The following is a 72,089-nucleotide window of genomic DNA, read 5'->3' on the forward strand; positions in this document are numbered from 1 at the left end:
TCTTCTCCACAATATACTCCAATTCCCCCTCCACCAAAACAGGGGCAGGAGGCTCCACAGATGGAACCATAGGTGCCACGTATCTCCTCAACAACGACCTATGGAATACATTATGTATGGAAAAGGAGTCTGGGAGGGTCAGACGAAAAGACACCGGATTGAGAATCTCAGAAATCCTATACGGACCAATAAAACGAGGTTTAAATTTAGGAGAGGAAACCTTCATAGGTATATGACGAGAAGATAACCAAACCAGATCCCCAACACGAAGTCGGGGTCCCACACGGCGTCTGCGATTAGCGAAAAGCTGAGCCTTCTCCTGGGACAAGGTCAAATTGTCCACTACCTGAGTCCAGATCTGCTGCAACCTGTCCACCACATAATCCACACCAGGACAGTCCGAAGACTCAACCTGTCCTGAAGAGAAACGAGGATGGAACCCAGAATTGCAGAAAAATGGAGAGACCAAGGTAGCCGAGCTGGCCCGATTATTAAGGGCGAACTCAGCCAACGGCAAAAATGACACCCAATCATCCTGGTCAGCGGAAACAAAACATCTCAGATATGTTTCCAAGGTCTGATTGGTTCGTTCGGTCTGGCCATTAGTCTGAGGATGGAAGGCCGAGGAAAAAGATAGGTCAATGCCCATCCTACCACAAAAGGCTCGCCAGAACCTCGAGACAAACTGGGAACCTCTGTCAGAAACAATATTCTCAGGAATGCCATGTAAACGAACCACATGCTGGAAGAACAAAGGCACCAAATCAGAGGAGGAAGGCAATTTAACCAAGGGCACCAGATGGACCATTTTAGAAAAGCGATCACAGACCACCCAAATGACAGACATCTTTTGAGAAACGGGAAGGTCAGAAATGAAATCCATCGAAATATGTGTCCAAGGCCTCTTCGGGACCGGCAAGGGCAAAAGCAACCCACTGGCACGTGAACAGCAGGGCTTAGCCCTAGCACAAATTCCACAGGACTGCACAAAAGCACGCACATCCCGTGACAGAGATGGCCACCAGAAGGATCTAGCAACCAACTCCCTGGTACCAAAGATTCCTGGATGACCGGCCAGCACCGAACAATGAAGTTCAGAGATAACTTTACTAGTCCACCTATCAGGGACGAACAGTTTCTCGGCCGGACAACGATCAGGTTTATTAGCCTGAAATTTCTGCAACACTCTCCGCAAATCAGGGGAGATGGCAGACACAATGACTCCTTCCTTGAGGATACTCGCCGGCTCAGATAACCCCGGAGAGTCGGGCACAAAACTCCTAGACAGAGCATCCGCCTTCACATTTTTAGAGCCCGGAAGGTATGAAATCACAAAATCAAAACGAGCAAAAAATAACGACCAACGGGCCTGTCTAGGATTCAAGCGCTTGGCAGACTCAAGATAAGTAAGGTTCTTATGATCAGTCAAAACCACCACGCGATGCTTAGCACCCTCAAGCCAATGACGCCACTCCTCGAATGCCCACTTCATGGCCAGCAACTCTCGGTTGCCCACATCATAATTACGCTCAGCAGCAGAAAATTTCCTGGAAAAGAAAGCACATGGTTTGAACACTGAGCAACCAGAACCTCTCTGTGACAAAACCGCCCCTGCACCAATCTCAGAAGCATCAACCTCGACCTGGAACGGAAGAGAAACATCAGGTTGACACAACACAGGGGCACAGCAAAAACGACGCTTCAACTCCTGAAAAGCTTCCACGGCAGCAGAAGACCAATTAACCAAATCAGCACCCTTCTTGGTCAAATCGGTCAATGGTCTGGCAATGCTAGAAAAATTACAGATGAAGCGACGATAAAAATTAGCAAAGCCCAGGAATTTCTGCAAACTTTTTAGAGATGTCGGCTGAGTCCAATCCTGGATGGCCTGAACCTTAACCGGATCCATCTCGATAGTAGAAGGGGAAAAGATGAACCCCAAAAATGAAACTTTCTGCACACCGAAGAGACACTTTGATCCCTTCACGAACAAGGAATTAGCACGCAGTACCTGGAAAACCATTCTGACTTGCTTCACATGAGACTCCCAATCATCTGAGAAGATCAAAATGTCATCCAAGTAAACAATCAAGAATTTATCCAGATACTCACGGAAAATGTCATGCACAAAAGACTGAAAAACAGATGGAGCATTGGCAAGTCCGAACGGCATCACCAGATACTCAAAATGACCCTCGGGCGTATTAAATGCCGTTTTCCATTCATCTCCCTGCCTGATTCTCACCAGATTATACGCACCACGAAGATCAATCTTAGTAAACCAACTAGCCCCCTTAATCCGAGCAAACAAGTCAGAAATCAATGGCAAGGGATACTGAAACTTAACAGTGATCTTATTAAGAAGGCGGTAATCAATACACGGTCTTAGCGAACCATCCTTCTTGGCTACAAAAAAGAACCCTGCTCCCAATGGTGACGACGATGGGCGAATATGTCCCTTCTCCAGGGACTCCTTCACATAACTGCGCATAGCGGTGTGTTCAGGTACGGACAAATTAAATAAACGACCCTTAGGGAATTTACTACCAGGAATCAAATCGATAGCACAATCACAATTCCTATGCGGAGGAAGGGCATCAGACTTGGACTCTTCAAATACATCCTGAAAGTCCGACAAGAACTCTGGGATGTCAGAAGGAATGGATGACGAAATAGACAAAAATGGAACATCACCATGTACTCCCTGACAACCCCAGCTGGTTACCGACATAGAGTTCCAATCCAATACTGGATTATGGGTTTGTAGCCATGGCAACCCCAACACGACCACATCATGCAAATTATGCAGTACCAAAAAGCGAATAACTTCCTGATGTGCAGGAGCCATGCACATGGTCAGCTGGGCCCAGTACTGAGGCTTATTCTTGGCCAGAGGTGTAGCATCAATTCCTCTCAACGGAATAGGACACCGCAAAGGCTCCAAGAAAAATCCACAACGTTTAGCATAATCCAAATCCATCAGATTCAGGGCAGCGCCTGAATCCACAAACGCCATGACAGAATATGATGACAAAGAGCACATTAAGGTAATGGACAAAAGGAATTTGGACTGTACAGTACCAATAACGGCAGAGCTATCGAACCGCCTAGTGCGTTTAGGACAATTAGAAATAGCATGAGTAGAATCACCACAATAGAAACACAGTCTGTTCAGACGTCTGTGTTCGTGCCGTTCTACTTTAGTCATAGTCCTGTCGCACTGCATAGGCTCAGGCTTACTCTCAGACAATACCGCCAGATGGTGCACAGATTTACGCTCGCGCAAGCGACGACCGATCTGAATGGCCAAGGACATAGACTCATTCAAACCAGCAGGCATAGGAAATCCCACCATTACATCCTTAAGAGCTTCAGAGAGACCCTTTCTGAACAAAGCCGCTAGTGCAGATTCATTCCACAGAGTGAGTACTGACCATTTTCTAAATTTCTGACAATATACTTCTACATCATCCTGACCCTGGCATAAAGCCAGCAGATTTTTCTCAGCTTGATCCACTGAATTAGGCTCATCGTAAAGCAATCCCAGCGCCTGGAAAAATGCATCAACATTACTCAATGCAGAATCTCCTGGTGCAAGAGAAAACGCCCAGTCCTGTGGGTCGCCGCGCAAAAAAGAAATAATAATCAAAACCTGTTGAATAGGATTACCAGAAGAATGAGGTTTCAAGGCCAAAAATAGCTTACAATTATTTCTGAAGCTCAGGAACTTAGTTCTGTCACCAAAAAACAAATCAGGAATCGGAATTCTTGGTTCTAGCATCGATTTCTGATCAATAGTATCTTGAATCTTTTGTACATTTACAACGAGATTATCCATTGAGGAGCACAGAGCCTGAATATCCATGTCCACAGCTGTGTCCTGAAGCACTCTAATGTCTAGGGGAAAAAAAAGACTGAAGACAGAGCTAAGAAAAAAAAATGATGTCAGGATTTCTTTTTTCCCTCTATTGGAAATCATTGAATGGCTCCTTGTACTGTTATGGCTGGCAATCAGGCAACACAGCGTGCAGTAATCAGCGCACATACAGAGATCTGGCAATAACCCAAAACAATAGGACGAGCTCTGAGACGTGGAATCTCTGTAGACTGCAGTACCTGATCTATCCTCACACAACTGGAAGCAGCAGTGGATTGCGCCTATCAACTACCTATGCAACTCGGCACTGCCTGAGGAGCTGACTAGCCTGAAGATAGAAATACAAGCCTGACTTACCTCAGAGAAATACCCCAAAGGAATAGGCAGCCCCCACATATAATGACTGTTAGCAAGATGAAAAGACAAACGTAGGAATGAAATAGATTCAGCAAAGTGAGGCCCGATATTCTAGACAGAGCGAGGATAGCAAAGAGAACTATGCAGTCTACAAAAAACCCTAAAACGAAAACCACGCAAAGGGGCAAAAAGACCCACCGTGCCGAACTAACAGCACGGCGGTGCACCCCTTTGCTACTCAGAGCTTCCAGCAAAAGATAATAACAAGCTGGACAGAAAAAACAGAAAACAAACTAGAAGCACTTATCTAGCAGAGCAGCAGGCCCAAGGAAAGATGCAGTAGCTTAGATCCAACACTGGAACATTGACAAGGAGCAAGGAAGACAGACTCAGGTGGAGCTAAATAGCAAGGCAGCCAACGAGCTCACCAAAACACCTGAGGGAGGAAGCCCAGAGACTGCAATACCACTTGTGACCACAGAAGTGAACTCAGCCACAGAATTCACAACATTTTTCCTTCTTTTGAGATACATTTAAATCATTTTTGGCCACTTGTACTGTTATGATCTGGTGGTTTAGGAGCACCATGGAACGAGCTCAGAAGGAAGTGGTATCTGTACTGACCGCAGTCCCTAAGCTCAACACAACACTAGAAGTAGCCGTGGAATGCTCCTAACTCTCCCTAGGCACCTCGTCACAGCCTAAGAACTAACTACCCCTAAAGAAAGAAACAGGAAAGCTATCTTGCCTCAGAGAAAATTCCCAAAGGATAGATTAGCCCCCCCACATGTAATGACTGTGAGTGGAGAGGGAAAATACATACACAGAATGAAACCAGGATGAGCACAGGAGGCCAGTCTAGCTAGATAGAAACGACAGGATGGAATACTGTGCAGTCAGTATTAAACACTACAAAAGGTCCACACAGAGTTTACAAAAATCTCCACACCTGACTAAAGGTGTGGAGGGTAAATCTGCTTCCCAGAGCTTCCAGCAACACAGAATTAATTCATACTGATAAGCTGGACAAACATAGTAAGCACAGAACGGATAAGTCCACAATCTGTGGACAGAAAAGAGCAAGCAAGAACTTAGCTTTGCAGAACTGGTCAGGATAACAGGGAAATCCAAACAGATGTGAATCCAACCAGGAACCATTGACAAGTGGCACTGGCTGAAGGAAAGAGCCAGGCATAAATAGCCGAGCAGAAAAGACAATCAGTGGAAGCAGCTGCAGAAAGCTAAATCCAAGGAGCAGCCATACCACTAGAAACCACAAGAGGGAGACCAAGAGCAGAACTCACAAAAGTGCCACTTACAACCACCGGAGGGAGCCCAAGAACGGAATTCACAACAGTACCCCCCCCCCCTTGAGGAGGGGTCACCGAACCCTCACCAGAGCCCCCAGGCCGATCAGGACGAGCCAAGTGAAAAGCACGGACCAAATCGGTGGCATGAACATCGGAGGCAACAACCCAAGAATTATCCTCCTGGCCATAACCCTTCCACTTGACAAGATACTGAAGCCTCCGCCTCGAAAAACGAGAATCCAAAATCTTCTCAACTTCATTTTCCAGTTCTCCCTCAACCAACACCGGGGCAGGAGGGTCAACTGAAGGAACAACAGGCACCACATATCTCTGCAACAAAGATCTATGGAAAACATTATGAATGGCAAAAGAGGCTGGAAGAGCCAAACGAAAAGACACCGGATTAATAATTTCAGAAATTTTATAAGGACCAATAAACCGAGGCTTAAACTTAGGGGAAGAAACCTTCATAGGAACATGACGAGAAGACAACCAAACCAAATCCCCCACGCGAAGCCGGGGACCAACACACCGATGGCGGTTAGCAAAACATTGAGTCCTTTCCTGAGACAACGTCAAATTGTCCACCACATGAGTCCAAATCTGCTGCAGCCTGTCCACCACAGAATCAACACCAGGACAATCAGAAGGCTCCACCTGTCCAGAAGAAAAACGAGGATGAAAACCAAAATTACAAAAGAAAGGTGAAACCAAAGTAGCCGAGCTAGCCCGATTATTAAGGGCAAACTCGGCCAACGGCAAGAAAGCCACCCAATCATCCTGATCAGCAGACACAAAGCATCTCAAATAAGTCTCCAAGGTCTGATTAGTTCGCTCAGTTTGGCCATTAGTCTGAGGATGAAACGCCGAAGAAAAAGACAAATCAATGCACATCCTAGCACACAGGGGCGGACACAGACAGCTTGGGGCCCCTGTGCAGGAAATGTGTCTGGGCCCCCCCTTCTTTAAAGGCGACAAAGCTACATTATATATATATATATATACACTGTACAATATGCCCATGTATAATAAACACCTGTGTCTACTGCATATGTGACATAGTATACATTAATGTATAAGGGTATGGTTCCACGGTCAGGAATCGGCAGCGCTTTGGATGCAGCACATGTCCGCTCGGTCCAAAGCGCTGCCAGCTTTTGTACAAGTGATGCTTCCGCATGTGTTCATTGAATCACCGCATCCTATACATTGGACTGTGATATTTATCTTGTGGAGACTGGGCGTCTCCGCAAGATAAATAGACATGCTACGGTCTAGAAAGATGTGCCGCATGTCCGTCTCTGCAGGGAAGCTGCGGGTGCCGCTGCATACATAGTGGACATTGGATTCCTTGAAATCTCATGCACTATGCTGTAACATCAGGACGCTGCGGACTGGATGCTGCGAATGTACACAGCGTCCGATCCGCAGAGTTTACTGACAGTGGAAACATACCCTTATATGTGTCTATGTATTGTACCTGTGTGTTTAATGCAAACCTGGACAACCCCTTTAAAGCTCCTAACATAAATAAAAACATGAGAATTAGTCAGTATCACAAATAACATTTACATCCAGGTACCTTATAGATGGCGTTGACTCTGGAGCCGTTCTTCTTTTCTTGTCCAGACCCCATGATGAGTTTTCTCAGCCACAGCCGTCTCTGCAGACTTCCATCTTTTCCGCTCTTTTGCAGAAAGTCTCCACAAGATGCCCTTAAAGATACAAGTGTCATTATAATGCTCCAGAATAAACTATATTGTCTGCACAAAATATGACCCCCACACTGTCCCTCTTATGGTACATACTCTTCACGCTGACCTCTCCTTTCTATACCGGCCCCCTCTTTACACTGTCCTCTCACACTGTGTCCCCTCTATAGGGCCTAGTATTTATACTCCATATTTATACTCCATCCTCCCACCCTGTGTGCATGGCTCCCCCATCCTTCTCCCCTGCGTTCACGGCTCCCGTAATTCCTTCTCCCCTGCGTTCATGGCTCCCCCATCCTTCTCCCCTGCGTTCATGGCTCCCCCATCCTTCTCCCCTGCGTGCATGCCTCCCCAATCCTTCTCCCCTATGTGCATGGCTCCCCCATCCTTCTCCCCTATGTGCATGGTTCCCCAATCCTTCTCCCCTATGTGCATGGCTCCCCCATCCTTCTCCCCTATGTGCATGGCTCCCCCATCCTTCTCCCCTATGTGCATGGCTCCCCATCCTTTTTCCCTGTCATACTCACCTCTCACCGCGTGGCACAGAACAGAACTTCCTGGCATCTCTTCTGCAGCGTCTTCCTTCCTGTCTTCAGCGGTCACATGATAGTGCTAATTAAGGTCATGAATATGCGCATATTCATGACCTTAAATGAGCGGTACCATGTGACCGCTGAAGACAGGACGCGCTGCCGGCGCTGAGACGCAGTTGCAGCCACCGCTGGAGGAAGGTGAGTATTACGTCTTCAGGGAGGGGGGGCGGGAAGAAGGGCACTTGACCCCAGAGTTTTATTTAAAAAAAAACAAAAAACTAGTAGCGCAAATCCAGTTACTATAGAGTCTGCCGCCATCTCTCTTCTGCCGCCTGAGCCAAAGGGCTCAAATAGTCAAATTGCTAATGGTAGCCCTGCAGGGGCTCCCCAGAGCCTCCGGGCCCCGGTGCAGCTGCACCGGTTGAACTGGCGGTATGTCCGCCCATGCTAGCACAAAAGGCCCGCCAAAACCTAGAGACAAACTGAGAACCTCTGTCAGACACAATATTCTCCGGAATGCCATGCAAACGAACCACATGCTGAAAAAACAATGGAACCAGATCCGAGGAGGAAGGCAACTTAGGCAAAGGTACCAGATGGACCATTTTAGAGAACCGGTCACAAACAACCCAGATAACAGACATCTTCTGGGAAACAGGAAGATCCGAAATAAAATCTATGGAAATATGCGTCCAGGGCCTCTCAGGGACTGGCAAAGGCAAAAGCAACCTACTAGCGCGGGAACAGCAAGGCTTGGCTCGGGCGCAAGTCCCACAGGACTGCACAAAAGCACGGACATCGCGGGACAAGGAAGGCCACCAAAAGGACCTAGCAACCAAATCTCTGGTACCAAAAATCCCAGGATGACCAGCCAACACTGAACAATGAACCTCAGAAATCACCTTACTAGTCCATCCATCAGGAACAAACAGCTTCCCCACAGGACAGCGGTCAGGCCTATCAGCCTGAAATTCCTGAAGCACTCGCCGCAAATCAGGGGAGATGGCAGAAAGAATCACCCCTTCCTTAAGAATGTCAACCGGCTCAAGGACTCCAGGAGAATCAGGCGATAAACTCCTAGAGAGGGCATCAGCCTTAATATTCTTAGATCCCGGAAGATACGAGACCACAAAATCAAAACAGGAGAAAAACAGGGACCAACGAGCCTGTCTAGGATTCAGCCACTTGGCCGACTCGAGGTAAATAAGATTCTTATGATCAGTCAGGACCACAACGCGGTGCTTAGCTCCCTCAAGCCAATGTCGCCACTCCTCAAACGCCCACTTCATAGCCAACAACTCCTGATTGCCGACATCATAATTGCTTTCCGCAGGTGAAAACTTTCTGGAAAAAAAAGCACACGGTTTCATCAAACAACCATCAGAATCCCTCTGACACAAAACGGCCCCTGCCCCAATCTCAGAAGCGTCGACCTCAACATGAAAAGAAAGAGAAACATCCGGCTGACGCAACACAGGGGCAGAAGTAAATCGGCGTTTAAGCTCCTGTAAGGCCTCAACAGCTGCAGAGGACCAATTAGTAACATCAGCGCCCTTCTTCGTCAAATCAGTAAGGGGCTTAACCACACTGGAAAAGTTGGCAATGAAACGACGATAGAAATTAGCAAAGCCCAAAAATTTTTGAAGGCTCTTCACAGATGTGGGTTGAATCCAGTCATGAATAGCTTGGATCTTAACAGGATCCATTTCCATAGACGAGGGAGAAAAAATAAAACCCAAAAAAGAGACATTCTGAACTCCGAATAGGCACTTAGACCCCTTAACAAACAAAGCATTATCCCGAAGGATCTGAAACACCATCCTGACCTGCCTCACATGAGACTCCCAATCATCGGAAAAAATCAAAATATCATCCAAATATACTACCATGAATTTATCAAGATAATTGCGGAAAATATCATGCATGAAGGATTGGAACACAGATGAAGCATTAGAGAGCCCGAATGGCATCACCATCACAAGGTATTCAAAATGGCCTTCGGGCGTATTAAATGCAGTTTTCCATTCGTCACCCTGTTTAATACGGACAAGATTATATGCCCCTTGGAGGTCAATCTTAGTAAACCAACTAGCCCCCTTAATCTGAGCAAACAAATCAGAAAGCAAAGGTAAGGGGTATTGGAATTTGACCGTGATCTTATTAAGAAGACGATAATCTATACAGGGTCTCAAGGAGCCATCCTTCTTAGCAACAAAAAAGAAACCCGCTCCCAATGGTGACGAAGACGGCCGAATATGCCCCTTCTCCAAAGATTCCTTAACATAACTCCGCATGGCGGCATGCTCTGGCACAGACAGATTGAAAAGTCGACCTTTAGGGAACTTGCAGCCAGGAATCAAGTTAATAGCACAATCACAGTCCCTATGTGGAGGAAGGGAACTGAACTTGGGCTCATCAAATACATCCTGAAAATCCGACAAAAACTCAGGGACCTCAGAAGAGGGGGAAGAGGAAATTGACATCAAAGGAACGTCACAATGTACCCCTTGACAACCCCAACTAGTCACAGACATAGTTTTCCAATCCAGCACCGGATTATGTTCCTGTAACCAGGGAAAACCCAGTACAACAACATCATGCAGGTTATGCAACACCAGAAAACGGCAATTTTCCTGATGTGCAGGAGCCATGTACATGGTTATCTGCGTCCAGTACTGAGGTTTATCATTGGCCAATGGAGTAACATCAATGCCCCTCAAAGGAATAGGGCTCTGTAAAGGCTGCAAGGAAAAACCACAGCGCCTGGCGAATTCTAAGTCCATTAAGTTCAGGGCAGCGCCTGAAGCCACAAATGCCATGACAGAAAAGGACGACAATGAGCAAATCAGGGTCACAGATAAAATAAATTTAGGCTGTACAGTACTAATGGTAACAGACCTAGCGACCCTCCTAGTACGTTTAGGGCAATCAGAAATAACATGAGCAGAATCACCACAGTAAAAACACAGCCTATTCTGCCGTCTGAATTCCTGCCGTCCTGTTTTAGTCAAAATTCTATCACATTGCATAGGTTCAGGACTCTGCTCAGAGGACACTGCCATATGGTGCACAGCTTTGCGCTCGCGCAAACGCCGATCAATCTGAATGGCTAGAGACATAGATTCGCTCAAACCAGTAGGCGTAGGGAAGCCCACCATAACATCTTTAAGGGCTTCAGAAAGACCTTTTCTGAAAATAGCAGCCAGAGCATCCTCATTCCATTTAGTGAGCACAGACCATTTCCTAAATTTCTGGCAGTATAATTCTGCCGCTTCCTGACCTTGACACAAGGCCAACAGGGTTTTTTCTGCATGATCCACAGAATTAGGTTCATCATACAATAATCCGAGCGCTTGAAAAAATGCATCTACATTCAGCAATGCTGGATCCCTTGATTCAAGGGAGAATGCCCAGTCCTGAGGGTCACCACGCAGCAAGGATATGACAATTTTTACTTGCTGAATGGGATCACCAGAAGAACGGGGTTTCAAAGCAAAAAACAATCTGCAGTTATTTTTAAAGTTCAAAAACTTGGATCTGTCTCCAAAAAACAAATCAGGGGTAGGAACAACATAATCTTGGATACTCTGTACTCTTGCAGCAAGTTGATCCACACGAGAAAACAAACCCTGAACATCCACGCCAGAGCACAAATCCTGCACCACCCAAATGTCAAGAGGAAAAAAAGACAAAAGAGAGCACAGAAAAAAAAATGGCTCAGAATTTTTTCTGTTATGGCTGGCAATCAGGCAACACAGCGTGCAGTAATCAGCGCACATACAGAGATCTGGCAATAACCCAAAACAATAGGACGAGCTCTGAGACGTGGAATCTCTGTAGACTGCAGTACCTGATCTATCCTCACACAACTGGAAGCAGCAGTGGATTGCGCCTATCAACTACCTATGCAACTCGGCACTGCCTGAGGAGCTGACTAGCCTGAAGATAGAAATACAAGCCTGACTTACCTCAGAGAAATACCCCAAAGGAATAGGCAGCCCCCACATATAATGACTGTTAGCAAGATGAAAAGACAAACGTAGGAATGAAATAGATTCAGCAAAGTGAGGCCCGATATTCTAGACAGAGCGAGGATAGCAAAGAGAACTATGCAGTCTACAAAAAACCCTAAAACGAAAACCACGCAAAGGGGCAAAAAGACCCACCGTGCCGAACTAACAGCACGGCGGTGCACCCCTTTGCTACTCAGAGCTTCCAGCAAAAGATAATAACAAGCTGGACAGAAAAAACAGAAAACAAACTAGAAGCACTTATCTAGCAGAGCAGCAGGCCCAAGGAAAGATGCAGTAGCTCAGATCCAACACTGGAACATTGACAAGGAGCAAGGAAGACAGACTCAGGTGGAGCTAAATAGCAAGGCAGCCAACGAGCTCACCAAAACACCTGAGGGAGGAAGCCCAGAGACTGCAATACCACTTGTGACCACAGAAGTGAACTCAGCCACAGAATTCACAACATTTTTCCTTCTTTTGAGATACATTTAAATCATTTTTGGCCACTTGTACTGTTATGATCTGGTGGTTTAGGAGCACCATGGAACGAGCTCAGAAGGAAGTGGTATCTGTACTGACCGCAGTCCCTAAGCTCAACACAACACTAGAAGTAGCCGTGGAATGCTCCTAACTCTCCCTAGGCACCTCGTCACAGCCTAAGAACTAACTACCCCTAAAGAAAGAAACAGGAAAGCTATCTTGCCTCAGAGAAAATTCCCAAAGGATAGATTAGCCCCCCCACATGTAATGACTGTGAGTGGAGAGGGAAAATACATACACAGAATGAAACCAGGATGAGCACAGGAGGCCAGTCTAGCTAGATAGAAACGACAGGATGGAATACTGTGCAGTCAGTATTAAACACTACAAAAGGTCCACACAGAGTTTACAAAAATCTCCACACCTGACTAAAGGTGTGGAGGGTAAATCTGCTTCCCAGAGCTTCCAGCAACACAGAATTAATTCATACTGATAAGCTGGACAAACATAGTAAGCACAGAACGGATAAGTCCACAATCTGTGGACAGAAAAGAGCAAGCAAGAACTTAGCTTTGCAGAACTGGTCAGGATAACAGGGAAATCCAAACAGATGTGAATCCAACCAGGAACCATTGACAAGTGGCACTGGCTGAAGGAAAGAGCCAGGCATAAATAGCCGAGCAGAAAAGACAATCAGTGGAAGCAGCTGCAGAAAGCTAAATCCAAGGAGCAGCCATACCACTAGAAACCACAAGAGGGAGACCAAGAGCAGAACTCACAAAAGTGCCACTTACAACCACTGGAGGGAGCCCAAGAACGGAATTCACAACACCACACACACGACTGGCACTGAGGCAGAAATGCCAATCTTAATCTACCACTTTTTTTGTAACTTTATTGTGGGAGAATTGTCAACAAATCAGGCCCAGTGTTACACACTAGGTTTTCTGTGGCACAAAATAAAAGACAGATGCCACACACAGGACTGGCACTGAGGCAGAAATGCCAATCTTAATGTCCCACTTTTTATTTCTGGAAGAATTGTCAAAAAATCTGGCCCAGTGTTACACACTAGGTTTAATGTGGCACAAAATTAGAGACAGATGGCACACACAGGACTGGCACTGAGGCAGAAATGCCAATCTTAATCTCCCACTATTTTTTTTTCCAGGGAGAATTATAAAAAAATCAGGCCCAGTATTACACACTAGGTTTTCTGTGGCACAAAATTAAAGACAGATGCCTTACACACGACTGGCACTGAGACAGAATTGCCAATCCTAATCTCCCACAATTTTTTTTTTCTGGGACAATTGTCAAAAAATCTGGCCCAGTGGTACATACTAGGTTTAATGTGGCACAAAATGAGAGACTGATGGCACACACAGGACTGGCACTGCGGCAGAAATGCCAATCTTAATCTCCCACTTTTTTTTTTTTTCCTGGGAGAATTTAAAAAAAATCTGGCCCAGTATTACACTCTTGGTTTTCTGTGGCACAAAATGAAAGACAGATGCCACACACACGACTGGCACTGAGGCAGAATTGCCAATCTTAATCTCCCACTATTTTTTTTTTATTTATGGGAGAATTGGCAAGAAATCAGGCCCACTGTTAGGCCGGCTTCACACTCAGCGTATGAAAATACGGTCCGTTTTTTACGGCCGTAATACGCTGAAAAGTCCCCAAAATAGTGGTCCGTAGCTCCTCCGTAGGCAGGGTGTTTCAGCGGTTTTTGCGCATGGCATCCTCCGTATGTAATCCGTATGTCATCCGTACTGCGTGTTTTTATCGCAGGCTTGCAAAACCGACATACGGCTATACAAGGGATCCATGTGTTAAAAAAAAACAAACATATATACTGTCTATATATATATATATATATATATATATATATATATATATATATATATACAGTGGGGCAAAAAAGTATTTAGTCAGTCAGCAATAGTGCAAGTTCCACCACTTAAAAAGATGAGAGGCGTCTGTAATTTACATCATAGGTAGACCTCAACTATAGGAGACAAACTGAGAAAAAAAAAATCCAGAAAATCACATTGTCTGTTTTTTTAACAATTTATTTGCATATTATGGTGGAAAATAAGTATTTGGTCAGAAACAAACAATCAAGATTTCTGGCTCTCACAGACCTGTAACTTCTTCTTTAAGAGTCTCCTCTTTCCTCCACTCATTACCTGTAGTAATGGCACCTGTTTAAACTTGTTATCAGTATAAAAAGACACCTGTGCACACCCTCAAACAGTCTGACTCCAAACTCCACTATGGTGAAGACCAAAGAGCTGTCAAAGGACACCAGAAACAAAATTGTAGCCCTGCACCAGGCTGGGAAGACTGAATCTGCAATAGCCAACCAGCTTGGAGTGAAGAAATCAACAGTGGGAGCAATCATTAGAAAATGGAAGACATACAAGACCACTGATAATCTCCCTCGATCTGGGGCTCCACGCAAAATCCCACCCCGTGGGGTCAGAATGATCACAAGAACGGTGAGCAAAAATCCCAGAACCACGCGGGGGGACCTAGTGAATGAACTGCAGAGAGCTGGGACCAATGTAACAAGGCCTACCATAAGTAACACACTACGCCACCATGGACTCAGATCCTGCAATGCCAGACGTGTCCCACTGCTTAAGCCAGTACATGTCCGGGCCCGTCTGAAGTTTGCTAGAGAGCATTTGGATGATCCAGAGGAGTTTTGGGAGAATGTCCTATGGTCTGATGAAACCAAATTGGAACGGTTTGGTAGAAACACAACTTGTCGTGTTTGGAGGAAAAAGAATACTGAGTTGCATCCATCAAACACCATACCTACTGTAAAGCATGGTGGTGGAAACATCATGCTTTGGGGCTGTTTCTCTGCAAAGGGGCCAGGACGACTGATCCAGGTACATGAAAGAATGAATGGGGCCATGTATCGTGAGATTTTGAGTGCAAACCTCCTTCCATCAGCAAGGGCATTGAAGATGAAACGTGGCTGGGTCTTTCAACATGACAATGATCCAAAGCACACCGCCAGGGCAACGAAGGAGTGGCTTCGTAAGAAGCATTTCAAGGTCCTGGAGTGGCCTAGCCAGTCTCCAGATCTCAACCCTATAGAAAACCTTTGGAGGGAGTTGAAAGTCCGTGTTGCCAAGCGAAAAGCCAAAAACATCACTGCTCTAGAGGAGATCTGCATGGAGGAAAGGGCCAACATACCAACAACAGTGTGTGGCAACCTTGTGAAGACTTACAGAAAACGTTTGACCTCTGTCATTGCCAACAAAGGATATATTACAAAGTATTGAGATGAAATTTTGTTTCTGACCAAATACTTATTTTCCACCATAATATGCAAATAAATTGTTAAAAAAACAGACAATGTGATTTTCTGGATTTTTTTTTCTCAGTTTGTCTCCCATAGTTGAGGTCTACCTATGATGTAAATTTCAGACGCCTCTCATCTTTTTAAGTGGTGGAACTTGCACTATTGCTGACTAACTAAATACTTTTTTGCCCCACTGTATATATATAAGTCAGTAGACACATATATGTATATATATTAATATTTCATCCAGCGCGATATAGCAGAAAGCCAGTAATTCAATTACCGGCTTTTGCTTTCTCCTTCCTAAACCCGACATGATATGAGACCTGGTTTACATACAGTCAACCATCTCATATCCCCATTTTTTTTGCATATTTCACACTACTAATGTCAGTAGTGTGTCTATGCAAAATTTGGCCGTTCTAGCTAGTAAATTAAAGGGTTAAATGGATGAAAAAATTGGCGTGGGCTCCCGCACAATTTTCTCCGCCAGAGTAGTAAAGCCAGTGACTGAGGGCAGATATTAATAGCCTGGAGAGGGTCCATGGTTATTGCCCCCCCTGGCTAAAAACACCTGCCCCCAGCCACCCCAGAAAAGGCACATCTGGAAGATGCGCCTTATCTGGCACTTGGCCACTCTCTTCCCATTCCCGTGTAGCGGTGGGATATGGGGTAATGAAGGGTTAATGTCACCTTGCTATTGTAAGGTGACATTAAGCCAAATTAATAATGGAGAGGCGTCAATTCTGACACCTATCCATTATTAATCCAATACTAGTAAAGGGTTAAAAAATAACACACACACATTATTAAAAATTAATTTAATGAAAAAATCACAAAGGTTGTTGTATTAATTTATTCTACTCTCAATCCACTCACTGAAGACCCTCGATCTGTAAAGAAAAAAAAAAAAATAAACCAACAATATACATACCTTCCGGGGATCTGTCACGTCCAACGATGTAAATCCATCTGAAGGGGTTAAAATATTTTGCAGCCACGAGCTTTGCTAATGCAACTGCTCATGTCTGCAAAATCACGGAGAATGTAGGTAAAGTAGGTTATTGACCTATATTTACCTGCATTTGCGGTGAGGCGCCCTCTGCTGGCTGTTCCTAGATCGTGGGAACTTTCCTAGAAAGCTCCCAGGCTCGAGATCATAAGAGGGCGCCCTCTGCTGGTTGTCCTCATATGAACTCGAGCCAGGGAGCTTTCTAGGAAAGTTCCCACGATCTAGGAACAGCCAGCAGAGGGCGCCTCACCGCAAATGCAGGTAAATATAGGTCAATGACCTACTTTACCTACATTCTCCGGGGTTTTGCAGACATGAGCAGTTGCATTAGCAAAGCTCGTGGCTGCAAAATATTTTAACCCCTTCAGATGGATTTACATCGTTGGACGTGACAGATCCTCGGAAGGTATGTATATTGTTGGTTTATTATTTTTTTTTTCTTTACAGATCGAGGGTCTTCAGTGAGTGGATTGAGAGTAGAATAAATTAATACAACAACCTTTGTGATTTTTTCATTAAATTAATTTTTAATAATGTGTGTGTGTTATTTTTTAACCCTTTACTAGTATTGGATTAATAATGGATAGGTGTCAGAATTGACGCCTCTCCATTATTAATTTGGCTTAATGTCACCTTACAATAGCAAGGTGACATTAACCCTTCATTACCCCATATCCCACCGCTACACGGGAATGGGAAGAAAGTGGTCAAGTGCCAGAATAGGCACATCTTCCAGATGTGCCTTTTCTGGGGTGGCTGGGGGCAGGTGTTTTTAGCCAGGGGGGGGCCAATAACCGTGGACCCTCTCCAGGCTATTAATATCTGCCCTCAGTCACTGGCTTTACTACTCTGGCGGAGAAAATTGCACGGGAGCCCATGCCAATTTTTTCCGCCATTTAACCCTTTAATTTACTAGCTAGAACGGCCAAATTTTGCATAGACACACTACTGACATTAGTAGTGTGGAATATGCAAAAAAAATGGGGATATGAGATGGTTTACTGTATGTAAACCAGGTCTCATATCATGTCGGGTTTAGGAAGGAGAAAGCAAAAGCCGGTAATTGAATTACCGGCTTTCTGCTATATCGCGCTGGATGAAATATTAATATATATACATATATGTGTCTCACTGACATATATATATATTGTGACACAACACTCCGGGATCGCCTTGTCTGGGGTCAAAGGCCACGTGGTTTGTGCATTGAATCTGAGGCGTACAGCAGGTTTTCTGAGCAGGCTGACCTCAGGTCAGATTTATTAACATGAAAGCAACATAGATAAAACAAAACATAAAAATAAATCCTAGCCTGTCCGGCGCTAACTAAACCAACACGTTGCTATCTCAACAACTGGGGGGCTTCTCCCACCCAGCTAACATCACACAGTTCTTGAGCACAGCTCTCACTCACGTTTGTCTCACACAGACAGGCAATCTGTGTGCCCCAGGCTGACGCTGGAAACCCCCAGCTGGTCATCCTTTATTCCTGCACTTGTTAACCCATTAGCATCCTGAAGATACTGAGTGGCCTAATTCACATAGGACAAACACCTGGGTGAGATATACCTGCCCCCAACTACCACACCGACATGAGTCTTACATATCCCCCTCCCTTGCTCAGACCACTCCGGTCGAGCAAGAACACTCCAGAAACAGTGCACTCGGGACAGGGCATCGGCGTTCGCCATCTGCACCCCAGGTCGGTGCTCCACCGTAAAAGAGTAAGCCTGCAGGGCAAGGAACCACCGGGTTACCCGACTATTACGGTCCTTGTGGAGGTGCATCCACTTGAGAGGGGCATGGTCCGTGACCAGCCTAAACCTCCTACCGGCCAGGTAATACTTGAGGGAGTCGAGAGCCCATTTAATGGCTAGGCACTCTTTTTCAACCACTCCATACCTCTGCTCATGTACATTCAGTTTCCGGCTGAGGTAGAGGACCGGGTGTTCGACTCTGTCCCTCACCTGGGAAAGTACAGCTCCGACACCAGTATCAGAGGCATCAGTTTGTACCACAAACTTGCTGCTGAAATCAGGAGTCACTAGTACAGGCTGAGAGCACAAAGCCTGTTTCAGGCTGTGGAAGGCCTCTTCAGCAGCTGAGGTCCACTTTACCATGACGGAACCCCTCCCTTTGGTAAGATCCGTCAAGGGGGTAGCCATGGCTGCAAAATTGGGTATGAACCGGCGATAATAGCCGGCAATCCCCAGGAAAGCTTGTACTTGTTTTTTGTTCACTGGTTGTGGCCAGCCCTGGATTGCCTGTATTTTGTCGATCTGGGGTTTAACCACTCCTCTGCCAATCACGTAGCCCAAGTATCAGGCTTCTTCAAGCCCGATGTGACATTTCTTGGGGTTTGCCGTTAAGCCTGCATCTCGCAGGTCATCAATCACCGCTTGTACCTTCCGGAGGTGAGTTTCCCAGTCCATGCTGTAAATTACAATGTCATCCAGGTAGGCAGAAGCGTACTGTCTGTGGGGCCTCAAGACTCGATCCATCAATCTCTGGAACGTTGCGGGAGCTCCGTGAAGTCCAAACGGCATGTAGACATACTGGAACAGACCTTCCGGTGTAGCAAATGCCATCTTCTCTCTGGCCGCCTTGGCCAGAGGGATCTGCCAGTACCCCTTTGTTAAATCCAGGGTCGTAATGTATCGGGCTTTACCAAGCCGGTCGATCAACTCATCGACCCGGGGCATAGGGTACGCATCAAATTTAGAAACCGCATTCAGTTTCCTAAAGTCATTACAAAACCGTATGGAGCCATCCGGTTTAGGTATCAACACAATTGGACTGGACCAAGCGCTGTGCGACTCCTCAATGACTCCAAAGTCCAACATTGTCAACACTTCCCGGGAGACGGCTTCACGGCGTGCTTCCGGAATCCGGTAGGGCTTCACATGAACTGTGACGCCACGCTCTGTGACAATCTCATGTTTCACTAGCTTAGTCCGGCCAGGTTTTTCCAAGAAAAACTGTCGGTTCTGTAACAAAAACTGCTTAACCTCAGATTTTTGTCGTTCCGAGAGAGTCTCGGCAACCTGCACCTCCGGTACGGTAGGCGAACAAACCGGACTGGGCAGATCCGCCGTTAGGGCAGAGCGGTCTTTCCAGGGTTTTATCAGATTCACATGATAAATCTGTTCTGGTTTTCTCTTACCAGGCTGGTACACTTTATAGTTCACTTCACCAACTCTTTCCAGGACCTCAAATGGGCCCTGCCATTTCGCCAGAAATTTACTATCCACCGTAGGGATTAGGACCAACACCCTATCCCCGGATGCAAATGTACGGACCTTAGCGCCTCTATCATAACTTTGCCTCTGGGCTCCCTGGGCCTGTAACATATGGTCCCTAACAATGGGCATGACAGCGGCAATACGATCCTGCATTTGTGTTACATGGTCGATCACCGTTTTAAAGGGAGTGACTTGACCTTCCCAGGTTTCTTTTGCGACGTCCAACAGTCCCCGGGGATGACGGGCGTACAACAGTTCGAAAGGCGAAAGCCCTGTGGAAGACTGGCAAACAGCAAATAGGGTAACAAGTAATCCCAGTTCTTCCCATCTTTGTCTATCGCCTTCCGGAGCATCTGTTTTAAGGTTTTGTTGAACCGCTCAACTAGGCCATCTGTTTGAGGGTGATAGACAGACGTACGCAACGGGTCTATTTGTAAGAGTCTGCAGAGCTCCTTCATTACCCTCGACATAAAGGGAGTCCCCTGGTCGGTGAGTATCTGTTTTGGAATTCCCACCCGACTAAACACTTGTACCAATTCCTTGGCGATCGTCTTGGTAGCTGTGTTACGCAAAGGGGTGGCTTCCGGGTAACGAGTGGCATAGTCCACGATGACGAGAATATGTTGGTGCCCACGTGCGGATCGGGGAAGGGCCCAACCAAATCCATTCCAATTCTCTCAAAAGGGACTCCAATGATAGGAAGGGGTACCAAAGGGCTACGGAACCAAGGTTTAGGTGCCGAGATTTGGCACTCTGGACAGGACTCACAATAGTTACGCACATCATTATGAATTCCAGGCCACACAAAACAATGCGATATCCTTTCTGTGGTTTTCTGTACCCCCAGATGTCTCCCCATTATATGTCCGTGGGCCAAGTCCAGTACCTTCCGCCGATAAGGTTTGGGTACCACTAACCGTTGCACTGTGTCTTCCTCTTTTTTTTCTACCTGGTAGAGCAAATCATTTTCAAGAACCATATACGGGTACGCTAGCCTAGTGTCAGGTTCTACGGGTACCCCATCTATCATTTTTACATTTTTCCTAGCCGGAGTCAGGGTAGGATATTTCATTTGCTCGCTGTGGAAGTCATCCAACTGTACTCCCAAATCTGGCAGGCAGGGTGCCGGATGGCTGTCTGCCTCCGCCTCTCGCTGAGGTTCCTCAGTTTCCTCCGTTTCCCCCGCCAAGACGGAGAAGGGGTACTGAAGGTTAGATTCACTAACCTCCCCAGCAACATCTTCCTGTGGGGTCTCCTCTAGGGACTCGGGACCTCCAGATGGCATGGGAGAAGATTCACGGGTAAAGCTACCGTGAAGGAGCAACTGATTCTCCCACAACTGCCAGAAATAGGGAAAATCCCTGCCCAGGATTACATCCTGTAACAATGCGGGAACGAGTCCCACTTTGTGCTGCACTGACCCATAGGGAGTGGAAATCCATATGACCGCTGTTAAGTACGAGCAGGTGTCACCATGCACACACGTTACAGAAAACCTGTCAGACGGACCAGATGGAAGTGCCACCAGACTAGCTTTCACCAGAGTCACCACACTTCCAGAGTCTAGTAATGCCACAACATTTTTCCCATCAACAGATAATTCACACAGGTGTTTCGCTGTATCATTTTGACCCGCATTCACACTCACTAGCCGTGTAACCAAAGACATGCGTTTTTTAGAGTCTATAACGTCGCACTGCATGGGTTCAGCGGTAACAGGACAGTTCGCAGAAACATGGCCCTTCTCATGGCAGCAGAAACACCTAACAGGTCCCCTACTGAGACCACCGTCCAATACTCTCGGTCTCGGAGTGCGAGCAGTCCCGGGTTCCTCTCCCACAGTTTTAAGCGATTTTCCTTCACCCGTGGTCCCTGGAACAGTCTTACCGGTTCCACGAGGAGGAGGCACAGACCGGGGCTGGCGGTGTCGTCGGGAAGTCCTTCTGCCACGGAATAACGCTCGACCAACTCCACAAGTTGATCTGTCGTGGGATTTCCTTGGCTTACCCACCTTTTCAGCGCTGGTGGTAGTACTCTCAGTCTCAGGTACTTGTCCAGGACAACCCGCTGGATTATTTCGGGTATTGTCAGTACGTCGGGTTGCAGCCATTTCTTTGTCAAGTAGATCAGGTCGAACATCTGAGACCGCGCCGGTTTATCTTGCTGGTATGTCCACTGATGTACCCTCTGTGCCACGGTATGCCCGCGTTCTCCACCACAATGTGACACAACACTCCGGGATCGCCTTTGCTGGGGTCAAAGGCCACGTGGTTTGTGCATTGAATCTGAGGCGTACAGCAGGTTTTCTGAGCAGGCTGACCTCAGGTCAGATTTATTAACGTGAAAGCAACATAGATAAAACAAAACATAAAAATAAATCCTAGCCTGTCCGGCGCTACCTAAACCAACACGTTGCTATCTCAACAACTGGGGGGCTTCTCCCACCCAGCTAACATCACACAGTTCTTGAGCACAGCTCTCACTCACGTTTGTCTCACACAGACAGGCAATCTGTGTGCCCCAGGCTGACGCTGGAAACCCCCAGCTGGTCATCCTTTATTCCTGCACTTGTTAACCCATTAGCATCCTGAAGATACTGAGTGGCCTAACTCACATAGGACAAACCCTTGGGCGAGATATACCTGCCCCCAACTACCACACCGACATGAGTCTTACAATATATATAACTATTCTATGTGTACACATTTATTCTACCTATTCTACTGTAAGCTGTCAGTGTGATTTTACTGTACACTGCACTGAATTGCCGGCTTTTCTCTCTAACTCCGCTGCGTATGTCTCGCAAGTCACACTGCTGGTCCGTGTGTAATCCGTATTTTTGGGGCTTCCATAGACTTTCATTGACGTTTTATTTGCGCAATACGGTGACAAACGCGGCATGCTGCGATTTTCTACGGCCGTAGAAAGCCGTATAATACTGATCAGGAAAATACGGCAGATAGGAGCAGGGGCATAGAGAATAATTGTGCCGTATTTTATGCGAGTTTTACGGACGTAGTTTCTGCGCTCTTACGTCCGTAAAACTCGCTAGTGTGAGGCCGGCCTTAGACTGTATGTTTTCTGTGCCAGAAAATGAGACACAGATGCCACACACAGGACTGCCACTGATGCAGATTTGCCAATTTTGATCTGCACCCTTTTTTTTTTTCTTCAGGGAGACTAGTGAATAAATCTGGGCCACTGTATTAGAGTATATTTTCTGTGGCAGAAAGTGGCTTGAAGAGATATAACGAAAAAAAAAAAAAGGGACTGTCCTACAATTACTATCTCCCTGCTGTAATCTCAGCAAAGTATGGTAGGCAGCAATAACAAGGAGTGGACTGCTGCACAAAAAAGTCAAAAAAGTCAAAAGTGTGGACAAACAAACAAGATAGCTGTGCAGAAAGGAAGGAGCAACAGGATTTGTGCTTTGAAAAAAGCAGTTGGTTTGCACAGCGGCGTACAAACAGCAATGCAGCTATCAGGGAGCCTTCTAGGGCAGCCCAATGAGCTACAGCGCTGAGGAAAAAAAAAATGTAGCCTCCACTGTCCCTGCAAACAAAGGTGGTGTTGGACAGTGGAAATCGCTACAGCACAAGCAGTTTGGGGGTTAATGTACCCTGCCTAACGCTATCCCTGCTTCTGACGAAGCAGCAGCAACCTCTCCCTATGCTCAGATCAGCAGCAGTAAGATGGCGGTCGGCGGGAACTCCCCTTTATAGCCTCTGTGACGCCGCAGAAAGCAAGCCAATCACTGTAATGCCCTTCTCTAAGATGGTGGGGACTGAGACCTATGTCATCACGCTGCCCACACTCTGCGTCCACCTTCATTGGCTGAGAAATGGCGCTTTTCGCGTCAATTGAAACGCGACTTTGGCGGGAAAGTCGCGTACCGCGTGGCCGACCCCACACAGGGATCGGGTCTGGTTTCATGAAACCCGACTTTGCCAAAAGTCGGCGACTTATGAAAATGACCGATCCGTTTCGCTCAACCCTAGCTGGAACTGCAGGTTTCTGTTCCCCAATCTATTTCAGAGTAGTTGAAGTCCCCCATAATAATGACTTCTCCTTGAGTCGCAGCTTCATCTATTTGCTTTACGAGGATATTCTCCATTGCTTCCATTATTTTTGGAGATTTATAAAAAAACCCTATCAGTAATTTATTATTTTTTCCCCCTCCCCTTATCTCCACCCACAGGGATTCTACATTTTCATTAAATTCACCTATATTATCACGCAGGATGGGTTTTAAGGACAATTTTACATATAGACACACCCCACCCCCTCGCTTATCTGTACGGTCATTTCTGAACAGACTATAGCCCTGCAAGTTAACAGCCCAGTCATGGCTCTCATCCAGCCATGTTTCAGATACACTGGCCAATGAACGCTTTCCTCATCAGACTGAGGAGAGCGCTCACTGACTGTCGTCTGCGTCGTCCTGCATGGCGTATCCCAATGGTGAGTACTCACCTGTAGTCAGGGGCCCGGGCCGCACAGCACACAGGGGACAACAGTGGAGGAAGAGCAGGACTTACAGTGGGTTTTCTGCTCCATCCATGTTCCTTTCCCAGCAGCATCTCAGAGAAGAGGTCAGGGGAGGAGGCTCAATGCACAGGACAGCACGGCAGCAGCAGGGGGCTGATATTAGTCTTCTCTGCTCTGTGTCCCCATCCTCCATAGTGGGTTCTGCAGCCCTCTCCAGCTGGTCTCTGCACTATGTGGCCGACCTGCTCCAGGGCTCATCTGAACACCTGATATCAAAGATTAGTATGTGTGTGTATCTATGTGTGTGTTTCTATCTGTGTATGTGTATGTATGTACAGTATATGTGTGTGTGTATGTATGATATATTTGTATATGTGTATGTATGTGTGTATGTATGTACAGTATATGTGAGTATTTGTGTATGTATGGTATTTTGTAAGTATATATGGTATACATGTATGGTATATATATATATATGTACAGTATGTATGAATGGTATGTGTGTATATGTGTGTACGGCATGTGTATACTATATGTGTATATAACTGTGTATGTACGGTATATCTATGTATATCTGTGTGTGTGTACGGTATATGTATGTGTAGTTATGTATGTACGGTATATGTGTGTATGTGTGTACGGTATATGTATGTGTATCTGTGTGTGTGCACGGTGTATGTATATATGGTATGTGTGTGTATCTATGTACGGTATATGTGTGTGTACTGTATGTATATCTGTGTGTATGTACGATATATGTGTGTATGTGTATTCAGTGTATGTGTATCTTTGTGTGTATGTACGGTATATGTATGTATGTGTGTATGGTATATGTATGTATATCTGTGTGTGTATCTACAGTTTGTGTTTGCATGCATGTACGATATATGTATGTACGGTATGTGTATGTGTGTGTATGTACAGTATCTGTATGTATGATATATGTATGTGTATCTGTGTGTGTATGTACGGGATATGTGTGCATGTGTGTACGGTATATGTATGTGTATTTACGGTATATGTGTGTATGTGTTTACGGTATATGTATGTGTATGTGTGTGTATGTATGTACGGTATATGCGTGTGTATGTACGGTATATGTATATCTGTGTTTATGTAAGGTATATGTGTGTGTGGTATATGTATGGTGTATGTATGTATGGCATATGTATGTACGGTGTATGTGTGTACGGTATATGCATGTGTATCTATGTGTGTATGTACAGCATATGTGTATGTGTAAACACACAAGAAAATATCCCAGAAAGTATATAGGAGAAAAAACTTATATAAGTGTATAGGACTTCCTGAGGAAGTCTTGACGAAACGTGCGTTGGGGGCGGCGGGGACGGTTTGCCACCGAGACAGTGCATGTTTATATTGGTAAGGTATGCAGCATTTTCCTTCAGCATTTGGATTATAATATTTAGATGGTAGCAGTTTATTCTGGAATATGTAGTAAGGAAAGGCCGTACTGGGCCCCTGGCCCTCAAGGGAGGCCAGCTGTTATGTAGGCAATCCAGTGACACAGTGTGCCAGCAATCAGAGCACATACAGTGATCTGACAATAACCCAAAAAACAATAGAACGAGCTCTGAGACGTGGAATCTCTGTAGACCGCAATACCTGAACCTATCCTAAACACAACTAAAGGCAGCTGTGGATTGCGCCTGACACTACCTATGCAACTCGGCACAGCCTGAGGAGCTGACTAGCCTGAAGATAGAAAAACAAGCCTGACTTGCCTCAGAGAAATACCCCAAAGGAAAAGGCAGCCCCCCACATATAATGACTGTTAGCAAGATGAAAAGACAAACGTAGGGATGAAATAGATTCAGCAAAGTGAGGCCCGATATTCTAGATAGAGCGAGGATAGCAAAGAGAACTTTGCAGTCTACAAAAAACCCTAAAGCAAAAAACCATGCAAAGGGGGCAAAAAGACCCACCGTACCGAACTAACGGCACGGCGGTACACCCTTTGCGTCTCAGAGCTTCCAGCAAAACGAATTAACAAGCTGGACAGAAAAAGTAGCAACAAAAGCAAAGAAGCACTTATCTAAGCAGAGCAGCAGGCCACAGGAAAGATCCAGAAGCTCAGATCCAACACTGGAACATTGACAAGGAGCAAGGAAGACAGAATCAGGTGGAGTTAAATAACAAAGCAGCCAACGAGCTCACCAGAACACCTGAGGGAGGAAGCTCAGAAGCTGCAGTACCACTTGTGACCACAGGAGTGAATTCAGCCACAGAATTCACAACAGTACCCCCCCCTTGAGGAGGGGTCACCGAACCCTCACCAGAGCCCCCAGGCCGACCAGGATGAGCCACATGAAAGGCACGAACAAGATCTGGAGCATGGACATCAGAGGCAAAAACCCAGGAATTATCTTCCTGAGCATAACCCTTCCATTTAACCAGATACTGGAGTTTCCGTCTAGAAACACGAGAATCCAAAATTTTCTCCACAATATACTCCAATTCCCCCTCCACCAAAACCGGGGCAGGAGGCTCAACAGATGGAACCATAGGTGCCACGTATCTCCGCAACAACGACCTATGGAATACATTATGTATGGAAAAGGAGTCTGGGAGGGTCAGACGAAAAGACACAGGATTGAGAATCTCAGAAATCCTGTACGGACCAATAAAACGAGGTTTAAATTTAGGAGAGGAAACCTTCATAGGAATATGACGAGAAGATAGCCAAACCAGATCCCCAACACGAAGTCGGGGACCCACACGGCGTCTGCGATTAGCGAAAAGTTGAGCCTTCTCCTGGGACAAGGTCAAATTGTCCACTACCTGAGTCCAGATCTGCTGCAACCTGTCCACCACAGAATCCACACCAGGACAGTCCGGAGACTCAACCTGTCCTGAAGAGAAACGAGGATGGAACCCAGAATTGCAGAAAAATGGAGAGACCAAGGTAGCCGAGCTGGCCCGATTGTTAAGGGCGAACTCAGCCAACGGCAAAAAGGACACCCAATCATCCTGGTCTGCAGAAACAAAACATCTCAGATATGTTTCCAAGGTCTGATTGGTTCGTTCGGTCTGGCCATTAGTCTGAGGATGGAAAGCCGAGGAAAAAGATAGGTCAATGCCCATCCTACCACAAAAGGCTCGCCAAAACCTTGAAACAAACTGGGAACCTCTGTCAGAAACAATATTCTCAGGAATGCCATGCAAACGAACCACATGCTGGAAGAACAAAGGCACCAAATCAGAGGAGGAAGGCAATTTAACCAAGGGCACCAGATGGACCATTTTAGAAAAGCGATCACAGACCACCCAAATGACTGACATCTTTTGAGAAACGGGAAGGTCAGAAATGAAATCCATCGAAATATGTGTCCAAGGCCTCTTTGGGACCGGCAAGGGCAAAAGCAACCCACTGGCACGTGAACAGCAGGGCTTAGCCCTAGCACAAATCCCACAGGACTGCACAAAAGTACGTACATCCCGTGACAGAGATGGCCACCAGAAGGATCTAGCCACTAACTCTCTGGTACCAAAGATTCCAGGATGACCAGCCAACACCGAACAATGAAGTTCAGAGATAACTTTACTAGTCCACCTATCAGGGACGAACAGTTTCTCCGCCGGACAACGATCAGGTTTATTCGCCTGAAATTTTTGCAACACTCGCCGCAAATCAGGGGAGATGGCAGACACAATGACTCCTTCCTTGAGGATACTCGCCGGCTCAGATGAACCCGGAGAGTCGGCACAAAACTCCTAGACAGAGCATCCGCCTTCACATTTTTAGAGCCCGGAAGGTACGAAATCACAAAATCGAAGCGGGCAAAAAATAACGACCAACGGGCCTGTCTAGGATTCAAGCGCTTGGCAGACTCGAGATAAGTAAGGTTCTTATGATCAGTCAATACCACCACGCGATGCTTAGCTCCTTCAAGCCAATGACGCCATTCCTCGAATGCCCACTTCATGGCCAGCAACTCTCGGTTGCCCACATCATAATTACGCTCAGCAGCCGAAAACTTCCTGGAAAAGAAAGCACATGGTTTCAACACTGAGCAACCAGAACCTCTCTGTGACAAAACCGCCCCTGCTCCAATCTCAGAAGCATAAACCTCGACCTGGAACGGAAGAGAAACATCTGGTTGACACAACACAGGGGCAGAACAAAAACGACGCTTCAACTCCTGAAAAGCTTCCACAGCAGCAGAAGACCAATTAACCAAATCAGCACCCTTCTTGGTCAAATCGGTCAATGGTTTGGCAATGCTAGAAAAATTACAGATGAAGCGACGATAAAAATTAGCAAAGCCCAGGAACTTTTGCAGACTTTTCAGAGATGTCGGCTGAGTCCAATCCTGGATGGCTTGGACCTTAACCGGATCCATCTCGATAGTAGAAGGGGAAAAGATGAACCCCAAAAATGAAACTTTCTGCACACCGAAGAGACACTTTGATCCCTTCACAAACAAAGAATTAGCACGCAGGACCTGGAAAACCATTCTGACCTGCTTCACATGAGAGTCCCAATCATCTGAGAAGATCAAAATGTCATCCAAGTAAACAATCAGGAATTTATCCAGATACTCACGGAAGATGTCATGCATAAAAGACTGAAACACAGATGGAGCATTGGCAAGTCCGAACGGCATCACTAGATACTCAAAATGACCCTTGGGCGTATTAAATGCAGTTTTCCATTCATCTCCTTGCCTGATTCTCACCAGATTATACGCACCACGAAGATCTATCTTAGTGAACCAACTAGCCCCCTTAATCCGAGCAAACAAGTCAGATAACAATGGCAAGGGATACTGAAATTTAACAGTGATTTTATTAAGAAGGCGGTAATCAATACACGGTCTCAGCGAACCATCCTTCTTGGCTACAAAAAAGAACCCTGCTCCCAGTGGTGATGACGATGGGCGAATATGTCCCTTCTCCAGGGATTCCTTCACATAACTGCGCATAGCGGCGTGTTCAGGCACGGATAAATTAAATAATCGACCTTTTGGGATTTTACTACCAGGAATCAAATTGATAGCACAATCACAATCCCTATGCGGAGGTAGGGCATCGGACTTGGGCTCTTCAAATACATCCTGATAATCAGACAAGAACTCTGGGACCTCAGAAGGAGTGGATGACGAAATAGACAAAAATGGAACATCACCATGTACCCCCTGACAACCCCAGCTGGATACCGACATAGAGTTCCAATCCAATACTGGATTATGGGTTTGCAGCCATGGCAACTCCAACACGACCACATCATGCAGATTATGTAGCACCAGAAAGCGAATAACTTCCCGATATGCAGGAGCCATGCACATGGTCAGCTGGGTCCAGTACTGAGGTTTATTCTTGGCCAAAGGTGTAGCATCAATTCCTCTCAACGGAATAGGACACCGCAAAGGCTCCAAGAAAAACCCACAACGTTTAGCATAATCCAAATCCATCAGATTCAGGGCAGCGCCTGAATCCACAAACGCCATGACAGAATACGATGACAAAGAGCATATCAAGGTAATGGACAGAAGGAATTTGGATTGTACAGTACCAATGACGGCAGACCTATCGAACCGCTTAGTGCGCTTAGGACAATCAGAAATAGCATGAGTGGAATCACCACAGTAGAAACACAGACCATTCAGACGTCTGTGTTCTTGCCGTTCAACTCTGGTCATAGTCCTATCGCACTGCATAGGCTCAGGTTTAATCTTAGACAATACCGCCAAATGGTGCACAGATTTACGCTCGCGCAAGCGTCGACCGATCTGAATGGCCAAAGACATAGACTCATTCAAACCAGTAGGCATAGGAAAACCCACCATGACATCCTTAAGAGCCTCAGAGAGACCCTTTCTGAACAAAGCTGCCAGCGCAGATTCATTCCACAGAGTGAGTACTGACCACTAGGGTTGAGCGAAACGGGTCGAACATTTTCAAAAGTCGCCGACTTTTGGCGAAGTCGAGTTTCATGAAACCCCATCCGACCCCTGTGCGTGGTCGGCCATGCGGTACGCAACTTTCGCGCCAAAGTCGCGTTTCAATGACGCGAAAAGCGCCATTTCTCAGCCAATGAAGGTAAACGCAGAGTGTGGGCAGCGTGATGACATAGGTCCTGGTCCCCACCATCTTAGAGAAGGGCATTGCAGTGATTGGCTTGCTGTCTGCGGCGTCACAGGGGCTATAAAGGGGAGTTCCCGCCGACCGCCATGTTACTGCTGCTGATCTGAGCTTAGGGAGAGGTTGCTGCCGCTTCGTCAGAAGCAGGGATAGCGCTAGGCAGGGTCCATTAACCACAAAACCGCTTGTGCTGTAGCGATTTCCACTGCCCAACACCACCTTCGGTGTGCAGGGACAGTGGAAGCTCCTTTTTTTTTTTTTTTCCTCAGCGCTGTAGCTCATTGGGCTGCCCTAGAAGGCTCCCTGATAGCTGCATTGCTGTGTGTACGCCGCTGTGCAAACCAACTGCTTTTTTCAAAGCACAAATCCTCTTGTTCCTTCCTTTCTGCACAGCTATCTTGTTTGTTTGTCCACACTTTTTATTTAATTTGTGCATCAGTCCACTCCTTATTGCTGCCTGCCATACCTGGCTGAGATTACTGCAGGGAGATAGTAATTGAAGGACAGTTCCTTTTTTTATTTTTATTTTTTTTGGTGGGAGATTAAGATTGACATTTCTGCTAGAGTGCCATCTCTGTCTGTGTCATCTCTCACTCAGTGGGCCATAGAAAGCCTATTTATTTTTTTGCTTGATTTGGGTTCCAAAATCTACCAGAAAAAATCACAACATCAATCAGTGGGAGAAAAATATTGGCCTCAGGGCTTGTGTGCCACTCCTTACTCCTGTGTGTGCCATCTCTCACTCAGTGGGCCATAGAAAGCCTATTAATTTTTTTGCTTGATTTGGGTTCTAAATTCTACCTGAAAAAATCAATAAATCAATCAGTGGGAGATTAATATTGGCCTTTGGGCTTGTGTGCCAGTCCTAAGCGTGCCATCTCTCTCTCTCTCAGATAGTGGGCCATAGAAAGCCTATTTTTTTATTATTTTATTGGGTTTATAAATTTTCCCTGGAAAAAAAAAAAAAGTGGGAGATTAATATTGGCCTCTGGGCTTGTGTGCCAGTCCTGAGCGTGCCATCTCTCTCACAAATAGTGGGCCATAGAAAGCCTATTTATTTTTTGGGTTGATTTGGGTTCCTAATTCTACCTGAAAAAATCAATCAATCAATCAATCAGTGGGAGAAAAATATTGGCCTCAGGGCTTGTGTGCCACTCCTTACTCCTGTGTGTGCCATCTCTCACTCAGTGGGCCATAGAAAGCCTATTAATTTTTTTGCTTGATTTGGGTTCTAAATTCTACCTGAAAAAATCATTAAATCAATCAGTGGGAGATTAATATTGGGCTTTGGGCTTGTGTGCCAGTCCTAAGCGTGCCATCTCTCTCTCTCAGATAGTGGGCCATAGAAAGCCTATTTATTATTATTTTTTTTATTGGGTTTATAAATTTTCCCTGGAAAAAAAAAAAAATGGGAGATTAATATTGGCCTCTGGGCTTGTGTGCCAGTCCTGAGCGTGCCATCTCTCTCACAAATAGTGGGCCATAGAAAGCCTATTAATTTTTTTGCTTGATTTGGGTTCCAAAATCTACCTGAAAAAAATCACTAAATCAATCAGTGGGAGATTAATATTGGCCTCTGGGCTTGTGTGCCACTCCTGACTCCTGTGTGCGTCATCTGTCACTCAGTGGGCCCTAGAAAGCCTATTTTTTGTTTTATTTGTTTTCTAAATTCTTCCTGAAACAATCATTTTATTTTCTTTGGTTTCTAAATTATTCCTGAAAAAAATCATTTTTTTTGTATTTTTTTTTCTCTCAAGTCTCCCTGAAAAAAAAAAAAATCTGTGGGAGATTCATATTGCCCCTTCTGCTTGTGTGCCAGTCTTGACTCCTGGGTGTGCCATCTCTCTCTCTCTCCCCAATTGTGGGCCATAGAAAGCCTATTAATTTTTTTGCTTGATTTGTGTTCCAAAATCTACCGAAAAAAATCACTAAATCAATCAGTGGGAGATTAATATTGGCCTCTGGGCTTGTGTGCCACTCCTGACTCCTGTGTGCGTCATCTGTCACTCAGTGGGCCCTAGAAAGCCTATTTTTTGTTTTATTTGTTTTCTAAATTCTCCCTGAAACAATCATTTTATTTTCTTTGGTTTCTAAATTATTCCTGAAAAAAATCATTTTTTTTGTATTTTTTTTTCTCTCAAGTCTCCCTGAAAAAAAAAAAAAAAAAAAAATCTGTGGGAGATTCATATTGCCCCTTCTGCTTGTGTGCCAGTCTTGACTCCTGGGTGTGCCATCTCTCTCTCTCTCCCCAATTGTGGGCCATAGAAAGCCTATTAATTTTTTTGCTTGATTTGGGTTCCAAAATCTACCTGAAAAAATCACTAAATCAATCAGTGGGAGATTAATATTGGCCTCTGGGCTTGTGTGCCACTCCTGACTCCTGTGTGCGTCATCTGTCACTCAGTGGGCCCTAGAAAGCCTATTTTTTGTTTTATTTGTTTTCTAAATTCTCCCTGAAACAATCATTTTATTTTCTTTGGTTTCTAAATTATTCCTGAAAAAAATCATTTTTTTGGTATTTTTTTTCTCTCAAGTCTCCCTGAAAAAAAAAAAAAAAAAAAAAATCTGTGGGAGATTCATATTGCCCCTTCTGCTTGTGTGCCAGTCTTGACTCCTGGGTGTGCCATCTCTCTCTCTCTCCCCAATTGTGGGCCATAGAAAGCCTATTAATTTTTTTGCTTGATTTGGGTTCCAAAATCTACCAAAAAAAATAACTAAATCAATCGGTGGGAGATTAATATTGGCCTCTGGGCTTGTGTGCCACTCCTGACTCCTGTGTGCGTCCTCTCTCACTCAGTGGGCCCTACAATGCCTTTTTTTTTTTTTTTTTTCCTAAATTCTCCCTGAAACAATCATTTCATTTTATTTGTTTTATAAATTCTTCTGTAAAAAATAATTTTTTTTTTATTTTTATTTTTTCTGAAGTCTCCCTTAAAAAAAACAAACACAAATCAGTGGGAGATAAATATTTACATTTGCGCTTCAGTGACAGTCCTGCGTGTGTGCCATCTCATTTGTTGCCAACAACAACAGAGTGTGTAACATTGTGGCTGATTTTCGTTGTGGTCTCACCCACCTGTAAAGGGGTAGCTAAATCATACTGAAGTTATAGCTCACCGTGTAAGTTGTGTGACAGCAACAAATACCGTTCGTTTGTTAACGTTTTTAAAACAATGAGGAAGTCTGGTGGAAGAGGTCGTGGCCGGGGGCGTTCATTGTCAGCTGGTAATGAGGGTAGTGGTAGTGGTGGAGCATCAGCTGGTCGTGGGAAAAAAAATATTGCACCTAAGTCTGGAGCTGTGGAGCCAGGTTCGTCGTCTGGCTACACAAGGCCTCGAACGCTCCCTTTTCTGGGAGTAGGAAAACCGCTTTTAAAGCCGGAGCAGCAAGAGCAAGTTTTGGCTTATCTTGCTGACTCAGCCTCTAGCTCTTTTGCCTCCTCTCGTGAAACTGGTAAATGTCAAAGCAGCGCGTCGTTAGTGGATGTTCACGGTCAGGGACAAGTCACTTCCTTGTCCTCTTCAGCAAAAACAACAACAGAGAAGAATGCAGCAGGCGACACAACGGGTTACTCCATGGAGCTCTTTACACATACCGTCCCTGGCTTAGAAAGTGAAGCAGTTAACAGTCCATGCCCATTACAAGTTGAATCTGACATGGAGTGCACTGATGCACAGCCACAGCCAGACTACTATCCTGGTCCTTTGACTGAGACCACAACATTGCCATCGCAGGGTGCTGATCAAGAATCAGACCCTGATGAGACTATGTTGCCCCATCACGAACGCTATACCACCGACCGCCACGGTGACACAGACGAAGTTGCACACGAGCTACAAGAAGAGGTAATAGATGACCCAGTTCTTGACCCCGATTGGCAGCCATTGGGGGAACAGGGTGCAGGCGGCAGCAGTTCTGAAGCGGAGGAGGAGGGGCCGCAGCAGGCATCAACATCGCAACAGGTTCCATCTGCCGGGCCCGTATCTTGCCCAAAACGCGTGGCAAAGCTAAAACCTGTTGGAGGACAGCGTGGCCATCCGGTTAAAGCTCAGTCTGCAATGCCTGAAAAGGTATCCGATGCTAGAAAGAGTGCAGTCTGGCATTTTTTTAAACAACATCCAATTGATCAGCGCAAAGTCATCTGTCAAAAATGTTCAACTACCTTAAGCAGAGGACAGAATCTGAAAAGTCTCAATACAAGTTGCATGCATAGACATTTAACCACCATGCATTTGCAAGCCTGGACTAACTACCAAACGTCCCTTAAGGTTGTAGCACCCTCGGCCAATGAAGCTAGTCAGCAACGCAACATCCCTTCCGGCAGTGTAGGGCCACCATTTTCCGCACCACCTGCAGTATCTGTGCAGGTTTCTTTGCCAGGCCAAAGCCGTCAGGGTCAGGGAATCACCAGTTTCGTAGTAGGAAACACTGCATCTAGGGCACCGGTGGCAACAATACCATCTCCCACCGTCTCTCAGTCTGCCATGTCCACCGGCACCCCCGCTAGTTCCACGATCTCCAGCTCTCCAGTCCAGCTCACCCTACATGAGAATATGGTTAGAAAAAGGAAGTACTTAGCCTCGCATCCGCGTACACAGGGTTTGAACGCACACATAGCTAGACTAATCTCGTTAGAGATGATGCCCTACCGGTTAGTTGAAAGCAAAGCTTTCAAAGCCCTGATGGACTACGCTGTACCACGCTACGAGCTACCCAGTCGACACTTTTTTTCCAGAAAAGCCATCCCAGCCCTCCACCAGCATGTTAAAGAGCGCATCGTCCATGCACTCAGGCAATCTGTGAGCACAAAGGTGCACCTGACAACAGATGCATGGACCAGTAGGCATGGCCAGGGACGTTACGTGTCCATCACGGCACACTGGTTAAATGTGGTGGATGCAGGGTCCACAGGGGACAGCAAGTTTGGGACAGTTCTGCCTAGCCCACGGTCTAGGAAACAATTGGCTGTAGCCGTTCGCACCCCCTCCTCCTCCTCTTCGTCCTCCTGCAGAAGCGAGAGCTCGTCCACAGACCGCAGTCGCACAACCACTCCATCCGCAGCTGCCACTGTTGCACACCAGGTCTCCCATTATGGGGCAGCTACTGGCAAACGTCAGCAGGCTGTATTGGCTATGAAGTGTTTGGGCGACAACAGACACACCGCGGAAGTTCTGTCCGAGTTCTTGCAGAAAGAAACGCAGTCGTGGCTGGGCACTGTAGATCTTGAGGCAGGCAAGGTAGTGAGTGATAACGGAAGGAATTTCATGGCTGCCATCTCCCTTTCCCAACTGAAACACATTCCTTGCCTGGCTCACACCTTAAACCTGGTGGTGCAGTGCTTCCTGAAAAGTTATCCGGGGTTATCCGACCTGCTCCTCAAAGTGCGTGGACTTTGCTCACATATCCGCCGTTCGCCCGTACACTCCAGCCGTATGCAGACCTATCAGCGTTCTTTGAACCTTCCCCAGCATCGCCTAATCATAGACGTTGCAACAAGGTGGAACTCAACACTGCACATGCTTCAGAGACTGTGTGAACAGAGGCGGGCTGTTATGTTTTTGTGGGAGGATACACATACACGGGCAGGCAGTAGGATGGCAGACATGGAGTTGTCAGGTGTGCAGTGGTCGAAGATTCAAGACATGTGTCAAGTCCTTCAGTGTTTTGAGGAATGCACACGGCTGGTTAGTGCAGACAACGCCATAATAAGCATGAGCATCCCCCTAATGCGTCTGCTGATGCAAAGTTTGACGCACATAAAGGATCAGGCGTCTGCAGCTGAGGAAGAGGAAAGCCTTGATGACAGTCAGCCATTGTCTGGCCAGGGCAGTGTACAGGACGAGGTAGCGGGCGAAGAGGAGGAGGAGGACGAGGAGGATGATGGGGATGATTATATTTTTAATGAGGAAGCTTTTCCGGGGCCACTGGAAATTGGTGGCGCGGCAAGGCCGGGTTCTGGTTTTTTGAGGGACACAAGTGACGTGGATTTGCCTGAAACTGCCCCTCAACCAAGCACAACCGCAGATTTGAGAACTGGAACTTTGGCCCACATGGCGGATTATGCCTTACGTATCCTCAAAAGGGACACACGCATAACTAAAATGATGAATGATGACGATTACTGGTTGGCCTGCCTCCTTGATCCTCGCTATAAAGGCAAATTGCAAAATATAATGCCACATGAGAACTTGGAACTAATATTAGCAACCAAACAATCAACTCTTGTTGACCGTTTGCTTCTGGCATTCCCTGCACACAGCGCCCGTGATCGTTCTCACACGAGCTGCAGGGGCCAGCAGACCAGAGGAGTTAGAGGGGCAGAAATCAGAAGTGGCGTTGGCCAGAGGGGTTTTCTGACGAGGTTGTGGAGTGATTTTGCTATGACCGCAGACAGGACAGGTACTGCAGCATCAATTCAAAGTGACAGGAGACAACATTTGTCCAGTATGGTTACAAACTATTTTTCATCCCTTATCGATGTTCTCCCTCAACCGTCATTCCCATTTGATTACTGGGCATCAAAATTAGACACCTGGCCAGAATTGGCAGAATATGCATTGCAGGAGCTTGCTTGCCCGGCAGCTAGTGTCCTATCAGAAAGAGTATTCAGTGCTGCAGGTTCAATACTAACAGAAAAAAGGACTCGTCTGCTACCCAAAATGTAGATGATCTATCCTTCATTAAAATGAACCACAACTGGATTTCCAAATCTTTTGCCCCACCTTGCCCGGCTGACACCTAGCTTTCCTATGAAAAGGTCTTGCCTGTGGACTATTCTGAATGCCTTTTCCAATCTCGTAATTTTCAGCACCTGATTGTCCAGCATACGACATGTTTACACCTCACTAAATGGCCAAACTCCCCACACGGGGCCGTGGTATCGACACTTGGCGACAGCACCCGTGAGAGTGCAGTTTGTCTGAAGAGGTGGGTGAGCCCGCTTTTGGTCGACGGCACTGCCACTGGGTCCCTCCTAGTACAATAAAGTGTCTCTGGCGGTGGTGGTGCGCACCCAACGTCAGACACACCGTTGTAATATGAGGGGCCCTGGGCCTGTACCGCCAGCCACAAGACAGTTTCCCCCCACCCCAGCTCAAACAGTGCTCTACCACTTGCAAAATTATCTCACAGCTCCACCAATGTTTAGTCTATGCGCTGACATCCTTCAATGCCTGCCACTGACAATACCATTGTATTGACATTTTTGTTATGTTAGGCATTCGATGCCTGTCTGTGGTCACTCCTTCCACTAGGCCTCCACTGACCACACCACTGCTGCCCGTGTACCCCTGGAACCAATTTAAAATTGCCTACAGCCATGTGTTATTATTTTAGGCCTTCGATGCCTGTCTGCGGTCACTCCTTCCACTAGGCCTCCACTGACCACACCACTGCTGCCCGTGTACCCCTGGAACCAATTTAAAATTGCCTACAGCCAGCCCAATTTTTTTATTTTAGGCCTTCGATGCCTGTCTGCGGTCCATTCTTTCAACTACTACTACACTGACCAGGTCACTGCTGCCCGTGTACCCCTGGAACCAATTTAAAATTGCCTACAGCCATGTGTTATTATTTTAGGCCTTCGATGCCTGTCTGCGGTCACTCCTTCCACTAGGCCTCCACTGACCACACCACTGCTGCCCGTGTACCCCTGGAACCAATTTAAAATTGCCTACAGCCAGCCCAATTTTTTTATTTTAGGCCTTCGATGCCTGTCTGCGGTCCATTCTTTCAACTACTACTACACTGACCAGGTCACTGCTGCCCGTGTACCCCTGGAACCAATTTAAAATTGCCTACAGCCATGTGTTATTATTTTAGGCCTTCGATGCCTGTCTGCGGTCCATTCTTTCAACTACTACTACACTGACCAGGTCACTGCTGCCCGTGTACCCCTGGAACCAATTTAAAATTGCCTACAGCCATGTGTTATTATTTTAGGCCTTCGATGCCTGTCTGCGGTCACTCCTTCCACTAGGCCTCCACTGACCACACCACTGCTGCCCGTGTACCCCTGGAACCAATTTAAAATTGCCTACAGCCAGCCCAATTTATTTATTTTAGGCCTTCGATGCCTGTCTGCGGTCCATTCTTTCAACTACTACTACACTGACCAGGTCACTGCTGCCCGTGTACCCCTGGAACCAATTTAAAATTGCCTACAGCCATGTGTTATTATTTTAGGCCTTCGATGCCTGTCTGCGGTCACTCCTTCCACTGGGCCTCCACTGACCACACCACTGCTGCCCGTGTACCCCTGGAACCAATTTAAAATTGCCTACAGCCAGCCCAATTTTTTTATTTTAGGCCTTCGATGCCTGTCTGCGGTCCATTCTTTCAACTACTACTACACTGACCAGGTCACTGCTGCCCGTGTACCCCTGGAACCAATTTAAAATTGCCTACAGCCATGTGTTATTATTTTAGGCCTTCGATGCCTGTCTGCGGTCCATTCTTTCAACTACTACTACACTGACCAGGTCACTGCTGCCCGTGTACCCCTGGAACCAATTTAAAATTGCCTACAGCCATGTGTTATTATTTTAGGCCTTCGATGCCTGTCTGCGGTCACTCCTTCCACTAGGCCTCCACTGACCACACCACTGCTGCCCGTGTACCCCTGGAACCAATTTAAAATTGCCTACAGCCAGCCCAATTTTTTTATTTTAGGCCTTCGATGCCTGTCTGCGGTCCATTCTTTCAACTACTACTACACTGACCAGGTCACTGCTGCCCGTGTACCCCTGGAACCAATTTAAAATTGCCTACAGCCATGTGTTATTATTTTAGGCCTTCGATGCCTGTCTGCGGTCACTCCTTCCACTGGGCCTCCACTGACCACACCACTGCTGCCCGTGTACCCCTGGAACTAATTTAAAATTGCCTACAGCCAGCCCAATTTTTTTATTTTAGGCCTTCGATGCCTGTCTGCGGTCCATTCTTTCAACTACTACTACACTGACCAGGTCACTGTTGCCCGTGTACCCCTGGAACCAATTTAAAATTGCCTACAGCCATGTGTTATTATTTTAGGCCTTCGATGCCTGTCTGCGGTCCATTCTTTCAACTACTACTACACTGACCAGGTCACTGCTGCCCGTGTACCCCTGGAACCAATTTAAAATTGCCTACAGCCATGTGTTATTATTTTAGGCCTTCGATGCCTGTCTGCGGTCACTCCTTCCACTAGGCCTCCACTGACCACACCACTGCTGCCCGTGTACCCCTGGAACCAATTTAAAATTGCCTACAGCCAGCCCAATTTTTTTATTTTAGGCCTTCGATGCCTGTCTGCGGTCCATTCTTTCAACTACTACTACACTGACCAGGTCACTGCTGCCCGTGTACCCCTGGAACCAATTTAAAATTGCCTACAGCCATGTGTTATTATTTTAGGCCTTCGATGCCTGTCTGCGGTCACTCCTTCCACTAGGCCTCCACTGACCACACCACTGCTGCCCGTGTACCCCTGGAACCAATTTAAAATTGCCTACAGCCAGCCCAATTTTTTTATTTTAGGCCTTCGATGCCTGTCTGCGGTCCATTCTTTCAACTACTACTACACTGACCAGGGCACTGCTGCCCGTGTACCCCTGGAACCAACATCAGAAAATATAAAAATAAGTATTTTGCTTACAAAAAAGAAAATACTGGAGAGATATCAAATGCAGACATTTTAACATTAAAAACAAACACACAACTAAAATCTGGTACAGTACTAAAAATGGCCACCAGCTACAATTACTTTCTCCTGCAAGTAGTTAACTGAAAGGTTTTTTCAATTGAAAACACACATATGGCATCCACCGAGTGTTGTCATGTCGCGTCTTCTTTATATTATTGCCGAGAAGATGCAAAACAATGAAAATAATAAAATCATTAATTACCAAAATAATAGAGAAAGTCAACACCACATTGCAAATAAACGTTCATTCCAAATAAAGAAGCAGGGCGCGTCCGAGGGTGAGTATATACCTAATAAGAATATAATCACCCTCGGACGCGCAATGCTTATTTCCAACAGCCTTCCTTCCTAAGAATCAGCCCTTCCGTGGTGTAGAGAGACGTTGTGTTACACTCCAAGGTGTTCCCCAGGTTGCCTTTCCTGAGCTTCGATCTTCCGGCTCTCGTTTAGTAGTTGTTGGAAACTACGCAGCATTAGGCCTTCAAATTGGGTATGGGGTGTAGAGAGATGGTGTGTTCCACTCCAAGGTGTTCCCCAGGTTGCCTTTCCTGAGCTTCGATCTTCCGGCTCTCGTTTAGTAGTTGTTGGAAACTACGCTGCATTAGGCCTTCAAATTGGGTATGGGGTGTAGAGAGATGGTGTGTTCCACTCCAAGGTGTTCCCCAGGTTGCCTTTCCTGAGCTTCGATCTTCCGGCTCTCGTTTAGTAGTTCTTGGAAACTACACTGCATTAGGCCTTCAAATTGGGTATGGGGTGTAGAGAGAGGGTGTGTTACACTCCAAGGTGTTCCCCAGGTTGCCTTTCCTGAGCTTCGATATTCCGGCTCTCGTTTAGTAGTTGTTGGAAACTACACTGCATTAGGCCTACAAATTTGGTATGGGGGAAACATTGGCGCATCTGCGGTCCCTCCTTCCTCTAGGCCTCCACTGACCTGTCTACTGCTGCCCGTGTTCCCCTGGAACCAATTTTAAATTGCCTACAGGCAGCCCAATTTATTATGTTAGGGCTTCGAAGCCTGTCTGCGGTCCCTCCTTCCACTAGGCCTCCACTGACCTGTCTACTGCTGCCCGTGTACCCCTTGAACCAACATCATAAAATAAAAAAAAAAGTATTTTGCTTATAAAAAAGAAAATACTGGTGAGATATCAAATGCAGACATTTTAACATTAAAAACAAACACACAACTAAAATCTGGTACAGTACTAAAAATGGCCACCAGCTACAATTACTTTCTCCTGCAAGTAGTTAACTGAAAGGTTTTTTCAATTGAAAACACACATATGGCATCCACCGAGTGTTGTCCTGTCGCGTCTTCTTTATATTATTGCCGAGAAGATGCAAAACAATGAAAATAATAAAATCATTAATTACCAAAATAATAGAGAAAGTCAACACCACATTGCAAATAAACATTCATTCCAAATAAAGAAGCAGGGCGCGTCCGAGGGTGAGTATATACCTAATAAGAATATAATCACCCTCGGACGCGCAATGCTTATTTCCAACAGCCTTCCTTCCTAAGAATCAGCCCTTCCGTGGTGTAGAGAGACGTTGTGTTACACTCCAAGGTGTTCCCCAGGTTGCCTTTCCTGAGCTTCGATCTTCCGGCTCTCGTTTAGTAGTTCTTGGAAACTACACTGCATTAGGCCTTCAAATTGGGTATGGGGTGTAGAGAGAGGGTGTGTTACACTCCAAGGTGTTCCCCAGGTTGCCTTTCCTGAGCTTCGATCTTCCGGCTCTCGTTTAGTAGTTCTTGGAAACTACACTGCATTAGGCCTACAAATTGGGTATGGGGTTGAGAGAGATGGTGTGTTACACTCCAAGGTGTTCCCCAGGTTTCCTTGCCATTGCTTCGGTCTTCCGACTCTCGTTTAGTAGTTGTAGAAAAGTACACTGCATTAGGCCTACAAAATGGGTATGGGGTGGAGAGAGAGGGTGTGTTACACTCCAAGGTGTTCCCCAGGTTGCCTTTCCTGAGCTTCTATCTTCAGGCTCTCATTAAATTGTGGTTAAATGGAACAACTGCATTTGGCGTACTAGTTGGTTTGGGGCCTACTATCGGTGTCTGCCACTCCTTGCTGTTCTCCTGGTTTCCTGTCCTGAAATTCCATTTTCAGGCTCTCGTTAAGTAGTTGTTAATGTTAGACTGCATTTGGCCTACTAGTTGGGTTAGGGCCTACTATCGGTGTCTGCCACTCCTTGCTGTTCTCCTCCACTGAACAAAGCTGTGCCGCCTGTTTACTACGGTTGCCAATTTTGAACTGCATTTCGACTACTTACTGATTTGGCCCTACTCTCTGTGTCAGCCTCTCATTCCAGTTGTCCTCCACTGCAATGCCCCCTGGTTATTCCTGTGTTACCAATTTTGAACTGCATTTAGCCCACTTTATTCTTTGGGCATATATCTGTGTTTCCACTTCATCGTGCCCATTGCCCAGCCAGTGATAGATGAGTCTGCTGGTACATTGACCCATAACGCAACATTCCCCGTGCATGCTACACAACAACATTGTGACCCTGCTGAAAGTCAGGTTGCTCTTCCCGCATACCATACCACCTTACACGGGGACAAAGAGGAAGGTGCAGATGAAAGTGCAGGTTCCTTCATCAGGTGGGGGGAGGAATACTAGTTGGCGACGTCACTGGCACAGGGCCTCTCATAGTACGCAAAAGTGTTGCTGCCGGTGGGAGGCGCCCCGCCGTGCAAACACACCGCTGTACATTGAGGGGCCCTGTGCCAGTGCCAATGCCAACAAGTGGGCCCCCCCTGCTTGCTCAGGATCACAGCACTTGCAAAGTTGAAATACTTACCTCTCCCTGCTCCACTGCCGTGACGTGGTCCAGATTTCCTGGGCCCACTAATTACTTGAACCAGCCCTACCCCACACAACTTTAGCCAAATGACCCCCAATTTCAAATGCCTTCCAATTATTATAAGGTAAATTACGCTTGACAAGCTTCATTAAGAAGAATGGATGGTTTTGACATTAAAATGGGCACTCTAGGTGTTTTCCTGGCCCCCACTCACTGCCGACTATGCTGCCCCATTGACTTGCATTGGGTTTCGTGTTTCGGTCGATCCCGACTTTACGTCATAATCGGCCGATTTCACTCGACCCGACTTTTGAGATAGTCGGGTTTCGCGAAACCCGGCTCGACTCTAAAAAGGTCAAGGTCGCTCAACTCTACTGACCACTTCCTAAATTTCTGACAATATACTTCTATATCATCCTGGCCCTGGCACAAAGCCAGCAAATTTTTCTCAGCCTGATCCACTGAATTAGGCTCATCGTAAAGTAATCCGAGCGCCAGGAAAAACGCATTGACATTACTCAATGCAGGGTCTCCTGGCGCAAGAGAAAATGCCCAGTCCTGAGGGTCGCCACGCAAAAAAGAAATAATAATCAAAACCTGTTGAATAGGATTACCAGAAGAATGAGGTTTCAAGGCCAGAAATAGCTTACAATTATTTTTGAAATTAAGAAACTTAGTTCTATCACCAAAAAACAAATCAGGAATAGGAATTCTTGGTTCTAACATAGATTTCTGATCAATAGTATCTTGAATCCTTTGTACATTTGTAACGAGATTATCCATTGAAGAGCACAGACCCTGAATATCCATGTCCACACCTGTGTCCTGAAACACCCAAATGTCTAGGGGAAAAAAAAGACTGAACACAGAGCTGAGAAAAAAAAATGATGTCAGAACTTCTTTTTTCCCTCTATTGAGAATCATTAGGTTGGCTCCTTGTACTGTTATGTAGGCAATCCAGTGACACAGTGTGCCAGTAATCAGAGCACATACAGTGATCTGACAATAACCCAAAAAACAATAGAACGAGCTCTGAGACGTGGAATCTCTGTAGACCGCAATACCTGAACCTATCCTAAACACAACTAAAGGCAGCTGTGGATTGCGCCTGACACTACCTATGCAACTCGGCACAGCCTGAGGAGCTGACTAGCCTGAAGATAGAAAAACAAGCCTGACTTGCCTCAGAGAAATACCCCAAAGGAAAAGGCAGCCCCCCACATATAATGACTGTTAGCAAGATGAAAAGACAAACGTAGGGATGAAATAGATTCAGAAAAGTGAGGCCCGATATTCTAGATAGAGCGAGGATAGCAAAGAGAACTTTGCAGTCTACAAAAAACCCTAAAGCAAAAAACCACGCAAAGGGGGCAAAAAGACCCACCGTGCCGAACTAACGGCACGGCGGTACACCCTTTGCGTCTCAGAGCTTCCAGCAAAACGAATTAACAAGCTGGACAGAAAAAGTAGCAACAAAAGCAAAGAAGCACTTATCTAAGCAGAGCAGCAGGCCACAGGAAAGATCCAGAAGCTCAGATCCAACACTGGAACATTGACAAGGAGCAAGGAAGACAGAATCAGGTGGAGTTAAATAACAAAGCAGCCAACGAGCTCACCAGAACACCTGAGGGAGGAAGCTCAGAAGCTGCAGTACCACTTGTGACCACAGGAGTGAATTCAGCCACAGAATTCACAACAGCCAGCATGACGGGGTCACGAGGAATGCCAGAGCCTCAGGGTGGGCAAGGGCAAGTCGGGGTTAAATAGTTTGCTTGGGCTGTGTACTGTTGAATTTGAACAGAGGGGGGTGGGGTTTGGCTGAGGCAGGGAGGACAAAGTGGGGGGAGCTTAATGAGGGGGTGATTTGGATAAGAAACCGACAATTTCACCTCAGCAACTGCCACGCTCACCTGCTGGTTCGGCGGTGGCTGAAATCCCCAGTGATGGACGTGGAGGCCTTATTGCAGATACTGCGTGAACAGGCCAGCACACAGGGCACCAAATGGCTGCAGCAGTCCATAAGCAGCCTTCTGGATGGAGCGGTGACGGGACCAGCCCAGGTACCTGCAGAGGGACGCCGGCCGCGGAGGTCCAGGCCTCCGGCGCGCTTGAGCCCCGACGTCACCCCTCGGGCCCGGTGCCATATCAGGAGCCCCTCTAGGGACCCTCCAGCAGGAGATGCGAGCGGCGGTGCAGCAGCGGCCCGCGGCAGAGCCGGGAGGAATCCGGCAGCACGGTGGGGCCTGCAGCAGGGGGAGGTGTCGGCCTCCTCCTCGGCGCGTGTGACTCACCAGGTGTCGGGACCAGGAGCGGCGGGCTGCGCCAGGTCAGGTGAGCCTGCTCAGCGCGGAGGAGCGGGTGCTTCCAGGAGGCGGGGGGCCTTATTCCCAGGCCTCTCGGCGTGTGGCATCTAACGGGCGGCGTTCTGCCGGCCCTGTCAGCAGCGCTCTGCCTGGGACGGGGCAGGGAGCTGGTGGGCTGACTTCCTCTAGCCAGCGCAGGCCGGGGCTGAGTCCATCCAGGGGGTCTGGCCATGTCACAGCTGCAGATAGGAGCACTTCCCAAGAAGGCAGCGTTACACTGGCTCAGGCATCTTCACAGCGGCGGCGTCAGCAGCAAGGGACCCTGCACCTTCGGATGTGGTGTCGGCCGTCTGACTTACCCGGGGACCAACGGATGGAGAGCTCAGGAGAGGAGCATGTACGTCTGGCTTCAGGATCTTCGGCTCCTGGGTTAGGGCTTATCATGCACAGGCTTAGAGATCTGGCGGCGCTATGGGGATCGGGGGATTCAAACCTGGGGTCTTCTCCTTCTGCGGCATGGCTTGGGAATCCGGGGAAGTTTCGGGTTTGAGGGGTTCTCTGGGGGGGTTCACTGATATGAGTTATAGGAGTATGTCGTCAGATAACGTGGGGAATGATGCTGCGGTGATGAGTGCCGCCGTTCCTTCAGTTAGCGTGTCTGTAGCCAGTCAGGTAGGGAAGTGGAAAAAGATACCTCAGTGTGTTTGGATGACGCGGCCCATGGGGAGGTATATGTTTGTTTCGAGGGACCGTTGGGGGCACACTTAAAAAGTGAAACTAGGGAAAAAATTTGGAAAGGGAAATACGTGGAAATATTCTCCTTATTACCACTAGAGTGTTTTCAATTAGACAGGCTGCGCAAAGATGATTTAAAAATAGAGGAGGAAGAAAAAAGGCGTTTTAGGCTGATTCCTAGGACGTTTTCTAATTGGTTACAGGCATTCACCATTTTGGCGAGTGTGATTGGTGAGAGGTCCCCCGAGAACTGCTCGGGGCTTTTTTGTTACATGGATGCGATTGGGGAAGCATATCGGACTTACGGGGGCCAAGGTTGGTTCAGATACGATGGGCAATTCCGGCAACGGAAGGCCATTAGGCCCAGTATTCGGTGGGATCACAAAGATATAGCTTTGTGTGTTAAAAATCGTTATTGCGCAAAAATATTTAATCAAGACTTAACCAGGTGCGTTATTCTTAAAAGAAAAATGTCATGATATTCTGATGAAAGTATAGTGATTTATTGAATTATCCACCATTGCAGCAAAAACATAAAAGTAGATGAAATAGTTACGAACAGATTGTCCATGTGTAGATATCAGCGCTTGTCTTGTTACTCATCTTTTCCAAGGTCCTGAATGGTAAAACCGTCTGTCTGTGTGAAGTTTGAAGGTCATCATGGCTTCCAACTATCAGCTGTTGTTCCTTCCTTGTCAGACGTCCATGGAGAATGAAGTGTAGGAAGGGAGGTGACCGTCCCACGTGACAAAAGCCCCCACACCCTCCTAAGAGACGTTTATATATGTCTAACACAGATCACGTGTTCCCTGTATATGGTGATAACTTATGCTCTGAGCTACATACACAGAAATAGCATTTGGTAATGTCAACAAGAAGCAATGTGCTCAGTACAGGTTTGAGAATATGAATGATTCAATTAATATTTAACAATTCCCCCTTTTGAGGGTGACAGACATTGATTGGAACCCTCAAATTAAAAATATTAATAAGATCTACTTTCTTTTTTGGCAAAATGATGTAATAAATAATAATAATAATAATATTGTTATATGTTCTCAATAATATAATGATATGTAAATTCATGTTATGGTAAGCCGTGACTAATATTCATATAAAATATATAATTATACTTCCCTATATCTACTTGAAGCATCTCAGGTCTGATGTCATCTGGGCTTCGTATTGATGTCTTCTTCTTGGTTCTTTTAAAACAATCTTTAATATACCGTATATACTCGAGTATAAGCCGAGATTTTCAGCCCAAATTTTTGGGCTGAAAGTGCCCCTCTCGGCTTATACTCGAGTCAATGTGGGTGGCAGGGTCGGCGGGTGAGGGCGCTGAGGTATACTTACCTAGTCCCAGCGATCCTCGCGCTGTCCCTGCCGTCCCACGGGCTTCTGTGCTGCAGCTTCTTCCCCTCTTCAGCGGTCACGTGGGACCGCTCATTAGAGATATGAATAAGCGGCTCCACCTCCCATAGGGGCGGAGCCGCCTATTCATTCCTCTAATCAGCGGTGCCGGTGACCGCTGACATGAAGAGCTGCGGCACCGAAGACCAGGCAGAGGGACAGCGCGAGGATCGCCAGGACTAGGTAAGTATAGCATATTCACCTGTCCTCGTTCCAGCCGCCGGGCGCCGCTCCATCTTCCCGGCCGGCGCCTCCATCTTCCCGGCGTCTGCGCTCTGACTGTTCAGGCAGAGGGCGCGATGACGCATACAGTGTGCGCGGCGCCCTCTGCCTGATCAGTCAGAGCAGAGACGCCGGGAAGATGGAGGCGCCGGAACGAGACGCCGGGAGCTGCAATCAAGGGAGGTGAGTATGTGGTTTTTTTTTTATTGCAGCAGCGGCGGCAGAGATTTCTATGGGGCACAATGAACGGTGCTGTTGTGAATTCTGTGGCTGAATTCACTCCTGTGGTCACAAGTGGTATTGCAGCCTCTGGGCTTCCTCCCTCAGGTGTTTTGGTGAGCTCGTTGGCTGCCTTGCTATTTAACTCCACCTGAGTCTGTCTTCCTTGCTCCTTGTCAATGTTCCAGTGTTGGATCTGAGCTACTGCATCTTTCCTGTGGCCTGCTGCTCTGCTAGATAAGTGTTACTTTGTTTTTGTTTCCGTTTTTTCTGTCCAGCTGTGCTATTCTCTTTTGCTGGAAGCTCTGAGACGCAAAGGGTGCACCGCCGTGCCGTTAGTTCGGCACGGTGGGTCTTTTTGCCCCCCTTTGCGTGGTTCTGCTTTAGGGTTTTTTGTAGACTGCATAGTTCTCTTTGCTATCCTCGCTCTGTCTAGAATATCGGGCCTCACTTTGCTGAATCTATTTCATTCCTACGTTTTGTCTTTTCATCTTGCTAACAGTCATTATATGTGGGGGGCTGCCTATTCCTTTGGGGTATTTCTCTGAGGCAAGTCAGGCTTGTATTTCTATCTTCAGGCTAGTCAGCTCCTCAGGCAGTGCCGAGTTGCATAGGTAGTGTTAGGCGCAATCCACTGCTGCTTTTAGTTGTGTGAGGATAGGTTCAGGTATTGCAGTCTGCAGAGATTCCACGTCTCAGAGCTTGTTCTATTGTTTTTGGGTTATTGCCATATCACTGTATGTGCGCTGATTACTGCACACTGTGTTGCCTGATAGCACAGCATAACAGTACAAGGAGCCCAAACCAATGATTCTCAATAGAGGGAAAAAAGAAGTCCTGACATCATTTTTTTTCCTCAGCTCTGTCTTCAGTTTTTTTTTTTTGTTTTTTTTTTCCCCTAGACATTAGAGTGCTTCAGGACACAGCTGTGGACATGGATATTCAGGCTCTGTGCTCCTCAATGGATAATCTCGTTATAAATGTACAAAAGATTCAAGATACAATTGATCAGAAATCTATGCTAGAACCAAGAATTCCTATTCCTGATTTGTTTTTTGGTGACAGAACTAAGTTCCTGAGCTTCAAAAATAATTGTAAGCTATTTCTGGCCTTGAAACCTCATTCTTCTGGTAATCCTATTCAACAGGTTTTGATTATTATTTCTTTTTTGCGCGGCGACCCACAGGACTGGGCGTTTTCTCTTGCGCCAGGAGACCCTTCATTGAGTAATGTTGATGCGTTTTTCCAGGCGCTTGGATTGCTTTACGATGAGCCTAATTCAGTGGATCAGGCTGAGAAAAATTTGCTGGCTTTATGCCAGGGTCAGGATGATGTAGAAGTATATTGTCAGAAATTTAGGAAGTGGTCAGTACTCACTCTGTGGAATGAATCTGCACTGGCGGCTTGGTTCAGAAAGGGTCTCTCTGAAGCTCTTAAGGATGTCATGGTGGGATTTCCTATGCCTGCTGGTTTGAATGAGTCTATGTCCTTGGCCATTCAGATCGGTCGTCGCTTGCGCGAGCGTAAATCTGTGCACCATCTGGCGGTATTGTCTGAGAGTAAACCTGAGCCTATGCAGTGCGACAGGACTATGACTAAAGTTGAACGGCAAGAACACAGACGTCTGAACAGGCTGTGTTTCTACTGTGGTGATTCCACTCATGCTATTTCTAATTGTCCTAAGCGCACTAGGCGGTTCGATAGCTCTGCCGTCATTGGTACTGTACAGTCCAAATTCCTTCTGTCCATTACCTTGATATGCTCTTTGTCATCGTATTCTGTCATGGCGTTTGTGGATTCAGGCGCTGCCCTGAATCTGATGGATTTGGATTATGCTAAACGTTGTGGATTTTTCTTGGAGCCTTTGCGGTGTCCTATTCCATTGAGAGGAATTGATGCTACACCTTTGGCCAAGAATAAGCCTCAGTACTGGGCCCAGCTGACCATGTGCATGGCTCCTGCACATCAGGAAGTTATTCGCTTTCTGGTACTGCATAATCTGCATGATGTGGTTGTGTTGGGGTTGCCATGGCTACAAACCCATAATCCAGTATTAGATTGGAACTCTATGTCGGTAACCAGCTGGGGTTGTCAGGGAGTACATGGTGATGTTCCATTTTTGTCTATTTCGTCATCCATTCCTTCTGACATCCCAGAGTTCTTGTCTGACTTTCAGGATGTATTTGAAGAGCCCAAGTCTGATGCCCTACCTCCGCATAGGAATTGTGATTGTGCTATCAATTTGATTCCTGGTAGTAAATTCCCTAAGGGTCGTTTATTTAATTTGTCCGTGCCTGAACACACCGCTATGCGCAGTTATGTGAAAGAATCCCTGGAGAAGGGACATATTCGCCCATCGTCATCACCATTGGGAGCAGGGTTCTTTTTTGTAGCCAAAAAGGATGGTTCGCTAAGACCGTGTATTGATTACCGCCTTCTTAATAAGATCACTGTTAAGTTTCAGTATCCCTTGCCATTGATATCTGACTTGTTTGCTCGGATTAAGGGGGCTAGTTGGTTTACTAAGATTGATCTTCGTGGTGCGTATAATCTGGTGAGAATCAGGCAGGGAGATGAATGGAAAACGGCATTTAATACGCCCGAGGGTCATTTTGAGTATCTGGTGATGCCGTTCGGACTTGCCAATGCTCCATCTGTTTTTCAGTCTTTTATGCATGACATTTTCCGTGAGTATCTGGATAAATTCCTGATTGTTTACTTGGATGACATTTTGATCTTCTCTGATGATTGGGAGTCTCATGTGAAGCAAGTCAGAATGGTTTTCCAGGTACTGCGTGCTAATTCCTTGTTCGTGAAGGGATCAAAGTGTCTCTTCGGTGTGCAGAAAGTTTCATTTTTGGGGTTCATCTTTTCCCCTTCTACTATCGAGATGGATCCGGTTAAGGTCCAGGCCATCCAGGATTGGACTCAGCCGACATCTCTGAAAAGTCTGCAGAAATTCCTGGGCTTTGCTAATTTTTATCGTCGCTTCATCTGTAATTTTTCTAGCATTGCCAGACCATTGACCGATTTGACCAAGAAGGGTGCTGATTTGGTTAATTGGTCTTCTGCTGCCGTGGAAGCTTTTCAGGAGTTGAAGCGTCGTTTTTGCTGTGCCCCTGTGTTGTGTCAACCAGATGTTTCTCTTCCGTTCCAGGTCGAGGTTGATGCTTCTGAGATTGGAGCAGGGGCGGTTTTGTCACAGAGAGGTTCTGGTTGCTCAGTGTTGAAACCATGTGCTTTCTTTTCCAGGAAATTTTCTGCTGCTGAGCGTAATTATGATGTGGGCAACCGAGAGTTGCTGGCCATGAAGTGGGCATTCGAGGAGTGGCGTCATTGGCTTGAGGGAGCTAAGCATCGCGTGGTGGTATTGACTGATCATAAGAATCTTACTTATCTCGAGTCTGCCAAGCGCTTGAATCCTAGACAGGCCCGTTGGTCGTTATTTTTTGCTCGTTTTGATTTTGTGATTTCGTACCTTCCGGGCTCTAGAAATGTGAAGGCGGATGCTCTGTCTAGGAGTTTTGTGCCCGACTCTCCGGGGTTATCTGAGCCGGCGAGTATCCTCAAGGAAGGAGTCATTGTGTCTGCCATCTCTCCTGATTTGCGGAGAGTGTTGCAGAAATTTCAGGCTAATAAACCTGATCGTTGTCCGGCCGAGAAACTGTTCGTCCCTGATAGGTGGACTAGTAAAGTTATCTCTGAACTTCATTGTTCGGTGCTGGCTGGTCATCCAGGAATCTTTGGTACCAGAGAGTTAGTGGCTAGATCCTTCTGGTGGCCATCTCTGTCACGGGATGTGCGTGCTTTTGTGCAGTCCTGTGGGATTTGTGCTAGGGCTAAGCCCTGCTGTTCACGTGCCAGTGGGTTGCTTTTGCCCTTGCCGGTCCCGAAGAGGCCTTGGACACATATTTCGATGGATTTCATTTCTGACCTTCCCGTTTCTCAAAAGATGTCGGTCATTTGGGTGGTCTGTGATCGCTTTTCTAAAATGGTCCATCTGGTGCCCTTGGTTAAATTGCCTTCCTCCTCTGATTTGGTGCCTTTGTTCTTCCAGCATGTGGTTCGTTTGCATGGCATTCCTGAGAATATTGTTTCTGACAGAGGTTCCCAGTTTGTCTCGAGGTTCTGGCGAGCCTTTTGTGGTAGGATGGGCATTGACCTATCTTTTTCCTCGGCCTTCCATCCTCAGACTAATGGCCAGACCGAACGAACCAATCAGACCTTGGAAACATATCTGAGATGTTTTGTTTCTGCTGACCAGGATGATTGGGTGTCATTTTTGCCGTTGGCTGAGTTCGCCCTTAATAATCGGGCCAGCTCGGCTACCTTGGTCTCTCCATTTTTCTGCAATTCTGGGTTCCATCCTCGTTTCTCTTCAGGACAGGTTGAGTCTTCGGACTGTCCTGGTGTGGATTCTGTGGTGGACAGGTTGCAGCAGATCTGGACTCAGGTAGTGGACAATTTGACCTTGTCCCAGGAGAAGGCTCAGCTTTTCGCTAATCGTAGACGCCGTGTGGGTCCCCGACTTCGTGTTGGGGATCTGGTTTGGTTATCTTCTCGTCATATTCCTATGAAGGTTTCCTCTCCTAAATTTAAACCTCGTTTTATTGGTCCGTATAGGATTTCTGAGATTCTCAATCCGGTGTCTTTTCGTCTGACCCTCCCAGACTCCTTTTCCATACATAATGTATTCCATAGGTCGTTGTTGAGAAGATACGTGGCACCTATGGTTCCATCTGTGGAGCCTCCTGCCCCTGTTTTGGTGGAGGGGGAATTGGAGTATATTGTGGAGAAAATTTTGGATTCTAGTGTCTCTAGACGGAAACTCCAGTATCTTGTCAAATGGAAGGGTTATGCTCAGGAGGATAATTCCTGGGTTTTTGCCTCTGATGTCCATGCCCCAGATCTTGTTCGTGCCTTTCATGTGGCTCATCCTGGTCGGCCTGGGGGTTCTGGTGAGGGTTCAGTGACCCCTCCTCAAGGGGGGGGTACTGTTGTGAATTCTGTGGCTGAATTCACTCCTGTGGTCACAAGTGGTATTGCAGCCTCTGGGCTTCCTCCCTCAGGTGTTTTGGTGAGCTCGTTGGCTGCCTTGCTATTTAACTCCACCTGAGTCTGTCTTCCTTGCTCCTTGTCAATGTTCCAGTGTTGGATCTGAGCTACTGCATCTTTCCTGTGGCCTGCTGCTCTGCTAGATAAGTGTTACTTTGTTTTTGTTTCCGTTTTTTCTGTCCAGCTGTGCTATTCTCTTTTGCTGGAAGCTCTGAGACGCAAAGGGTGCACCGCCGTGCCGTTAGTTCGGCACGGTGGGTCTTTTTGCCCCCCTTTGCGTGGTTCTGCTTTAGGGTTTTTTGTAGACTGCATAGTTCTCTTTGCTATCCTCGCTCTGTCTAGAATATCGGGCCTCACTTTGCTGAATCTATTTCATTCCTACGTTTTGTCTTTTCATCTTGCTAACAGTCATTATATGTGGGGGGCTGCCTATTCCTTTGGGGTATTTCTCTGAGGCAAGTCAGGCTTGTATTTCTATCTTCAGGCTAGTCAGCTCCTCAGGCAGTGCCGAGTTGCATAGGTAGTGTTAGGCGCAATCCACTGCTGCTTTTAGTTGTGTGAGGATAGGTTCAGGTATTGCAGTCTGCAGAGATTCCACGTCTCAGAGCTTGTTCTATTGTTTTTGGGTTATTGCCATATCACTGTATGTGCGCTGATTACTGCACACTGTGTTGCCTGATAGCACAGCATAACAGTACAAGGAGCCCAAACCAATGATTCTCAATAGAGGGAAAAAAGAAGTCCTGACATCATTTTTTTTCCTCAGCTCTGTCTTCAGTTTTTTTTTTTTGTTTTTTTTTTCCCCTAGACATTAGAGTGCTTCAGGACACAGCTGTGGACATGGATATTCAGGCTCTGTGCTCCTCAATGGATAATCTCGTTATAAATGTACAAAAGATTCAAGATACAATTGATCAGAAATCTATGCTAGAACCAAGAATTCCTATTCCTGATTTGTTTTTTGGTGACAGAACTAAGTTCCTGAGCTTCAAAAATAATTGTAAGCTATTTCTGGCCTTGAAACCTCATTCTTCTGGTAATCCTATTCAACAGGTTTTGATTATTATTTCTTTTTTGCGCGGCGACCCACAGGACTGGGCGTTTTCTCTTGCGCCAGGAGACCCTTCATTGAGAAATGTTGATGCGTTTTTCCAGGCGCTTGGATTGCTTTACGATGAGCCTAATTCAGTGGATCAGGCTGAGAAAAATTTGCTGGCTTTATGCCAGGGTCAGGATGATGTAGAAGTATATTGTCAGAAATTTAGGAAGTGGTCAGTACTCACTCTGTGGAATGAATCTGCACTGGCGGCTTGGTTCAGAAAGGGTCTCTCTGAAGCTCTTAAGGATGTCATGGTGGGATTTCCTATGCCTGCTGGTTTGAATGAGTCTATGTCCTTGGCCATTCAGATCGGTCGTCGCTTGCGCGAGCGTAAATCTGTGCACCATCTGGCGGTATTGTCTGAGAGTAAACCTGAGCCTATGCAGTGCGACAGGACTATGACTAAAGTTGAACGGCAAGAACACAGACGTCTGAACAGGCTGTGTTTCTACTGTGGTGATTCCACTCATGCTATTTCTAATTGTCCTAAGCGCACTAGGCGGTTCGATAGCTCTGCCGTCATTGGTACTGTACAGTCCAAATTCCTTCTGTCCATTACCTTGATATGCTCTTTGTCATCGTATTCTGTCATGGCGTTTGTGGATTCAGGCGCTGCCCTGAATCTGATGGATTTGGATTATGCTAAACGTTGTGGATTTTTCTTGGAGCCTTTGCGGTGTCCTATTCCATTGAGAGGAATTGATGCTACACCTTTGGCCAAGAATAAGCCTCAGTACTGGGCCCAGCTGACCATGTGCATGGCTCCTGCACATCAGGAAGTTATTCGCTTTCTGGTACTGCATAATCTGCATGATGTGGTCGTGTTGGGGTTGCCATGGCTACAAACCCATAATCCAGTATTAGATTGGAACTCTATGTCGGTAACCAGCTGGGGTTGTCAGGGAGTACATGGTGATGTTCCATTTTTGTCTATTTCGTCATCCATTCCTTCTGACATCCCAGAGTTCTTGTCTGACTTTCAGGATGTATTTGAAGAGCCCAAGTCTGATGCCCTACCTCCGCATAGGAATTGTGATTGTGCTATCAATTTGATTCCTGGTAGTAAATTCCCTAAGGGTCGTTTATTTAATTTGTCCGTGCCTGAACACACCGCTATGCGCAGTTATGTGAAAGAATCCCTGGAGAAGGGACATATTCGCCCATCGTCATCACCATTGGGAGCAGGGTTCTTTTTTGTAGCCAAAAAGGATGGTTCGCTAAGACCGTGTATTGATTACCGCCTTCTTAATAAGATCACTGTTAAGTTTCAGTATCCCTTGCCATTGATATCTGACTTGTTTGCTCGGATTAAGGGGGCTAGTTGGTTTACTAAGATTGATCTTCGTGGTGCGTATAATCTGGTGAGAATCAGGCAGGGAGATGAATGGAAAACGGCATTTAATACGCCCGAGGGTCATTTTGAGTATCTGGTGATGCCGTTCGGACTTGCCAATGCTCCATCTGTTTTTCAGTCTTTTATGCATGACATTTTCCGTGAGTATCTGGATAAATTCCTGATTGTTTACTTGGATGACATTTTGATCTTCTCTGATGATTGGGAGTCTCATGTGAAGCAAGTCAGAATGGTTTTCCAGGTACTGCGTGCTAATTCCTTGTTCGTGAAGGGATCAAAGTGTCTCTTCGGTGTGCAGAAAGTTTCATTTTTGGGGTTCATCTTTTCCCCTTCTACTATCGAGATGGATCCGGTTAAGGTCCAGGCCATCCAGGATTGGACTCAGCCGACATCTCTGAAAAGTCTGCAGAAATTCCTGGGCTTTGCTAATTTTTATCGTCGCTTCATCTGTAATTTTTCTAGCATTGCCAGACCATTGACCGATTTGACCAAGAAGGGTGCTGATTTGGTTAATTGGTCTTCTGCTGCCGTGGAAGCTTTTCAGGAGTTGAAGCGTCGTTTTTGCTGTGCCCCTGTGTTGTGTCAACCAGATGTTTCTCTTCCGTTCCAGGTCGAGGTTGATGCTTCTGAGATTGGAGCAGGGGCGGTTTTGTCACAGAGAGGTTCTGGTTGCTCAGTGTTGAAACCATGTGCTTTCTTTTCCAGGAAATTTTCTGCTGCTGAGCGTAATTATGATGTGGGCAACCGAGAGTTGCTGGCCATGAAGTGGGCATTCGAGGAGTGGCGTCATTGGCTTGAGGGAGCTAAGCATCGCGTGGTGGTATTGACTGATCATAAGAATCTTACTTATCTCGAGTCTGCCAAGCGCTTGAATCCTAGACAGGCCCGTTGGTCGTTATTTTTTGCTCGTTTTGATTTTGTGATTTCGTACCTTCCGGGCTCTAGAAATGTGAAGGCGGATGCTCTGTCTAGGAGTTTTGTGCCCGACTCTCCGGGGTTATCTGAGCCGGCGAGTATCCTCAAGGAAGGAGTCATTGTGTCTGCCATCTCTCCTGATTTGCGGAGAGTGTTGCAGAAATTTCAGGCTAATAAACCTGATCGTTGTCCGGCCGAGAAACTGTTCGTCCCTGATAGGTGGACTAGTAAAGTTATCTCTGAACTTCATTGTTCGGTGCTGGCTGGTCATCCAGGAATCTTTGGTACCAGAGAGTTAGTGGCTAGATCCTTCTGGTGGCCATCTCTGTCACGGGATGTGCGTGCTTTTGTGCAGTCCTGTGGGATTTGTGCTAGGGCTAAGCCCTGCTGTTCACGTGCCAGTGGGTTGCTTTTGCCCTTGCCGGTCCCGAAGAGGCCTTGGACACATATTTCGATGGATTTCATTTCTGACCTTCCCGTTTCTCAAAAGATGTCGGTCATTTGGGTGGTCTGTGATCGCTTTTCTAAAATGGTCCATCTGGTGCCCTTGGTTAAATTGCCTTCCTCCTCTGATTTGGTGCCTTTGTTCTTCCAGCATGTGGTTCGTTTGCATGGCATTCCTGAGAATATTGTTTCTGACAGAGGTTCCCAGTTTGTCTCGAGGTTCTGGCGAGCCTTTTGTGGTAGGATGGGCATTGACCTATCTTTTTCCTCGGCCTTCCATCCTCAGACTAATGGCCAGACCGAACGAACCAATCAGACCTTGGAAACATATCTGAGATGTTTTGTTTCTGCTGACCAGGATGATTGGGTGTCATTTTTGCCGTTGGCTGAGTTCGCCCTTAATAATCGGGCCAGCTCGGCTACCTTGGTCTCTCCATTTTTCTGCAATTCTGGGTTCCATCCTCGTTTCTCTTCAGGACAGGTTGAGTCTTCGGACTGTCCTGGTGTGGATTCTGTGGTGGACAGGTTGCAGCAGATCTGGACTCAGGTAGTGGACAATTTGACCTTGTCCCAGGAGAAGGCTCAGCTTTTCGCTAATCGTAGACGCCGTGTGGGTCCCCGACTTCGTGTTGGGGATCTGGTTTGGTTATCTTCTCGTCATATTCCTATGAAGGTTTCCTCTCCTAAATTTAAACCTCGTTTTATTGGTCCGTATAGGATTTCTGAGATTCTCAATCCGGTGTCTTTTCGTCTGACCCTCCCAGACTCCTTTTCCATACATAATGTATTCCATAGGTCGTTGTTGAGAAGATACGTGGCACCTATGGTTCCATCTGTGGAGCCTCCTGCCCCTGTTTTGGTGGAGGGGGAATTGGAGTATATTGTGGAGAAAATTTTGGATTCTCGTGTCTCTAGACGGAAACTCCAGTATCTTGTCAAATGGAAGGGTTATGCTCAGGAGGATAATTCCTGGGTTTTTGCCTCTGATGTCCATGCCCCAGATCTTGTTCGTGCCTTTCATGTGGCTCATCCTGGTCGGCCTGGGGGTTCTGGTGAGGGTTCAGTGACCCCTCCTCAAGGGGGGGGTACTGTTGTGAATTCTGTGGCTGAATTCACTCCTGTGGTCACAAGTGGTATTGCAGCCTCTGGGCTTCCTCCCTCAGGTGTTTTGGTGAGCTCGTTGGCTGCCTTGCTATTTAACTCCACCTGAGTCTGTCTTCCTTGCTCCTTGTCAATGTTCCAGTGTTGGATCTGAGCTACTGCATCTTTCCTGTGGCCTGCTGCTCTGCTAGATAAGTGTTACTTTGTTTTTGTTTCCGTTTTTTCTGTCCAGCTGTGCTATTCTCTTTTGCTGGAAGCTCTGAGACGCAAAGGGTGCACCGCCGTGCCGTTAGTTCGGCACGGTGGGTCTTTTTGCCCCCCTTTGCGTGGTTCTGCTTTAGGGTTTTTTGTAGACTGCATAGTTCTCTTTGCCATCCTCGCTCTGTCTAGAATATCGGGCCTCACTTTGCTGAATCTATTTCATTCCTACGTTTTGTCTTTTCATCTTGCTAACAGTCATTATATGTGGGGGGCTGCCTATTCCTTTGGGGTATTTCTCTGAGGCAAGTCAGGCTTGTATTTCTATCTTCAGGCTAGTCAGCTCCTCAGGCAGTGCCGAGTTGCATAGGTAGTGTTAGGCGCAATCCACTGCTGCTTTTAGTTGTGTGAGGATAGGTTCAGGTATTGCAGTCTGCAGAGATTCCACGTCTCAGAGCTTGATCTATTGTTTTTGGGTTATTGCCATATCACTGTATGTGCGCTGATTACTGCACACTATGTTGCCTGATAGCACAGCATAACAGGTGCAGAGCACCGTATATGGCACAGCAATGGGGCACAATGAACGGTGCAAAGCACCGTATATGGCACAGCAATGGGGCACAATGAACGGTGCAGAGCACCGTATATGGCACAGCAATGGGGCACAATGAACGGTGCAGAGCACCGTATATGGGCACAGATATGGGGCACAATGAACGGTGCAGAGCACCGTATATGGCACAGCAATGGGGCACAATGAACGGAGCAGAGCACCGTATATGGGCACAGATATGGGGCACAATGAACGGTGCAGAGCACTGTATATGGCACAGCAATGGGGCACAATTAACGGTGCAGAGCACCGTATATGGCACAGCAATGGGGCACAATGAACGGTGCAGAGCACCGTATATGGCACAGCAATGGGGCACAATGAACGGTGCAGAACACTGTATATGGCACAGCAATGGGGCACAATGAACGGTGCAGAGCACCGTATATGGCACAGCAATGGGGCACAATGAACGGTGCAGAGCACCGTATATGGCACAGCAATGGGGCACAATGAACGGTGCAGAGCACCGTATATGGGCACAGATATGGGGCACAATGAACGGTGCAGAGCACCGTATATGGCACAGCAATGGGGCACAATGAACGGAGCAGAGCACCGTATATGGGCACAGATATGGGGCACAATGAACGGTGCAGAGCACCGTATATGGCACAGCAATGGGGCACAATGAACGGAGCAGAGCACCGTATATGGCACAGCAATGGGGCACAATGAACGGTGCAGAGCACCGTATATGGCACAGCAATGGGGCACAATGAACGGTGCAGAGCACTGTATATGGCACAGCAATGGGGCACAATGAACGGTGCAGAGCACCGTATATGGCACAGCAATGGGGCACAATGAACGGTGCAGAGCACCGTATATGGCACAGCAATGGGGCACAATGAACGGTGCAGAGCACCGTATATGGGCACAGATATGGGGCACAATGAACGGTGCAGAGCACCGTATATGGCACAGCAATGGGGCACAATGAACGGAGCAGAGCACCGTATATGGGCACAGATATGGGGCACAATGAACGGTGCAGAGCACTGTATATGGCACAGCAATGGGGCACAATTAACGGTGCAGAGCACCGTATATGGCACAGCAATGGGGCACAATGAACGGTGCAGAGCACCGTATATGGCACAGCAATGGGGCACAATGAACGGTGCAGAGCACTGTATATGGCACAGCAATGGGGCACAATGAACGGTGCAGAGCACCGTATATGGCACAGCAATGGGGCACAATGAACGGTGCAGAGCACCGTATATGGCACAGCAATGGGGCACAATGAACGGTGCAGAGCACTGTATATGGCACAGCAATGGGGCACAATGAACGGTGCAGAGCACCGTATATGGCACAGCTATGGGGCACAATGAACGGTGCAGAGCACTATATGGGGCACAGCTATGGGGAAATAATGAACGGTGTAGAGCACTATATGGCACAGCTATGGGGAAATAATGATCTATTTTTATTTTTGAAATTCACCGGTAAATGCTGCATTTCCACCCTAGGCTTATACTCGAGTCAATAAGTTTTCCCAGTTTTTTGTGGCAAAATTAGGGGGGTCGGCTTATACTCGGGTCGGCTTATACTCAAGTATATACGGTAAGTCTTTTGAAATAGATGATAGCATGTAGATATGTAGAGACTGTGTGTCATGTGTCAATCAAAGTCCATAAATTCAAATGTTGATAAGAAAACAAAGTTCATAGATGAAATGTAGCTTTAATATCTGTGCAGTGTCACCTTTAGAGACCTGGACTTACATTGGTCGCCTTGGAAATCATCTGGAATCCTCATATCATCCGCGCTGGTCTTGGAACAGGTGTGACGTCTTTGGTCAGCACAGCAAGGGTTACATTGACTCTTCCTTGCTAAACATAGCACCATAACCAGTCCTTAGTGCACAGGACACATGTCAGGGTTGTAACAATTACCTGAGTGTTCACCAGCTTTCATGGAAGTCTTATAGGTGATAGGAAACCACTGGAATGTAATAACACAGTTCATCTTTGATACTGTACTCAGTTGTCAGTGCTGGATGCTGTAGTCATGAGTGGTGACATGAATTGTATTTGACACAGTCTATTATTACTCAGAAATCATACCTTGTGTTACCTTGTGGAACTTCTGGATAACGGCTTTTCTTCTTGCAACTCTTTGGAATCAATTGAATTTAGAAAAATGTAAAATCTTTATTAACGTCTTTAGTATCTTGATTGAAGTCTTCATTCCCTATTCTATACCAAATCTGGCAATTTTCCTAACCTATAATATCACAGCGTACCATAGCAATCAATAATATCCATATAATTATTAAATGATATTAAAATATTAATATGGAATTTATATTTGGAAAAATAAAATAATAATAATAATAATAATAATAATAATAATAAATGATACATTATTGACCATATTCTTCATGTGATAGGACATTTTTATGTCATAGGTGTAATTTCTTTTTGAACCCATAGATGTCAGTGTGTCTTTTATGTAACAAGTGCTGATATTTATTATTAAAACTTTATTAATTTATATTCAGTAGACCAATAATATGTAAGAATGTGTAGCCATGAACCAAAATAAGTATATATATATATATATATATATATATATATATATATATATATATATATATATATATATATATGAATAAATGAATGAATGAATGAATGAGTGAAAGAATTGTTGTATTTAACTCAGGATTGAAACATTTTTTTATATAATGAAACCATATGATCATTGTATTTGATAAAGCAATATTCTTGTATTAGACATTACTTTATTAAATATTGATTTTTTTTCCTTCTTGAGATAAAAAATAAAAATTAAGAATAAAAATTGAAGAAAAAGTGAAAAATTAAAAATAAAAATTAAAAAAACAAATGAAAAATGAGAAATAAAAATGAGAATAAAAAATAAAAATAAGGCCTTTATATGTTGATGGAAAAATGCTGAGGTTATGTCTCGGTAACACATTTCCTTAACATTTTCCTCATGTAGATGTTGTCATAAACTTGGATTACCAAAATATTGAAATTATGCAACTTTGCATATACCCTATATACTCGAGTATAAGCCGACCCGAGTATAAGCCGACCCCCTAATTTTGCCACAAAAAAACTGGGAAAACTTATTGACTCGAGTATAAGCCTAGGGTAGGAAATGCAGCAGCTACCGGTGAATTTCAAAAATAAAAATAGATGCTCCATACCGTTCATTATGGCCCCATAAGATGCTCCATATAAAGCTGTGCCATATATAATGCTCCATACTGTTCATTATTGCCCCATAGATGTGCCATAGAAAGCTCTGCCATATAGTGCTCTACACCGTTCATTATTGCCCCATAGATGTGCCATAGAAAGCTGTGCCATATAGTGCGCTGCACCGTTCATCACTGCCCCATAGATGTGCCATATAAAGCTGTGCCATATAGTGCTCTGCACCGTTCATTATTGCCCCATAGCTGCCATATAGTGCTCTGCGCCGTTCATTATTGCCCCATAGCTGTGCCATATAGTGCTCTGCACCGTTCATTATTGACCCATAGCTGTGCCATATAGTGCTCTGCACCGTTCATTATTGCCCCATAGCTGTGCCATATAGTGCTCTGTGCCGTTCAGTATTGCCTCATAGCTGTGCCATATAGTGCTCTGCACCGTTCATTATTGCCCCATAGCTGCCATATAGTGCTCTGCGCCATTCTGTATTGCCCCATAGCTGCCATATAGTGCTCTGCGCCGCTCAGTATTGCCCCATAGCTGCCATATAGTGCTCTGCGCCGTTCAGTATTGCCCCATAGCTGCCATATAGTGCTCTGCACCGTTCAGTATTGCCCCATAGCTGCCATATAGTGCTCTGCGCCGTTCAGTATTGCCCCATAGCTGCCATATAGTGCTCTGCGCCGTTCAGTATTGCCCCATAGCTGCCATATAGTGCTCTGCGCCATTCAGTATTGCCCCATAGCTGCCATATAGTGCTCTGCGCCGTTCAGTATTGCCCCATATGTTGTGAGTTCTGTTTTTGGGCTCCCTCTGGTGGTTACTGATGGTACTGGGTGATTTGTGTTCTGCTGTCTCTGGTGTCCACCTGTTCTATTAGGATTTGGGAGTTTCCTATTTAACCGGGCTTTCTTGTCATTTCCCCGCCGGCTATCAAGGTTATCAGAGTGTTTTGTTACCTCAGCTTCTGGCTTCAGTAATCTTCAGGACAAGCTAAGTTTTGATTTTCTTGTTCCACGTTTTGCTTTATTTTTGTCTTGTCCAGCTTGCATATAATTGTCTCTTTGCTGCTGGTTGCTTTAGTGGGCTGTAATTGCTCCTCATGTTCCATGAGTTGGAACATGAGTTCAAGTAATTACAGGATGGTTTTTTGAAGGGTTTTTTGCTGACCGCGCAGTTTACTTTTGTATCCTCTGCTATCTAGTTTTAGCGGGCCTCATTTTGCTGAATCTGTTTTCATACTGTGTATGTGCCTTCCTCTCATTTCACCGTCATTACATGTGGGGGGCTGCTATTTCTGTGGGGTATTTCTCTGGAGGCAAGAGAGGTCTGTGTTTCTTCTAATAGGGGAAGTTAGATCTTCGGCTGGTGCGAGACGTCTAGGATCAACGTAGGCACGTTCCCCGGCTATTGTTATTTGTGTGTTCAGGTTTAGGGTCGCGGTCAGCTCAGGTTCCATCACCCTAGAGCTCGTTGGTGCTTGTCCTTTTGTGATTCCCTGCCATTGGAATCATGACACCCATAGCTGCCATATAGTGCTCTGCGCCGTTCAGTATTGCCCCATAGCTGCCATATAGTGCTCTGCACCGTTCATATTTCCCATAGATGCTCCACATATATCTGTGCCATTGCTGCTGCTGCTGCTTAAAAAAAAAAATGCCATACTCACCTCGCTGCTTGCAGCTCCCAGCGTCCGGTCTTGGCGTCTCTCCGCTCTGACTGATCAGGCAGAGGGCGCCGCGCACACTATATGCGTCATCGCGCCCTCTGACCTGAACAGTCAGAGCGGAGAGACGCGAAGACAGAGCGGCGCCCGGCGTGTGGAACGCGGACAGGTGAATATGACATACTTACCTGCTCCCGGCGTCCGGCTCCCTCTGCCTGTCACACGGTCTTCGGTGCCGCAGCCTCTTCCTCTATCAGCGGTCACCGGCACCGCTGATTAGAGAAATGACTATGCGGCTCCACCCCTATGGGAGGTGGAGCCGCGTATTCATTTCTCTAATGAGCGGTCCCACATGACCGCTGACAGGAAGAGCTGCAGCACCAAAGACAGTGTGACAGGCAGGGGGAGCACCAGGATCGCTGGGACTAGGTAAGTATGCCTCAGCACCCTCTCCCCCGCCGACCCCACCGCTACCGTGACTCGAGTATAAGCCGAGAGGGGCACTTTCAGCCCAAAATTTTGGGCTGAAAATCTCGGCTTATACTCGAGTATATACGGTAATACCCTTCATTAGAGAAAAAAATGACTTTTATAATATTTATTGCTATTGTACCCAATAATACCTTATTAATATTTCTTCTTTATTAAAATGTGTGAAGAAGAGGTATTGATGAAATGTGATGATGTAATCTGGATCAAAAACACATTTCCCCCTTAACCCCTTCGTGAAATGCGCCGTACTAGTACTGCGCTGCCGGCACTGCATTAGTGCCAGCAGCAGTACTAGTACGGCGCACCGATCACCGCGGTCTCGCGCTGAGCGCCGCGGTGATCGGGTGCGGGTGTCAGCTGTATATGACAGCTGACACCCCGCAGCAATGCCCACGATCGGCGCTATCGCCGATCGCGGGCATTTAACCCCTCTGATGCCGCTGTCAGTAGTGACAGCGGCATAGAGGAGGATCGCGCAGGGACGGGGGCTCCCTGCGCTCTCCCACTGGAGCAACGCAATGAGATCGCGTTGCTCCGGTGACCCGGAAGGAGTCCCCGGATCCAAGATGGCCGCCGGACTCCTTCCGGGTCATGAAGTGACCTGGCTAGCCGGCGCCTGCTGAGAGCAGGCGCCAGAAAGCCACCTAAACTGCCTGTCAGATCGTTGATCTGACAGTGTGCTATGCACAGTGTCAGATCAACGATCTGATCTAATACAGAGATGTCCCACCCTGGGACAATGTTAGAAAGTAAAAAAAAAAAAAATAGAATGTGTAAAAAAAAATTAAAAAAAATCCCCAAATAAAAAAAAAAAAAACATTTCCCAATAAATCCATTTATTTATGTAAAAAAAAAAAAAAAACAATAAATGTACACATATTTGGTATCGCCACGTCCGTAACGACCCGCTCTATAAAACTATCCCACTAGTTAACCCCTTCAGTGAACACCGCAAAAAAAACAAAAAAAAAAACAAAAAAAAAAACAACGCTTTATTATCATACAGGAGAACAAAAAGTGGAATAACACGCGATCAAAACGACGGATATAAATAACCATGGTACCGCTGAAAACGTCATCTTGTCCCGCAAAAAAAAGCCACCACACAGCATCATCAGCAGAAAAATAAAAAAGTTGTAGCTCTCAGAATAATGCGATGCAAAAACAATTATTTTTTTATATAAAATAGTTTTTATTGTGTAAAAGCGCCAAAACATAAAAAAAATTACATAAATGAGGTATCGCTGTAATCGTACTGACCCGAAGAATAAAACTGCTTTATCCATTTTACCACACGTGGAACGGTATAAACGCCTCCCCCCAAAAAAATTCATGAATAGCTGGTTTTTGTTAATTCCGCCTCCCAAAAATCGGAATAAAAAGCGATCAAAAAATGTCATCTGCCCAAAAATGTTACCAATAAAAACGTCAACTCGTCCCGCAAAAAACAAGACCTCATATGACTCTGTGGGCCAAAATATGGATAAATTATAGCTCTCAAAATGTGGTGATGCAAAAACTATTTTTTGCAATAAAAAGCGTCTTTTAGTGTGTGACGGCTGCCAACCCTAAAAATCCGCTAAAAAACACGCTATAAAAGTAAATCAAACCCCCCTTCATCACCCCGTTAGTTAGGGAAAAATAATAAAATGTAAAAAAATGTATTTATTTCCATTTTCCCATTAGGGCTAGGGTTAGGGCTAGGGTTAGGGCTAGGGTTAGGGCTAGGGTTAGGGTTGGGGTTAGGGTTTCAGTTATAATTGGGGGTTTCCACTGTTTAGGCACATCAGGGGCTCTCCAAACGCGACATGGCGTCCGATCTCAATTCCAGCCAATTCTGCTTTGAAAAAGTAAAACAGGGCTCCTTCCCTTCCGAGTTCTCCTGTGTGCCCAAACAGTGGTTCCCCCCAACATATGGGGTATCAGCGTTCTCAGGACAAGTTGGACAACAACTTTTGGGGTCCAATTTGTCCTGTTACCCTTGGGAAAATAAAAACATAGGGGATAAAATATCATTTTCGTGGAAAAAAAAATATTTTTTATTTTCACGGCTCTGCGTTATAAACTGTAGTGAAACACTTGTTGGTTCAAAGCTCTCACAACACATCTAGATAAGTTCCTTGGGGGGTCTAGTTTCCAATATGTGGTCACTTGTGGGGGGTTTCTACTGTTTAGGTAAATCAGGGGCTCTGCAAATGCAACATGACGCCTGCAGACCAATCCATCTAAGTCTGCATTTCAAATGGCGCTCCTTCCCTTCCGAGCTCTGCCGTGCACCCAAACAGTGGTTCCCCCCAACATATGGGGTATCAGCGTTCTCAGGACAAGTTGGACAACAACTTTTGGGGTCCAATTTGTCCTGTTACCCTTGGGAAAATAAAAACATAGGGGATAAAATATCATTTTCGTGGAAAAAAAAATATTTTTTATTTTCACGGCTCTGCGTTATAAACTGTAGTGAAACACTTGTTGGTTCAAAGCTCTCACAACACATCTAGATAAGTTCCTTGGGGGGTCTAGTTTCCAATATGGGGTCACTTGTGGTGGGTTTCTACTGTTTAGGTACATCAGGGGCTCTGCAAATGCAACATGACACCTGCAGTCCATTCCATCTAAGTCTGCATTTCAAACGGTGCTCCTTCCCTTCCGAGCTCTGCCATGCACTCAAACGGTGGTTCCCCCCCCCACATGTGGGGTATCAGCGTACTCAGGACAAATTGGACAATAACATTTGTGGTCCAATTTCTCCTGTTACCCTTGGGAAAAAAAATTGCGGGCTAAAACATCATTTTGTGGAAAGAAAAAATGAATTTTTAATTTTCACAATGCTACATTCTAAACTTTAGTGAAACAATTGGGGGTTAAAAGTGCTCACCACACATCTAGATAAGTTCCTTAGGGGGTCTTCTTTACAAAATGGGGTCACTTGTGGGGGGTTTCCACTGTTAAGGCACGTCAGGGGCTCTCCAAATGCGACATGGCGTCCGATCTCAATTCCAGCCAATTGTGCATTGAAAAGTCAAATGGCACTCCTTCCCTTCCGAGCTCTGCCATGCGCTCAAACAGTGGTTTATCCCCATATATGAAGTATCGACGTACTCAGGACAAATTGCACAACAACTTTTGTGGTCCAATTTATCCTTTTACCCTTGGGAAAATAAAAAATTTGGGGCAAAAAGATAATTTTTTGTGAAAATTAATATAATTTTTTTTTTACGGCTCTACATTATAAACTTCTGTGAAGCACTTGGAGGTTCAAAGTGCTCACCACACATCTAGATTAGTTCCTTAGGGGGTCTACTTTCCAAAATGGTGTCACTTGTGGGGGTTTCCACTGTTTAGGCACATCAGGGGCTCTCCAATCGTGACATGGGCTCCGATCTCAATTCCAGCAAATCTTGCATTGAAAAGTCAAATGGCGCTCCTTCCCTTCCGAGCTCTGCCATGTGCCCAAACAGTGGTTTACCCCCACATATGGGGTATCAGCGTACTCAGGACAAATTGTACAACGACTTTTGTGGTCCAATTTCTCCTGTTAGCCTTGGTAAAATGAAACAAATAGGACCTGAAGTAAAAATTTTGTGAAAAAAAAGTTAAATGTTCAATTTTTTTAAACATTCAAAAAATTCCTGTGAAGCACCTGAAGGGTTAATAAACTTTTTGAATGTGGTTTTGAGTACCTTGAGGGGTGCAGTTTTTAGAATGGTGTAACTTTTGGGCATTTTCGGTCATATAGACCCCTCAAAGTCACTTCAAGTGTGAGGTGGTCCGTAAAAAAATGGTTTTGCAAATTTTGTTGCAAAAATGAGAAATCGCTGGTCAACTTTTAACCCTTATAACGTCCTAACAAAAAAAATTATGGTTCCAAAATTGTGCTGATGTAAAGCAGACATGTGGGAAATGTTGTTTATTAACTATATTATGTGATATAACTCTCTAATTTAAGGGCATAAAAACTAAGAGTTTGAAAATTGCTAAATTTTCATAATTTCCGACAAATTTTTGTTTTTTTTACAAATAAATGCAAGTCATATCGAAGAAGTTTTACCACTATCATGAAGTACAATATGTCACGAGAAAACAATGTCAGGATCACCAGGATCCGTTGAAGCGTTTCAGAGTTATGACCTCATAAAGTGACAGTGGTCAGAATTGTAAAAATTGGCCCTGTCACTTAGGTGAAAACAGGCTTTGGGGTGAAGGGGTTAATATCAAAAAATATTATTTTGTGAAAAAATTAATTTGTAAAAACCCAAGTGAAAAATAATTATTTTATAACTGTCATATCAGCTTTATGACTTATATTTGTTTGAAGATGTGTACTCATCTATGTAACTATTAAAAAAAACACTGAATATCATAAAATTATCATTAGGAAAAATGTTCATTATCATTAGGAAAATGTAGATTTTCTTGATAAACCATATTGATGTGTGATTGTACTTATTTACTATTAACTAAATTAAGAAATAATTACTAAAGAAATATATGTTGAGTAAATAATATATTGAAATATATCTTAATATTCTAATAATTTAACTGAATCTTATTTTCTCATAACCACAAGTTTTTTTGTTTGTTTTTTTTCAACATACCATGAATCATAAGGCCTCTGTCAAACTGTGCATACCACGCCCTACTCTTACATTAGGTTCACTTTCAGCAGCTGCTCATACTCATCTTTCACCTGTCACTCAGACTGTGACTCACATAGAAGTTCACAATACATTTTCACATACGAAAAATACACATATATTAACCCAAAATATTGTATCCTAAATATCAATCAATGCGCATTGTAACCTATTAAATTTAGTATTCTAATATTCCTTTTGAATATTCCCCAAATATTATCTAACACTATGTTCTAACTTGTAGAAAGGACTCCTCCATAAGAAACTTGAGTTGAATGTTCTAAATCTATTTCGGTACAAGCCTATAACTGAAACCATTTGAGTGTAAAGACTGAGGAAATTCCTAAAACTAAAAACAAGGCTATATGATATCCCTTAACTCACAGCTGTCACATCATGCACCATGCAGTGGAAAAAAAACATAATGTTACAGAAAAACTTACAATAAACACATTTTAGGTTGTTAGTTAAAATAAATAATATATATTATTTATTTTAAGTGTTAAATATATAAAAATCATGCAGTTAATATAACTTCCTGTGTGAATAAGACATAAATTCACGAAACAGGTATTTTTTTGTTCAATCCTTGCTTTGAAAGTAAAATTCTAAGGGAAAATGAAAGATAAAGGTTAATTTCATATTTATTTAAAACCAAAATAATTTAAATATCTTATACATATGTATATATTTAATAAATGTATTTATTGTAATTCTAAATATTATTACTGGAGTAAATTTTAATTATTTCACTATACATATAAAAATATAGTTACTATAATCTCTACTTATACAAATATGCTACAGTATTTACTGTATATTATATTAATATATGTAACTGCAGAATTATATTGAATAAAATAATTACATTAATAAATAATACATTGTATAACTCATCATATAATATAATTACATTTTTAGCCAATTCCTATCCCAAAATTTAACTCTCTGTCGATAATCTGTTGGAATGCTTTATTTAATAAGGTCATTTTTAACCCTATGGACTCTTTGAAGAGCTGTGATAATGGAGTGTTCAGCTGAGCACCCCCTGAGATACTAACCTGCTTCCATTTGTCAATTTCCGCCATCTTTACAGAGAGATCTGAGCCTTCAGCTTTTAACCCTTTCAGAGGAACTTCTTTAATAGACTCCTGAATCGTTTCATAGGGTTTGTAGCAAATATGTAATTTTCTTCGTACTTCATAGATTTGATTTTGGGTCAGTTTTGGAGATTTTGAGTTTGGCTTTTGATAAGATTGAATTCTGCCTGGGTTCAAAAACTTAGTAAAATTTGTTTTCCTTTCAAGATTCTCATGTTTTCTAGAAAAATCAAGGGATTGCGCACATTCATATAAAGAATCTTTTTGTGACGCAATAACACGAGATACAGGATTTAAGAATTTAAATTTGTTTATAAAACAATTTATCATGGATTGTTTGTTCAAATTCGTACAGACCAATTTATAAATCCTTTCAAAAATGGACATAAAAGTAAACGTACATTCTTTCCGGCCAATCCTCAATTTTAGAAGAATATCAAGATCTGGATAATTTTCTTTTAATCCACAGAAAATCAAAATTTTTAATCTTTCTACATCAGTCATGTCTTCATGGAACTCATCATTCTGCATTTTTAATGAAAATCTCCTGATAAAAGTTACTGGCAGCCAAATTTTAAACAATTGGTTTTTCTCTTGATTAGTCAAATCAAACTTATCAGCAAAACTCTCAAATATCTCTGAATTTCTGCACACAGGGATTTTCTCATCATATGCAGGAATGATTTTGCATAACTTTAGCAAGATTTTTCTAGATTTAAGTTGGAGTTGGGCCTCTGAGTCATCTATTTTTAATGGCAATGGTACATCTGTCCCTCGTAGATCATCTTTGTCAGTTGTCATGTCTCCTACACTTCCTCCATCTTGTTTTTCATCATGTGTCACAAAGTCAATGTCACCTTGGGTGGTCATCGTCATCACAGACACGTGCGTCACCTCTTCATCTTCCTCACTCTCCACATTACAGTCATTCTTGGGAACATCATTAGTTTCCTTAGAAATTCTTTCTACACTATCTTTTTTGGACTTCTCTGTAACAAACTCGTTAAATACATAAACCATATGTAAAATATTTTTCAATTGCTCTTTTTCTTTTTTCCTAGATACCAGCTTAGAATCTAACTTCAAATTCGATATTTTGCATTCTGCAAATAAAGAAAACCAAAATATTTCTAAGCTAGATCTGTACAAACTTACAAATTCTATCTGACTTGATTTAGCATATGAATTAATCAAATCCATTTGTCTTACCTTGAAATCTCAGCTTGTAGTCCCTTTGCTGCACAACGCTGGACTCTGGACTTCAGCACGGCTATTTTCAGCACGTCTGTCTTCAGCACTTCCAGTGCTTGTGTCAATCCGTCTGACACCTGTTAAAGTCTCCGTAATTCGTAGGTTCTTGTATGAGATCCTTGTGACTTGAAGTTTTGAAGTGGAATTCCTGAATACTTGCACAATCTAGCGGAACTCGTCTGTCTTCCCCCGTGTGCAAGAAGAAGGAAATTCACGCAAAAATAGCACAAAAAATCAAAATTGGCTGGCTTGGCCAATGTTAAAAATCGTTATTGCGCAAAAATATTTAATCAAGACTTAACCAGGTGCATTATTCTTAAAAGAAAAATGTCATGATATTCTGAAGAAAAGTATAGTGGTTTATTGAATTATCCACCATTGCAGCAAAATATAAAAGTAGATGAAATAGTTACGAACAGATTGTCCATGTGTAGATATCAGCGCTTGTCTTGTTACTCATCTTTCCCAAGGTCCTGAATGGTAAAACCGTCTGTCTGTGTGAAGTTTGAAGGTCATCATGGCTTCTGCTATCAGCTGTTGCTTCTTCATCTGTTGTCCATGGAGAATGATGTGTAGTAAGGGAGGTGACCGTCCCACGTGACAAAAGGCCCCCACATCCTCCTAAGAGACGTTTATATATGTCCAACACAGATCACGTGTCCTCTGTATATGGTGTTAACTTACACTCTGAGCTACATACACAGAAATAGCTTTTGGTAATGTCAACAAGAAGCAATGTGCTCAGTACAGGATTGAGAATATGAATGATTCAATTAATATTTAACACCCTCCACTCCACAATGTGATGAAAAAACACACACAAGGCTATTGACCTCTTAGTTTACAGCACGGGCTTATTTTAGGTATCCCACTGCTCTTCAATATACCACAAACTGCAGGGATTTATGTATATCCCACTTCCAGTTCAACTTGAAACTTGCAGCTCTCTGGCACCCCCCTTACTCTCAGGTCAGATTAGGTACTGCACCTGGGGTAATTAGTCGCCAGAAAGGCTGCCTTCAATGTACTGGCTATTGGGCACGCTGCAGCGACGCAATAAACTACTCCCACTCAGGCAGGAACAATAATTATTAACGCCGTAGTCGCTACAACGACTCCCAACTA

Source organism: Ranitomeya imitator, chromosome 1 (genome assembly GCF_032444005.1).
Source record: "Ranitomeya imitator isolate aRanImi1 chromosome 1, aRanImi1.pri, whole genome shotgun sequence".
In the NCBI taxonomy this organism is placed as follows: domain Eukaryota; kingdom Metazoa; phylum Chordata; class Amphibia; order Anura; family Dendrobatidae; genus Ranitomeya; species Ranitomeya imitator.